This window comes from Notolepis coatsorum (genome assembly GCF_963971535.1).
Source record: "Notolepis coatsorum genome assembly, chromosome: 10".
Taxonomy (NCBI): domain Eukaryota; kingdom Metazoa; phylum Chordata; class Actinopteri; order Aulopiformes; family Paralepididae; genus Notolepis; species Notolepis coatsorum.
The window spans coordinates 100,795,379-100,867,467 of record NC_140174.1 but is presented as its reverse complement, the minus strand read 5'-3'; the positions used below and the strand labels follow the sequence as shown (position 1 = coordinate 100,867,467).

The following is a 72,089-nucleotide window of genomic DNA, read 5'->3' as shown; positions in this document are numbered from 1 at the left end:
GTTTTTCCAACCTTCTGTCGAGTACCTGGGGCACGTGATTGACAGCACTGGACTCCACAAAGCACCGTCAAAGGTGAAGGCTATTGTGGAGGCTCCATCTCCGACGAATGTGAGTCAGTTGAGATCATTCCTTGGCCTGCTGACATACTATGCAAAGTTTGTGCCTGACCTTGCCAATAGGCTGAAACCGCTCCATGAGCTGCTACACAAAGCCCAAACATGGAATTGGACAGACAAATGTGAGGCAGCTTTCAAAGGAGCAAAGACAGCCCTCTCTCAGTCTGAAGCCCTCACCCACTTTGACCCCGCCTTGTCACTTCAGCTGGCGTGTGACGCCTCACCTTATGGTGTGGGTGCAGTAGTATCACACATCATGCCATCAGGGGAAGAGAGACCTATCGCCTTTGCATGTTGTTTATCGAGTTATTTGCACCGATCGGTGTTCACTGTGTCAAGATGGAGTCCTGCTAACGATCGCGAGTGCCCGGACGAAATATGGGTGAGCACTTCCTGTTTGGCGTGTCACTTCCTGTTGGGCGATCTGCCGATCGGCCACCAGATGGCGGTCTTGAACAGTTAGAGAGTTGAGAGGGACTCAACAGTACATATAATGTCTCCGGGAGAGAAATATGATTTCGATCACAGATTTTTGAAATATTGATATCAAAGACGTGTTACGGCGTCTTCGGCAGAATGAGCATGGCGGGGAATGACGAGTTTCGGCGTCTTCGGCAATCAAAGGGTTAATTCCCCAAAAGATTTTGAATACACAAATGTGGCTGGGGGAACTGATTCACTCAGCATGAATGGACTATAGGTCAATAAAAACAATAAAAAAAAACATAAAAAAAAGATTTAATTTTTTTTATTTTGATTCATTTAGATTATAATCGATTCTAACATTTTCAAATCGATGCTGTTGAATCGTCACATTAGAATCGATGCACTTCGATTAAGTTGTTATGTGTCCAGAATTCCACAACTGTCTAGTGTCTTATAATGTGCTGTAGGTGGGGAGATTGATGGATAGATAGTGAGACCTATGATCAGAATAGTCATTCTTATACATTTTATCATTGGGCTAAATTCTAGTGAATTAAATATGAGTGAGTTTTAAGTAATATCGTATCACATGAGAGGGTGTGCCGTTGTACTGAATATCAGTGCGGCTGATTCGGTCGTAGGTATGAGACCACAGGCAGAGTACTGAAGATAATCACAAACGTGCTGATATTCAGTATAACGGCACTCCCTCTCGTGTGATATTGCTTTTATACAACAGTTCTACTACCAGTATTAGTTAACGGTAGGGCTGTCCCCAACTACGGATTTGTATAGTCGAGTTGTAGTCGCCAAAATTAGCAGACTATGGAAAAAAAGAAATGAAAAAAAAAACAAGTATAATTTTTATTTTTTTACATTCCATTTGGGCTGTGGGGGTGCTTAATGTCTGAAGGAGTCGACGGAAGGCTTCTTGTTCTCTGTGAAAACATGCAATTGGTCCACTGATGGATACATCTTGATATTTGTCTAGTCTAGTGTGTTCATTAGATGGGTGAAATCCTCTTTCAGTGCCTCTGTGCCTGTTTTCTTAGGCAGTTAGCCTCTGGTATGCATGCCATTAGCGTTAGCCATGCTTCTAGGCCTCTTTTCTTTTCTTCTAGGCCTATTATATATATTTTTTTGCATTCGACTAAGAGGTTGGCAGTCGACTACGGCTCCTTTCGATTGATTATTCGACTAATAGGGGCCTAGTTAACGGTAATATTCAGTCATTTACTTTATTTAGTAAAGTAATTCAGTCATTTATCTAGCTCCGTCAACAGCACTCTTGAACTTGGACCGCTGCCTAATTAACGGTTAACACTTTCTTCGCCAGGCTTATGTACATCATTATACCCCTCTCTGCCAGCTCTATTTGTCTATGGAGAAGTTCCCCTTCTTTGCAGGGCTATAACCTTTTAAATTGTATTGCTAAATTGACATTACTATGGCCCATTCAACGTCAATTATCTATCGTTCAGGACGTAGGAACGTTATACTTTTTCATTCACATATTCATACTAAAATACGGTCTAAAGTATAAATATGTTTTTATCGTTTTCTGCAGCTTTCTCCAGAACGTGATTTATAGCCCTACGCCAACGTTAGATGATTCATCTAGTGTGGGTGATATGATCATTAGAGCAGTTTGTACCGAACACGGTAAAAAAAACGCTGAAACTCACCGTAGCTTCCTTGTAGCATTGGGCGATGAGCGTGGAGCAAAAATATTCCTATTATGGGATGTTGAAATATGCGATCCATCTCCAGGTTGTATAATAGTATATACGTCCAAATCATGTTGTTTATCGAGTTATTGGTAGCGGATTGCTATCCATTGTGTCTAGCTCGAGTCCCGGGACTATTAGCGAGTGATCGGACCGAATTGGAATGAGCACCAGCTTCCGTTTCCGGTTTGGGCGATCCGCCAATCGCCCACCAGATGGCGCTCTTGAATCGTTGGAGAGTTGAGAGGGGATCAACAGTAGATCTCAAGTCTCCGGGGGAGAAATATGATTGCGATCACAGATTTTTGAAATATTGATCTCAATGACGTGTTACGGCGTCATTGGCAGAATTAGCATGGCGGGGAATGACGAGTTTAGGCGTCTCTGGCAGAGAAAGTGTTAATAGAACACCTGTGCGGCGGAGTGATACATTGTATGTTGGAACCGAATCGCTCACTTTGTTCTGTAGCGTTTCCCGCTCTCCAGCCCACGTCCTTTGTTCTGCTCTCCTCTCCAGGTGCATGCACTCTACCGGACCACCGGGGCTAGTTTCGAAAAGGCTCAGCAGGAGTTCGCTACTGGGGTCATGTCCAACAAGACCGTCCAGACTGCAGCTGCCAATGCTGCGGCCAACGCTGCCACCAACGCTGCCCGCGGGGCCTTCACGCCTGTACCATAAGCACACACGCACAGACACACGCACACACACACACACACACACACACACACACACAGACACAGACACAGACACACACACACACACACAGACACACAGTACCAGGTAGGAGATGCACAACCCTGGTCCTAAAGCAGGCTCTCAGATCTAACTGGCTCTGTCTTGATTAGCGAAGGTCAACTTGCCAAGATTCTCCATATTCACCTTGCTTTAAAGGTGTTAAAACAGTCGTTGAACATGGGGAGGGGGTGGGGGGGGGGTTGGTTAATTAAGCTGGAAAGTAGCTGTCAACGACCAGTACTTGTCCATCTTTACCTGAAACCAATGACCATTTGAGAACACAGTCCTTCTACATCCATTCTGTCTAGTCAGGTCTCCCTTGTGTCTGCTCACACTCCACATCCTGCCTTCTGTCTAGTCAGGTCTCTCTTGATAATGTTAATTATGTTGTGTAAATTAATGTTGTGTGGATGAGTAGGTCACTCTAATTGAGAAACGGGCAAGACTCGCCAGGAATCCACATGGGCGGCGTTTTTTTTTTTTTTTTTTAATTATCCGCGCGTGCTGGGGGGACAGGTGCTCTTCATTTGACAGGGTTCCCACTCGTCCTGGAAAACTTGGAAATTCAGAGACTGGAAAATGTTCTGAAAAAAGGTTCATAAAACCTGGAAAATTGTCATAAATGTCCAAATATCATGGGGCAAATATCTATGTTGTTAAAAATGTGTGGAAATGTGCTGGAAAACCCCTGGAAAATGATTTCTCAAAAAGAGTGGGAACCCTGTCTTATTGGACCACCAGGCATGTATGCCGGACCTAACACACTTGTCTGTTGCCCTGGTGTTTCCCCCCCCAGCCCTGCGCATCAGTGAAGCACGGAAATACATAATTTGACTGCTATCCAAATGAATTACATGTTCACAATAAGGAAATCTATACATAATGTATGTTGCCTCATAGGCTACAGGTCCTATTAATTCATTGTCATTTCACTTCTACACGCTATATAAATACATTGTTAAACGATGTATTTAATAATCATGTACTGTAGGCATTTCCACAGCATGTCGAGGCTCCGCAGAGCGGGCGGCAGGGCTGGGTATCGCCACTATGATTTCCCATTAGATTCCGATTGACAAGGTCCCGATTCAATACAGATTCGGTTAGGGATATTTCATTTACACTACCAATTTTGCTTGGATATGAAAGAGATTCCCAGAGAACTAATGCTGTAAATTGTACAAGGAACCCTCTAACCTGGTGCATTATTAACAATATTAATGTTTACATTAAGAATTAACCACAAAGCGGTTACATGAATGTACTTTTTATTTAACATGACCAACACACTACAGTAGTCAACACTATATATAATATATGTAAAGATTGATCTAGGATTTATGAAGAATCCCCCCCCCCCCCCCCCCGATGCAATTGTGTAAACCCTGTGGTTGAGTAAAGCAGAAATGAATAAGCTAAATAAACAGGTACTGTATATCGTAAGCCTGCATCAAAAGATGTTTAGACTATTTGTAGTCTATTATCAAACTAGACTATTTGATAATGACAGCAAAATTATCAAAGGATTAAGACATTTTTATATGGATTTTCGATGCAGGACAGAAATTGAATGAATCCATGAGGCCATCTAGCTGGATTTCTACGTGTTGCTCACAGAAAGATAAGCTGCACCAGGGTCCTGTTTAGGAAATGTAAGATGATGCATTATTCAGATAATACTACACCATACACTACAGTAGCTACACTACACACACTAACTATTCACATGCAAAAGAATAATGCAACTTGTGTTTTTCGTTACGACAATGATTTGATTATGCTGCTATATTAGGCTGTACATAGAAATGGAATTACATCTCCGCGCGAGTAGCCTATTTCCCCTCCTGTCATTCAAACTCTGGCTACGTTTATCCTGTGTACTGCCCTGGTTTTAACGCTCCTGAAAGCTGTCCACTATCCTATCCATATTGCTACAAGCAGTTATTTTCATTTGTGATATATGTTGAAAAAAGCCGTCAGACTAGAGGTGACATTCCAGCGTCCTGTCAATCGTTTCCAGGCCCTGGTTCACGCTTCCCCAACAGGCCAACATGCATGCGTTTTTGGATGCTCGTGCCGTTGCGCAAACTAGCGGGTTACAAAGAAAAAGTTCCACCCTTATTGGTTATCATATTTGGGAGGGAGGAAGGCAAATTGCAGGCAAGGAAAGAAATTGCTGTTTTACACTAATGACAGGGTTCCCACTCGTCCTGGAAAATGACCAAATATCCTGGAAAAAATCTTAGGTTGTCCTGGAAAATCTTAATAGTATTTGAGACCCTAGGTGTGTATTTAGTTTGAAACTCAACTGTTGGTAGGATTATAGCAGTGCCTGCGGGCCCAGCTGTCTTTGTTTTGGCCCGCCATGGGAGTTGACAACCACAGTGCTGTCCTGGATTGTCAAGAAAAACAGTTTTTTCTCAAAGAGTAGGAACCCAGAATGGGCTACAATCATCTAGCTTTTTCAGCCCTGATTTCTGCTACCAGCCCCATATTATTCTCAAGGAAAGGGACTCGTTTCGCCATACATTATGGCGCAATGCCACACATTATATATTCACAATTACTAAATAGGTATATAGGCCTATGTAATTTGGGACTAAACAAAGTTCTTTATTTATTGTGCTAAGCATCCCGATTTGAAACTGATCATAAAAGATTTGAAACTGATCATAAAATGACGAGAGAGAATTCAGAACCAACGGTGAATATGTGCATTTATGCCCAGGAGTCGCACATCTCCATTGACTGGTTTTCGCTGTAGTCGTAGCCGGTGAAGGCCGCAAAATAAACACCATGATGCACATGTGACGCGCCCGGTGATCTGACGTGACGGCATTGGTGTAGATTCCATAGATATATATACAACTATATGGTGCAAGGCGAAGTCTCCAGCGTAGTTCACCGGCGGCCATCTTGTCACAGTCAACTGTCAATGACAGTCAGTGATCTGCACAAACAAAAATACTCTTTAACTCGCTGAAATCTTGACTGATTTACAAGCGGTTTGGTTTATTACAAACGCTATTACCATAATTTTCGGGCTATAAGCCGCGCCTTTTTCCCCCATTTTTCGACCCTGCGGCTTATATAACGGTGCGGCTTATATGCGACTTGACGTGACCAAACCCGAAAATGTAAAAATCGAAATATAGCTTTTTTGACTGCATTGAAATGTTATTTATCTGTTCCCTTATTTGCTCAACTTAATACAACTTGTAAATGAGTTAATTCTTGTTATTTGTCTGACAGTATTGTGTCCCAATGCTAATTACATATGCTTAATATATGTACACATCATTCAATTTAGCTGCTGCAGCTTATATTTAGGTGCGGCTTATAGTGCGAAAATTACGGTAACCGTTTCTGCGCCAAAAACAAGTTAACTTGTTATAGCCCGCCAATCGTTGGCTGCCAACAACGAGTATACTCGTTATTATGATCGTTATTTCTTTTATTAGCTATTTCCATTCATCCTGCTATGCTGTAGGACTGTGTTGCACTCTGTCTGAGACCGCAACGGTGCGATACCGCCGCCTAATGCCTTGCGGCCGCTATTGCACTCCATTTGAAACGATGTGGTTTGTTTTCCTGGCTGAGCTGCAGCGTGCAGGCGGGTCTAAACACTCCAGCAAGACGAGCGCTTATAACGATGCATCGACGAGGCTCCTCCCCCCCCCGTTCATTTTCTTTGGTGGATAACATGGGACACACGACCGCGACCAGTATTTGGAATGGCGATCAGATAATTGGATTATTCTTTTTGCAGTACATTATAGACAAGGTAAGGACTAGATATCATCAATCTTGCGTTGATCCGATAATTTCTTCCCCACGATCGCAGCGTGTGTGTGTGCCGTGTCCCGTTGGATCAAAGCACGGAGGGCCGGCTCCCCCCCCCTGCATGCATGATGAAACATAATACCGATAATCTACCGTTGATTTCAGATTGATTCAATAATCAGGCGAGAAATGGCAACGTGTTTAGTGAATTGCACTAAAGCGCTGTTTGACGGAGTTCCCTGGGATTACACAGGATCACTCTACAACTATACTCATATTCACCACGGTATAAAACGGAAATGTATGGATGAAAAAATTATCTGTTTTTTGCATGTTGACCGGAAGAAACTCACTGACAATCGACGGTGTTATTAGATCCATAGATATAATATTTAATATAGTTTTAGCACTACAAACACCGGCATCTACCCCCATTGCATTACAGCGCTGGCACAAACGGCCATACGCCCACAGCGACCTCCGGCGGTCAATGTGTTAACGTGGCTATGATTCAGGACATGTTGAAATAATTTTCATATGAAAGTCTATTATAAGTATGCAGTATGATAACTACATCTCTGATGTTTATAACAAACCAAACCGTTTGAAAATCGGTTGAAAATGTTGCAAGCTATAGTTATTTCAATAGTACATGCACCATAGACATTCATGTTATGTGTGGGCGTGCTGCCTGTGGCAAGATGGCTGCCATGTCGCCACGCCGGTCTCCATTGGCCAGCAGCACGGGTGAGTTATCTAGCCTTTATATATGTCTATGGTCGATTCGGTCTTGAGTTTTAATAATGGACAGATGGGGTCGTAGCAGGGAAACCACAGGGTTTTGATGTAGGCGTGCCAGTGTGCAGCATTTACAATATTATTCACAACAATTGTTGTCGTCGTTTTGAAGCTCGGGATACTTCTTTTCCACCTAAGGTAAAGATGTATTGTTTTTACTTTACTGTTCGTCAGTAACGTTGTTCTTTTATACTGCATTTTAGGGTGAGAGGTAAAGTGACGTTTTATGAGAGGATTATATGTTTTGCTAACTAGCCGCATTTTAAGAGCCACATTTGCTAACACTAAATGACCAGATGTTGCAATTTCGTTGTGCCTCTACTACGAAACTTGTGGAGTTTGGTGACCTTGAACCGCAGTGCTGAGCTTGTTTTGGCTAGCGATTAACTTTTTACGGCTTCTTCAGAATTCTAAATCCCCTCCCTGCGAGAGAAATGAATATTAGAAGAGCATGTTCGAGATAAAGAGCCTGTGTGAGACACAGACAAAGCTAGTTTAAAGGAACACGCCAACTTTTTGGGAAATTTGCCATCTATCCTGGAGTTAGACAAGCAGATGCATACCCTTTTCTTCTCTGTGCATGCATTATGCTTTGGGAACAGCCGCATTGTTAGCCTAGCTTACTATCATTCACTGGAAGTAGGTGTGCCAGTGTAGCCTAGTTCCCAACAGTCATGAAATACACTCCAAATACAACTCCAAAACGTTCCTGTAAACATGTTGTGACCTGTGTATTTATTACCACGTGGAGAAATACAATACAATCTTTCTTTTTCTTTTTGCCGAACCACTGCTGCCTGTGCGCAGTGATTTCATCACCTCAAAAGCCCTGTTGTTTTTTAAAACTCCAGGGTACATTTACATTTAGTCATTTAGCTGACGCTTTTATCTAAAGCGACTTACAAGTTCTGTACGACAAGTTATCAGGAAGGGCACAACTCTATCAGCTGAGTAACAATGTTCATCAAAGTGTTGAGTGCTACAGTGTAGGTTCGTTTATTAGGACAAGTGCATGACAGTAAGGTTAGTTAGGGTTAGATTTTTTTTTATAATTTTTTTAGATGGCAGATGGCAAATAATTTCCCAAAAAGTTGGTGTGTTCCTATCCTATTAATTTCCCCATGCTGAAGAAGCATCCCTCCCTTAATTGGGCAGAAGAATGAAGACACGCATCATGGGAGCCTATGCTGGCTCACCTGGCACACCTATATCAAGCAGATTATTATTGATTATTAATGTTGTGTTTACCCTGCTATGATAAACGCTCTATCCAATGTTTGGTCTTTATGATCTGTAATACTGGTCCCAGAGCAGCACTGTTCTGAGACGCTTGATACCAGACCAGTCTCGCCATTGGAAACATGTGCTCATATAAACGGGATTATGTCTTATGTTCTCACTTAACTACTCCCACATACACACCTTCCCTAAGCATTGCCCCAGCAGTCCATTGACCTATGATTCTCACGCTGGGTTGGCTACTTGGAATTATTTAGGTGGGCTGGGTCGGTCTCTGTGGCTTAATAAAACCCAATGGCATGTTAACGACAGCATGTTTAGCTTATTCAAGGTTATTTTCTCAGCATTCTATCCACCCGCCAATTAGGAACAACTGCAGCATTCTGTCTACCTAGTCCTACAGGGGGAATTGACCCCATCTCAAAACCCCTGTCCTTCTTTCTTGATCCTCCAAACACAACTGTTGCAGAGGGAAGCAACAGGTGTGATCAGAGGATCAAGAAAAGAGGGCAGAGTTTGAGATGGGGTCAATTTGGTTTCGGGGTAAAGTCTGCCTACTCATTTATTATTATTATTTATTAGAATGTTTTAACATGAGGTCAGAGGTCATTGCATGCCCACCCCCCTGGCTGGCTGGCTGTTTGATTGGACAATGACCGTATCCATCTGTGACGATGAACTGAACGCCCGAGCTGCATACAAGATCAACCCTGGTCACTACTTAGTGCACTTTAAAATAATAAAACCATGGAAAGACTTGGAAGTATTTTATGTGGCATTACCCCAAAACCACCATGTAGCTTTCTTCCAGTTGGTGTTTGTAGCTCTTCACACTCAATCAGTTAAAAGAGTAACGCTGCTTTGAATCTGTAAGCCAATCAGCTGTGGCACTCCTGTCGTGATGCCTCTCAGGGCTCCCACTCGGCCAATCAGCTGTGGCACTCCTGTCGTGATGCCTCTCAGGGCTCCCACTCGGCCAATCAGCTGTGGCACTCCTGTCGTGATACCTCTCAGGGCTCCCACTCGGCCAATCAGCTGTGGCACTCCTGTCGTGATACCTCTCGGCCTGGAAGACCTGAAAATTCAGAGACTAGATAACCTGAAAATTCAGAGACTGATAACTGGGGTTAAATGTGTCGATACTAGGGCCAACCAGTAAATTACATGATAGTTTGTGAGCAAGTGCTGTCCTGGATTGTCAAGAAAAGCAATCTGTCAAACTGTCTCAAAAAGAGTGGGAACCCTGCTCCTGTGCTGAGGAGGACGCACCTCGCCTTGGTCCATATAGGACAGGGGCACCTTGGGCAGAGCCATGAGGGCCGAGTAGTCGGACGACTGAGAGCTCTTTGTCTTCCCATGTTAACCAGGTGATTTGGACAGTGTTTTAAAAGTCAGGATTTTGGTTCCGGAGCTTTACCATGTAAACACGCCAATAGTAACACTGTATACGTCCACCTTACATAGACTAACCCTCCAACACCAAACTCATCGTTTTTGACATCCAAGAGACAGAATTGAGTCTATTCCGTTTTCCTTCCTCGTTAGTGTTGCAATTGCTTGTGTCTTTTGAAATACGATGAGCCAATATGAACTGTTCTCAGAGAGAGAGAGAGAGAGAGAGAGAGAAGCGCGGTGGATTTGACTAGATGCACATTCAGTAACATCTCAAAGTTCCATTACTTTACTATTGCATCACCGTATACAGCAGTAAGTTGTATAGGCTACTACTGTCACTGTAGTGAAACTTGGGACATTGCATCTGTACAGTGCTTTAGCTGGTGCAGAAGGCACCTCGCGTGGTGGTGAATGTTTGCAGTTGTGCATGAGAAGGCTGTCGACAGGTACTACTGTTATTATTACTAATATATTAATTGAACAGTATAGTGGACTAAATGCTATTTTTTTAGTTGAAGGATAATAATCTTACAAATGAATAGGTCAACCTTTTTGCAGTATGTTTATTTTTTTCGTTTGGAAGAATTCTGTTTTTAAATTCATTGCACATTTTCATTTTGTATGTTGAACATAGTACTGGAAAATGTTTTATTTTATTTATGGTGTAATTTAAGTAATTTGCATTTCAATTTAGTTTGGTTTGATTATACAAATTTCTTTGTTTTTTTCCCCAGCTGTGTGGTTTTGTAATGATGTCATCTTATCATTAACTAGCTACGAAGTGTTCTGTGACTTTGCAACTCGACCCGGACAGAGATGTGGATGAATGTGTGTTTGGATGATCTGTCTGAAAGAAAATAGTTTTCTTTTTCTTTCCTCCTTTATGCTATGTCCTGAAAAGCTGTGCGAAATCTACCAAATGTCCATACATTTTCTTTTTGTATCTTGTTCTCACCAAAACATTGATCCATGATGTGTTCCCTTGCCATAACGTGTTTGTTTATCTAACGGTTTGACACCACAGCAGTTTTTTCTTTTCTGCTTCATTCATGATTTTCCCTTTTTATCAAAAAAGGATTTTAATTAACAGTATTCAGTCGATATGAAGCCATGGCACAGTTTTGCAATTTATTGGTATATGTGGCTAACTGGCCTTCAGTATTGAACCAGTTTGTATTTGAAGTACTCTAACACAAGAATGGTGTTATGTTAGCCCTGTGATCATGTTATTTCACTGTATCTGAGAAGAAATCGATTTAAAAGGGATACTTGTATATTTTGTAAAGTTGAAAATTTGTTCCCCATCATCAATCTTCTGTAAAAAGGGGAAAAAAAGATGCACTCTTGTCTCGCCTTTGTCGCATGTGAAATAGTTTGAGTTTTGTATATTTATGGTATTAACATGAAATAAAATTTGAAAGAAATATATTTCCTTTGTATTGCCCAGAATTACAAGGCTAAATTACTCATACGTGAAGGCCACTGATGTCAAGAACCAAGTGCAATGCTATTTTAAATAATCTTTGATCTGAAATCATCTTACATTATATTTGAACGGCATTACAAAATTGTATGGGACTATCCCTGGATTAACAATACATTCTAAAATGGTTGTTTAAAAAATTATAATTATCAAATAAAAAATTATAATTATCAAATAAGATGTTCCTTTAGTCTATAGTATTAAGTAACTTGTCAAAATGGCCAATATCAAGAATGTACATACTCATATTGGTACTTGATATGGTCCGTTAGTAAAACAATGAATAAGTACTCATCCCTGTTGGTTAATAGTGGTATTACCGTAGTACACCTCTACACTGAACTAAGGCATGGTTATACAACACCATATACCTGTACAATGTACATACATACTCTGCATTTGTTGTTTTACCAAAAGCAGAAGTTGTGATATATAGGGAAGGTTTCTTGTACAAATGTTAGTCCTTAACTGAAAAGGTCCTTTCAGTGGGATCTCCATTGAAAGAACTATGTTAAAGGAACACGCCAACATTTTGGGAAATTAGCTTACCGTCTTCTCCAGAGACGAGAAGATGGATACCAGTTTCCTCTCTGTGCGTTCAGTAGAAGGCTATCTGGCTGCATGGTAGCCTAGCACAGCACAATGAATGGAAGTGGACATGACGGTTAGCCTAGGCATTGTCCAACTAACACCTCTCCCGAAGGCTAACCGGTCATGTCCTGCCTCCATTCATTGTGCTAAGCTAGGCTAACGTGCAGCCAGATAGCTTTCAACTGAACGCACAAAGAGGAAACTGGTATCTATCTTCTTGTCTCTCTCTGGAGAAGACTAAGCTAATTTCCCAAAATGTTGGCGTGTTCCTTAAAGGATAACTCCACTATTTTGGGAAATTAGCTTATTTAACATCTTCCCTGGAGTTAGACAAGAAGATGCATACCTTTTTTGTCTGTGCGTGCATTTTAGCTTTGGGAATAGATGCTCCGTTAGCATAGCTTAGCTTCATCACTGGAAGTGAGGCAGGACAGTAGCCTTACAGTGCCTTACAGTGTATTGCAAGGTCTGACATTGACCAAACTTGATATGCATGACCTTGGTGGGCTCTAGGTCAACTCCTGAAAAGGGGGTCAATGTCAGACCTTGCAATCAAAAGTTAGGGGCGCACTGAAATTATGGCAAGGGTTATTAGCCCCCTAACTTTTGATTGCAAAGTCTGACATTGACCCCCTTTTCAGGAGTTGACCTAGAGCCCACCAAGGTCATGCATATCAAGTTTGGTCAATGTCAGACCTTGCAATACACTGTAAGGCACTGTAAGGCTACTGTCCTGCCTCACTTCCAGTGATGAAGCTAAGCTATGCTAACGGAGCATCTATTCCCAAAGCTAAAATGCACGCACAGAGACAAAAAAGGTATGCATCTTCTTGTCTAACTCCAGGGAAGATGTTAAATAAGCTAATTTCCCAAAATAGTGGAGTTATCCTTTAAGTCTTGCCCATGAACACCCCCCCCATCCACCACCAGGTGTCAGTATGGTGTCATTATAGAGAGTAGAGTTTGAATGAGGTGCTGAAACGGAGACATCGAGAGTAAACCAGCAATAAGAACAACACGGTTCATTCATAAAAGATGCGTACTAAAGAGGGCTGGCTTTATTGGTTCATTATGAGCACAAGAGGACAGACTGGGTTTCCTTCCTCATGCATCTCACCCTTTCAAACATGTTACAGTGCCTTGGGTTTATATTGTTCTTTTGTTAATATAACAAAAACAGTGGACAGACAACATTTTAATTTAAGCACATAAGCTATTTGGTGCAAGTCTAAGGTACACACTCTCACTGGTTAATCACATCCACGCATAGAACAAAAACAGCTCTCACAACTAACACACTGCACACAAGTATTGCACGTCTACGACGACACATGTATCATGTTACATTTACAGCGATTAATATGGCACTTTTCAGCACACTGAAACACAGGGGAACACAAAGCATGATGAGTACGACGGGTCAACCACAATGCAGCCTGCTTTATCTCACAAGGATTCACACCAACGCTGGCCACAGTAAAACCTATGGCCATGTGATGTGAATGAATGATCGCTGCATTTATATAGCACTTTTCTAGACACTCAAAGCGCTCCCCACAATGTAGGGTGGCAATTGCCTCCTTCACCACCACTGGTGGCACCCAACCTTGGGCTACACAGGCTCAATGGCTGCCATACACTGGCACCAGGCACACACATCACACTACACACAATGGCTGAACAGCTCAGGAGACAGGGATTGATGTCAGCCAATTAAGGGGGGAGGGATGATTAGGTGGCCTTGAATTCAGAGACCTGATTGGGAATTTGGCCAGGAACGTTGGGGAACACCCTACTCTTTGCGATAGGCGCCCTGGGATCTTTTAACGACCGGGACCTCGGTTTAACGTCTCATCCGAAGGATGTACTCTTACATCGCGTTCCTTTACTAACCACTTTACTGTATATTAACCCATTCACTGCCACACTACCAAAGGGTTAACCCTTGCACTGCCGCACGACAAAGGATTAACCCTTTCACTACAGACGGTTAACCGTCTGTAGTGTGGTAGTGAAAGGTTAACCTTCTGTAGTGAAAGGGTTAAGCTATAATACACCCACTGACAAATCATTTAACAGGAGTCCTTTGACTTGAACCGGCACACTAACTAAGGTCTTAGCTGTGCTACAGGGATTCTGGGAGCGTCTGGGCATTTAAAAAAGCTAAAAGGTTAATGGCTTAGCACTATACACACGAACGCCAGTGGTGGTTGTGTGTGTTTTCAAGTTGACACCATCTGTTTGTATTGACTTGTTGTTTGCTGCCCTGCAGATGAACCCTGTGAATCAACTCAACCGCTCCCAGTTTGAATTGGTAGCAACGACACATTCTCACATACTTTACACACTGTGCATCATCTGTGTTCAATCTGCCCTTTAGAAGACTAATTGAATAACCACTCCTATTAAACTGAACCCGCTAACACGCATGTCCCCGTACTGTGGTTGGAAAAAACATCATTAAAAGGAAAGAGTGTCTTGGATGGGGTGCTTTGACTAGTCATCCCTTCAGGGTTCTGTTTGTGGAGGTAATGAGTAGGAGGTTGGTCCTGGTCCGCTGGCTGGCTGGAACACCATCCTTGAGATGATGTGACGAAGGTTACGCTAATGTGTCTGAACAAGTCTCACATTACTATGGCGAGGTAAAAAAAAAACTCAAAGAAGATAGGATGTAATAATTCCCCCTTGCCAAAGAAATGCGCAGGTTTCCACTAAGAGAAATGAGACGCAGGGTGAGTCCCCTGGTGTTTCTTAGTCCTCTGCCCCAGGCTCAGAGCAGACAGATCAGGCTCTTCCCCTCCTCGATCTCCTCCTGGACCTTATCGCTGGAGGTGGCGACCTCAGCTTGTGCGGAGAACACGGCACACATGAAGGCTGCCAGGGTGCCACCTATGGCAGTGTAGAACGCCCATCCTAGGGAACACTGAGCCGGCTTGTAGGGGGAGGCGTCCGTACCGCAGTAGGCCATCACCTTCTCTGAACCCCAACCAGCGGGGTACAGCATCAGGCCAACCATCAGCAGCAGAGCTGGAGGAAGGACAAGGGGGAGATGGGGGTCGAGTGAGTAAGTCACATACACAATAACATCTGGCTGTAAAACACAGACGGTGCACCTGGGAAGACAATGAGTCAACATTGTATGGTAAAGAATACAGTCTTGTTAGCCGACATGAGTTTGATTGATGGTGAAAGGAACATTCCCCACTTGCCAGACCCACCATGGTGATGTCACGTAATGACAGGTGACCCTAATGGAAGCCCCATCCAGTCACACACACACAACAATGCCAATGCTCATAGTAGACACATGCCTATGTAATCACTTTTCGTTTTCCAAAGCAGAATCAAAACTAGCTTTTTGACCAAAAAAAGCACTAGTTTAGCTAGTTGGTTTGCCATGATGTTTTTTGGGGGGGGGGGGGGGGGGGGGCTGTCCTGTTTTAGTTGAGTGATTCATTCTTCCTGGATATCCTAGCTTGTACTTGAAGATGTTTTGCAAAAAGAAAAACACTGCATGATTGAATGAACACATTCTAAGGGGGGGGGGGGGGGGCATTCTGTGTGAGGCAGGGCAAAATACATTGGTAATCACATTAGTATGTAGCACCCACACACACAAAACACACACACAGACTAGTCACACACACGGTTTGTAAGTCACTTACTTAGGATAAAGGCGTCAGCTAAATTGGGATGGGTGAAAAATACAGAAAGCCCAAAAAAAAAAGATGTAAATAAAAGATAGAAGAAATATGGTATTTATTTAGTATATATATTATATTTATATAAATGTATTTATATATTGGATTATATAGAGATACAGCGTTTATACATATAATTAACAATAGAATAAAATTATATAATTTGTGATGAATAGTTAAATAGTTTAAAAATAGTAAAAAGTTAAAAAGGAAAAGTGTATACTACATACATCATACACTATGATTTGTTTCTGTTTCTCTTTTTGTTGTCTTTTCTTATTATCTTTTGTATATATATGTCAAATGACCAGATATATTTTTGTTTTTATACTTGTTCATTCAGTCAAGCTGTGATGGACTCCGATCGGGACGTCCCTAGATGTAGCGCGTCTCACCTGCAATGGCCTGCAGCAGGCCACAGATATTGAAGATGCTCTTCTTCAGGATGCTCTGGAAACACAGGCTGAAGATGGAGACACAGGCCACGCCCCCCAACAGAAACGTCCCCGCCGCCAGGAACAACATGGCGCCCTGCCAGAAGCCACTGGCCACCTCTCCGAAGTTCCCGGCGTAGGGTCCACAGGACACCCCTACGCCCCGAGCCCCCACGCGGAGGCAGCGGCTGTACAGCCCCAGGGACGGCCGGTACTCCCCGCTCACGCCGGGGTCCGAGCGCGGGATCCCCAGCAGCCAATCGGGGCTCATGAAGGCGATGAGCTCGGCGAAGGCCACGGTGATGCTGAGGAGGGTCCAGAGCATGGAGCGACATGTCACGATCACGTGGCACATGGCTGGCGGTCACACTCTCTCTCCCGGGTCGACAGGTGACCAAAGAGTGAAATGTAACTGGGAAACAACTGAGGTTTGTTTATGACTCCTCTAGGAATTCTTCTAGTAAAAAAAGGAGACTAGGGAGGTTTGAATTCCTCTCCCTAAAACAGAGAACAGTTCAGTTCAGCGGGAGCGAAGAGAACTTCACTGTCCAGATCTTATCCCCTCAGAGTGAATGTTTTGAGATCGCCGTCTTTGTCTCTTCTGCTCTTCTCTCGTCTTGGAGAGAGAGAGATCCCGGCACTGGTTTCCCACGGGGCTACGGCGCTCCAAAGCAGCTTCCCTCGGCCATGGTGTCCTCCGGAACCCGCACACCTCCTACACATACGGGAGACACGGAGAGAAAGGGAGACAGAGAGGGGTTGTCGTCAGTGTCTCCGGGAGAGGCGGGAGAAGAAGTACGGGGAGAGACTCGCTGTGTGCGGCGGGGAACTCCACGTGGAGGGAGAGGAAAGAGGAGACGAGGAAAGAGGAAGTATGAACATCTACCGATTGGCTCAATATCTCTGAATCGGCACGCTCTCTTCCGCTCCTCTCCCTTTCTCCGTCAGCTGTATGCGTCACGGCATAGCTGACCCTCTCACACACACCCCACCCCCCACCAGGACACACACACACCCCACCCCCAACCAGGACACACACACACAAAGAAAACAACAGACGGGGAGAAAGAGAGAGGGACAGACAGATGGAGTGGGAGACAGAAATAGTGGGAGGGAGGGAGGGAGATAGAGTTCACATTCATTCTCAGCCAGCTGTGGGCGCAGTATGTGCAACACTTCCAGATGTCTGTTGATTTAAAGCCATGAGTGGCAGAGTGAATCATCACACAAACAGTATGCGCACGCACATACAGTATGTATGCACACACACACACAACTAATTAATTTCTCAGTACAAATAATGCAACGCAGAGTCCTGGGAGTGTACAGTGCCCTGTGTTTCTGTTGGGACAGGGATACAACGCGGCATTATGTCATAAGTATGTATTGCCACTGAGCACCCGTCAGTGCAGATCAGTGCTGCTGTTAAAGAACAAGAACACACACTGTGGCATCCAGCCCACGCCACGGGGACGGGCACAAACAGGCGTCCCTAACACCCAGTACAGGGGCAAGGGTGCTGCTGGTCAGACCTGGTTTAACACCCAGTACAGGGGCAAGGGTGCTGCTGGTCAGACCTGGTTTAACACCCAGTACAGGGGCAAGGGTGCTGCTGGTCAGACCTGGTTTAACACCCAGTACAGGGGCAAGGGTGCTGCTGGTCAGACCTGGTTTAACACCCAGTACAGGGGCAAGGGTGCTGCTGGTCAGACCTGGTTTAACACCCAGTACAGGGGCAAGGGTGCTGCTGGTCAGACCTGGTTTAACACCCAGTACAGGGGCAAGGGTGCTGCTGGTCAGACCTGGTTTAACACCCAGTACAGGGGCAAGGGTGCTGCTGGTCAGACCTGGTTTAACACCCAGTACAGGGGCAAGGGTGCTGCTGGTCAGACCTGGTTTAACACCCAGTACAGGGGCAAGGGTGCTGCTGGTCAGACCTGGTTTAACACCCAGTACAGGGGCAAGGGTGCTGCTGGTTAGACCTGGTTTAACACCCAGTACAGGGGCAAGGGTGCTGCTGGTTAGACCTGGTTTAACACCCAGTACAGGGGCAAGGGTGCTGCTGGTCAGACCTGGTTTAACACCCAGTACAGGGGCAAGGGTGCTGCTGGTTAGACCTGGTTTAACACCCAGTACAGGGGCAAGGGTGCTGCTGGTTAGACCTGGTTTAACACCCAGTACAGGGGCAAGGGTGCTGCTGGTTAGACCTGGTTTAACACCCAGTACAGGGGCAAGGGTGCTGCTGGTTAGACCTGGTTTAACACCCAGTACAGGGGCAAGGGTGCTGCTGGTTAGACCTGGTTTAACACCCAGTACAGGGGCAAGGGTGCTGCTGGTTAGACCTGGTTTAACACCCAGTACAGGGGCAAGGGTGCTGCTGGTTAGACCTGGTTTAACACCCAGTACAGGGGCAAGGGTGCTGCTGGTTAGACATGGTTTAACACTGTTAACACAAACTGACGATCCATGAACTGAAATAAAACATTTGTTTCCGTTAATGTTCCACCGATGATTCTGAAGGTGATGTTAACAGAGAGGTAATCAGATTACAATACAGAGTAGTTCAGTGGATTGTACTACCGCTTACGATTCTTTTACACGGGTGATCATTTAATTCGCAACGGACTACATTTTTAAAGGAACCCGTGTGTGCGTGAGTGAGTGCGTGCGAACGTGACCGATTGGGATACTGTTGCCGTGTTATGATTCTTCCGATGCGGCCAGACCGGCCTCTGTGTTTCTCATGGAGGAGGACGGAGCCTTGGAGGAAGTCCTCTGCTGACATCATGATTCAGTAACTATGACACACGTAGGAAAATATGTGGGATCTGGTTTGAATATGCCATAGTCCTCTCCCTGGGTCTGGTCAGACCTCCCCGCTGGAACTCCCCCAGGACCCGAGCATCGAGGTCTCTCTTTCTGAGGTCATAAACCCACAAATACTAACATGAGAGACTTAAGCGTTTGCAGTCTGTTATCAACACCGGGAATGTATGATAGATTAGACGTCGCTTTGCCTTCGACTGATTTATACCTTTCACAGAAACAGAGGGGGAGTTTTTTTTTTTTTTTATTAAACTGTTGCTCTAATTCTCGCTGAGTGTGTCATTGCAGTGGTGTTGAAAGGAGCGGCACCTAAACAGTTGTTAAGGACCATTAGTCACATTGATCCCCAGAGGAGGATTAGGGAGGCACTGAGTTGTTTAGTCTGACATGTCTGTAAAATAATGATCTCAACTTTCATGTCTTGTGTCTCAGGGCTAATGTGAGATAATGTCTTAGTCGACTTCCCCTTGCTCCACAAGGGGAGGAAATACGCTGGATCATTGCTACACCCCGTTTAGAGCCGGGTACAAGGCAGTACCGGCTCCGCCATTAGGGGGAGCTACAAGCACATCGGATCACGACACCATCTTTCTCTATCCGGCTTACAGGCAGAGATCACATGACACTGTCGTGTCACATGAGGTAAAGTGGTCCGACCAATCAGAGACAGCACTACAGGACGCACTTGATGACGTCGACTAAATAAAGAAGGTGCAGGTTTTCCCAAACCAGAAACCGTGGGTTGACAGTACTATTTGAGCGGCTCTGAAAACTCGCACAACCTGGGCAGAGAGTCAGGAAACATGGAGGAGTATAAGGCTACAGTCTATACTCTGCGCAAGGTTGTAAAGCTTGCTAAGAGGTCATATGCTGACAAGATGGAGGCACAAATGGCACAGAATGACACAAGAGGCTTATGGCTACGGACGATAACTGACTACAAAGTCAGCGCCCCCTCAATGGGGAGTGCCGACGCCTCTCTCGCGGACCAGCTCAACTCCTTTTACGCTCGGTTTGGTGCAGACAGTGGCGACGCTAGCTCACCGGCTAATGACGTCACGGACAAGCCGGCCGTCGTGGAGGGGGGGGGGGGGGGCATCCGCGGGGGCAGGGCACGAAATTAACTTTGACTCACCGGCCAGTGGCGGGTAGATGGGAAAAATCTACCCGCCAAGCATATTTCTTACCAGCAATTTTTTTTATCAAATATATATATTATATAATCATACTTGTAGTTGTATTATCTGCGAGACATCGCCAAGTCAAAATGCCTGCTATCTGCAAACAGCTCCACTGTCTGTGTGTACTCGAGTAGCCTCCAGCAAGGATTCTCCGGCGCTGCAGCTGGACCCTATACTCACATTCAGCATGCCCTCATGCGATGGAAGCCAGGGGCTCGAATACGCATCGAATCAATGTTATAAGACATTGATATCAGGAGCTATCGGTAGCTACTTCTAGCCGGCTAGATAACGTTAAGACAACGCCTCAGTGAACTATTTAGTTTACTGGGACATTTTGTAGTGAGCTAACGTGAGCTACCTAGCCAACGGAGGTATCATGCACATGCACTACTAGACTATTGCTGGAGCATTTGTTGATATCAGGAGCTATCAGTAGCTAGCCGGCTAGATAACGTTAAGACAATGCCTCATGTATTAAACTAAAAGTGAATAGTTGACTGGGTCATTTTGTAACGGTAGCTAACGTTAGCTCACGGAGGTCCCACTAGACTAGAGCAGAGCAGTCAGCAGACTGCCCGAGGCAATAGCCTCTGTGTTTACACAGGTTTTGGAGGGGCAGGAGGAGGAGGAGCAGTGCGCTGCAGGTCTGTGTGCTTGAGACAGAAATCAGCGAGTGAGAACTCCGCTAAGAATTGGATCATGTGGATCGGTTTTCATATGACTATTTGGTTGCCCGCCACATGGCGGACAGACCTCTCAGTCTCACTCGCCAAACGTAAAATCTGCCCGCCAATGGCGGGTGGCGGGCTCTAATTTCGTGCCCTGCGCGGGGGCACTCTCTCATTGACGGAACACAGTGTGAGAAGAGCATTTATGCGGGTGAACACCAGAAAGGCAGCTGGCCCAGATTGGATAACAGGACGTATACTTAAGTCCTGTGCTAACCAGCTAGCTAAGACCCAGTGCCTCATCCGTAGCTAACAGTGTATTGCACTATTGCAGGACCTACTACCTAGCATGTCTTACCATGCTTTTTGTAAACTTCATGTAGACCTGATATGTCTTTATTCTTATTACTTGTATTATTGCACAAATGTCTCATTCTCATCCTATTGGATTCTTATTATTGTATTATTGCACAATCGTTGCGGGCAAGACCCCCCGCATTTCACTGTATACTTGTATGCCGTGACAAATAAAAACTCTTGACTCGACTCCTCCGGATTATCCCTTTGTGCAACATGATGAGTTGATGGAGTTAATGCGGGGGGGGGGGGGGGTTGTGACCTCTGCTCACCAGAACTGGGTTACAAAGTCGCGGTGACTCATGGCACTATCTATCTGGGGGTGAGATCGGAGTTGAAATTAAATATATGTTTTCAGCTCAACGGAACTCTAAAGTACACCTTCCGCTGAAGCTCCCATCTCCCAAGGAAACTGTAAAAGAAGGAAGGGTCATTATTAGGTCAGAATACCAGCGTTCTATGCTCTGCTCTGGTGCCAGTTCTATTGCGCCTGTATTACAGATTTTTTTTTTACATTTTTAAAGTTAAATGCATCAATCTGGTGCACTTTGAGAGCAAAATAAAGAAGCTAGATCTATGATGAACTTTGTGCTCAAAACACAAAATCGACTAGACTGCAGTGGTTTCTCCCTGCAGCCTTTTCCTCAGGTCAGTCTTTTACATTAAGCACCCCCCCCCCCCACAGCCCAAATGAAATGATAAAATATATATATAATTTTCTTTATTAATAATTCTTTTTTAGTAGTCTAGTTCATAGCAGCGGCGGTCCTAATTCGCCGCTGCTGAATGCATATAGGGGAAACACTGCTAAATATATATACGCTATCTGAGGAAATATACCAACCAAATAATATATCAACCAATATATCAAATGTTAGCTAGTTAACAATGCAACAAATTGATGATTCTGACATCCGAGGTAATAACCTGCTTAAATGACGGGTCATAAACGAGGACATGGCGATACCATATGTCGGCCGAACTGAAAGTTCCCACACTTGGCACCAATGTGTGTTCACGCGCTACACAGTGACTTATAATGATGCTCTATGACTGTGTGTCCCTAGATGGCACAGTGCCAACCAGCTGTTTGTCAGTGTGGGTATACCTACATTTAAGGCACTTTTAAGAAACCTTATGTACAGGTTTATGTGTCGGTTAGAGCAGGAGTTCCCAACGTTTTCAGGGCGCGACCCCCGAAATAACAGTGTCAGAGAGCCGCGACCCCCACTATTATAGGAGGTATAAAAATTGTTTTAAATGTAAATTATATAAAAAAAAGATTTAAAAAATTTTAATAAATGGAAATGCATGGTTGAAACATGCAAACGTTCAAACGCACACACACTAATAAGCATTGGAGGCTTTTAACCAGGGCCAGACTGGGGAAATCATTCAGGCCAGGAAATATAGTGCGAAATATAGCCCCAGTCAGGCCACTTTTTAAGTGGGGGGTCCCCCACCAGGAAATGTTGTGTTACAAAGACTTAATTTCCTGCATTGTTTTATTTGTACAATGCAGGAAATCACAGTGTTTGTGATGACATGACTGCATAACATGACTGCATAAAATAAATAAAAATTGGATTTTTTTTTTTTTTGGAAATCATGTATTTTGACTGTATTTTTTATACCATGGATGGTTGTTTTTACAGTTTTATATGTTTGTATTGTATTGTTGTGCTATGTCTTTTTTATATGGACCTTTCTAAGGGCTAGATCCACAAAGAATGGATTGCACGGAGCAAGTTGCACCCTTACTTACAATTCATTATGAATTGAAAATGGGGGACCCTGATGTAAACAAGACGAAAGTATTTCTCTGGTCTGCATCCCCTTAACAATTGTGTGTATTGAGCCATACTGTATTGTACCCATTCTGCAATCTGTTAATAAAATTGTCATTCAATCAATCACAGTGCAGATTGATTGATTGAATGAAAGTTTTATTAACAGATATGGGTACAATACAGTACGGCTCAATACACACAATTGTTAACACATCCACCGCCGGAAACGCCTTAAAACGTTATTGCCTGCCATGCTTTGACCGCCAGACCACGCTGTACAGCGATATTGAGATCAATATTTCATTTTTTCGCCATGGTATTCATAATTCATATATACACCTCCGGCGCTGCAGCTGGACCCTACGGCTCAAAAAAACGACGGCTCAATACCGCCGCCTGGTGGATGGTTGGGCGAGTTACACTGGTAAACGGGATATGGGGGCTGTGCGTCTATTAAATTAATCTGGCCGTCAGATATTGTTGCATGATTCCCGACAGACACAATGTACATATCGATCGCTTTATAAACGTAATAATCGATATGATTTCGGCGTTTATTGCGACATACAAACCGGAAATGGACCTAGGCGATCGACGTCCTATACCTGGTATCTTTCACCGCCAGTCTCATTGACGCATGGTAAGAGGACACTGACGCTAGGGCTGGGCGATAAAACGATAACGATAACTATCGCGATAAATTATTTCCTCGAAGGAGGAAGGAGACCCAGAGGTACTAGGACTCACTCAACAACAAGGCTTGCTAGGCTAATTAGCTTGCACGGCGTTGTTTTATATATTTACGTGCCGAGTATGTGTGTGTTTTGAATTCTGAGGCCACGTTTAAGTAGTGTGGGGTATACAGTGGACGTCGTTTCAATATATTGTGGCGGAAGAGAGTATTTTAGTGTAATATTTAGCACATTGTCATGGAATACACCACTTATAAACAACAGGCTTGCTAGGCTAATTAGCTTGCACGGCGTTGTTTTATATATTTACGTGCCGAGTATGTGTGTGTTTTGAATTCTGAGGCCACGTTTAAGTAGTGTGGGGTCGTCGTTTCAATATATTGTGGCGGAAGAGAGTTTTAGTGTCATATTTATTGTCATGAGATACTCCGCTTGTCGGCTACTGCTAACGTGCGCGGACTGATGACGACATCAACTCGACTTGAGACATTCGCAGCAGCATAAGAAGTTAATTAAACTTGACAGACATTATATCGACGATAATTATCGATATCGAATTATATTAAAATAATTTTATCGCAATAACGTTTTTGGTCATATCGCCCAGCCCTAACTGACGCTATTTTCAGCCCAATTGTTTATTCTTTTCACTGCAAACCGATCTGATCAATATATCACCCATACTACATAAAGCATTTACTGACGATCACGGAATTATAAACGCCCCCCCCCCCCCCCCCTTTCATCCGCGCATGATGACGCATAATTTTTTTATATATCGTGTATCGGGAATAAACGGCAGTTGATAATCTATATATGCATTTATGCCTATAACTCACGTTCTATGAATTACTGCAGAAAACGATAAAAACACTTATATTCTAGAAGGTATTTTTGGAAGAATCTATGAATGAAAAAGTATAACGTTCCTACATCCTGAACGATAGATAATCGATGTTGAATGGGCCATAGTAATGTAAATTTAGCAATACAATTAAAAAAGTTATAGCTCTGCAAAGAAGGTGAACATCTCCATAGGCTTAGAGTGGTGGCAGTGACGCTACATTGATGGATATAACCGTGGCAGGGAATGCAGACCAGAGAAAGCCTTTCGTCTTGTTTACATCAGGGTAGGGCTGGGCGATATGACGATATTATATAAATATCGGGTACAGTTCATTAACGATACACTTTTTTAACGTATCGTGGATATCGTGATGTTTTGCCCAAGAGGATTGTGTCGCGTCAATCTGGTCCACATGTTCAAACAACGCCGCCCCCACACACACACTACTGCATCAAAGTTACTACTTATGATAAAGGCATTCGTTTTGTGGCATTAACGTTAATTACACATTCAATAACATCAGCGTATTTACCCAAACATAGCAACGAGGACGACATACATAGATAGCAAGCATTACTCGAGTTGTGCCCATTCTGCGGTCTGTTAATAAAGTTTTCAATCAGACAGATGTATGGAAAGGCTTTTATTATAACATTCGTTGCAGTAAAATCATTATGCCCCGTTTAGTCATCCTGCGGTGCGCTGGTAATCTTATCGTCGGCCCGCGGGAGCTACCGTTGTTGTTGTTGTGTTGAGCTCTCGTCAAAATCAATGGAGGACATTCTGGAATGTAAAAACACGAATAGCGCTTGCCGATTGGTGCTAAGAACAGCAGGGCGGGTGCAAGCGGTGTGACGTAATTGGCAGACTCGACTTCCGTTGCCGGCTGAATGATTGAATTAATGAAAACTTTTATTAACAGATTGCAGAATGGGTACGATACATTATACAACGGCATGCAAATTTCTCTATTCTGATTGGCTGAAACAGTCCATTTACACGTATGTATCCTTCATAATCCACGCTCCTGGTCCCAGGACCCGCCCACCACCGAATCACATCACTCCGCCGGATCACTCCGTCGGAAAAAACAAGATGGCGGACAATAATCTTTAACAAATGGATATGTTGATAGCGTCATAACGACTAAATATAAAGCGATTCTGTCAAGGGGAACGTGTTAGTATTTTAAACAATGTTGGATGATGTAATTGATGGGTCTTGACTCAATCTAGAACAAAAGAAAAATCGCGGATTGATTGATAGATTAATTGATTGATTTAAATTTCTTCCTTCCTACTTTCCGACTGCAGCGTTCTCTCTCACACTGTCCGACGCTGGCGGATTGATTGATAGATTAATTGATTGATTTAAATTTCTTCCTTCCTACTTTCTTGCAGCGTTCTCTCTCACACTGTCCGACGCTGGCGTACCCACAAACACACACACACACATACACACACACACACACACACACACACACACACACACACACATACACACACGCACACACACACTGTGACACACACACACACACACACGCACACACACACACACACACTCCTGTCTGCAACAGCGGGGGAGTCAGACTGAGAGAGAAGCAGCGCTGTTTTAAGTGAGCATGGTCTATTGAATTGATTGATTGATTGATTGCTAATTTTATTACTGTACCCCTGGTTTCCAACTGGTTAAGTTTAGGCTAAAAGAAATAAATAAAAAAATAGGGCGAAGAAAACGTTTTTTTCCTATAGGGCAAAGAAAACGTTTTAATAAATTTTCAATCAATCATTCCAATAATACACAGTTGGATGTGTTAGTTGGTTGGATGCACTTCAAGCTGCTTCCACATGAGGCAACTTCTCTCAATCATTCCAATAATACACAGTTGGATGTGTTAGTTTGGTTGGATGCACTTCAAGCTGCTTCCACATGGAGTTGTGGGAACTACTTTTTCTGGCGGATGGTTTTTTCAATAAATCTTCGATTAATGTGTGTTTATTGTATAGAAATAAGGTTGGATGAATCTGGCAGTTGTATAAAAGCTTTACACCACGTGCAGTCGTGATTTGTGACCAATAAACCATGCCTAGGGGGGTCTAACGACCCTCGGCTGCGCCTCGGGCCTAACAACCACCCCTAGGCATGGTTTATTGGTCACAAACCACTCCTGTGTGTGATGTAATGCTTAAGTACAGCTGTGGACTGGAGGATGAAGACCAGAAAAAGACTTTCGGCTTTTTTACATAAGGGTCCTCCATTTTCAATTCATCAAAACATTTAGAGACATACAAATATACAGTAGTTTCATAAAAATGCTAAAATGCTATTGATTGATTGATTGAAAACTTTATTAACATATTGCAGAATGGGTACTGTACAGTTTCAATTAATCATATTTCATATCTAAATCATAATATCTCATTGCTAAATATATGCAATATATAATCTAATAATCCAATAATCTAAATCTAATATATAATATAAAAATGCTAAATGCATGGGTATTTTATTTTGTCTTTAATGTTAGCTTGCAAACTCAAATACTGTCTTGGTAAGCCTCATAATGAATTGTTTGGGGAAAAAAGAAAAACATTGTGATGTGTATCGCCGAAGGGTCAGAAAATATCGTGATATCATATTTAGGCCATATCGCCCAGCCCTACATCAGGGTCCCCCATTTTCAATTCATAATGAATTGTAAGTAAGGGTGCAACTTGCTCCGTGCAATCCATTCTTTGTGGATCTAGTGTCTGAAATAAAGTTGAATTGAATAATGACCCTTCCTTCTTCTTTTTTTTTTTTTGATCCACTTTTTTCTCCCATTTTCTATATTTTTCTCCCATCCCAATTTCGTATCATCCAATTCAACCCTCCCCTGTCACGAACGCTGTTTCTTGCCTCCCACAAGCCGGCTGCAGTGAGGACTAAGTCATACATAGCACAAGTCCCCTCCGGTACTTGAGGTAACAGCAGTCGCATCTTTTCACCTGCGCAGCTCGACCTCTCAGTGTCGAGGAGTAACGCGTGGGAGGCTCACGCTGCCCCCGACACTTCCTGATTCTACTGCGCAGGCGCACCAACCGACTTGTAGGAGTCGCTTGTTCACAACGTTCGATCCCCACCCTTCAGTTTTTCCCTCCCCGTAATACGGCCAATGTGTATTACTGCGGACGACCAGCCAAACTGAAAAACAATGTGGAGAGCTGGATTCGAACACGCGAATCCTAGCGTCTCCACACTGGTGGCGAGTGCCTTAGACCACTACACCACCTAGCCGCCACCCTTCCTTCTTCTTTTATAGTTTCCTTGCCGTCTCCAGAGTCACATTTGCCAATAGGGCCATCACACATGGACTGTATGTATAGATTCCAGATATGAAGGATGAATCCATGTGTTTTAAATGTGTACCTTTGCTTTTTTCCCTTTGCTTGCGTTTGGGCAACGGTGCTCATCGGTGTCTGTGGGCTAGGTTTTCCTGAGCCAAATGTGCTCCTTGCAGACTCACGTTTCCCTTTTTAGCTCTCGCTCCATTCTGACTGCACAGAGATTGCATGTTAATTAGAGATCGCATGGACATGGAGCTAAAATACACTGTCTGCATGTAATTACATAGCTTTGTGACTAAACTGAAGGAATGCAAGTCACTTTCTTTTTTACGCAGTTCGTGCTTGTGGCGTCTTACAATATAGCACATGCCCCGTCCAGTTAGATTATGGCTAACGGTCAAAATAATTTAGCTATGGTTGCTCTTCATATCTTCTACAGAGGAAACAGTTCAGAGGGACAGGAAGTGACAGCTGCTGATGTAGTACACTGTGAAGATGTCTCCCGTGTAGACGGTTTCGATTAAAGACACACGGCAACATTTGGGGAAATTAGCATACTGTCTTCTCCAGAGAGAGACAAGAAGATAGATACCAGTTTCCTCTCTGTGCAGAGTGTGCGTTCAGTAGAAAGCTATCTGGCTGCATGTTAGTCTAGCTTAGCACAATGAATGGAAGCGGACATGACCGGTTAGCCTTCAGGAGAGGTGTTAGTTGGACAGTGCCTAGGCTAACCGGTCATGTCCGCTTCCATTCATTGTGCTAAGCTAGGCTAACATGCAGCCAGATAGCTTTCTACTGAACGCACAGAGAGGAAACTGGTATCTATCTTCTTGTCTCTCTCTGGAGAAGACGGTAAGCTAAAATGTTGGCATGTTCCTTTAACACCCTGCTTGGCATCCACTCATACCAAACATTCTTCTGCTAAACCAGAACAAAGAGGAATCCAGTTGTATCGAGATGAATCAGGAAAAGGGGAAGTTATTTGTGGTTTCTGAGGAAAAGCAGTTCTAAAGAACAGAGAAAATATCCCATATCGAGACAGGTTTTGTTCAGCTGTGGCCCATTCCAATAGAGACAGAAACATATGGAGCTATTGACGTGGTCAATATTGCACGCATTGCAGTCTGTAAAGCGTTCATCGTCCACATACTGGCCTGTGCAATTCTAGTTTGGAATTCTACGCCCCACACAGTGACCCAAAGGACTGCTTATTGTTACTTTGTTACTAAAGTTTCCTCCTTACAATACAGCCCATGATGGTGGTGGTCTCTTGCAACCAGGGCACGAAATAAACTTTTTGACTCACCGGCCAGTGGCGGGTAGATGGGAAGAATCTACCGGCCAAGCATATTTCTTACCTGCCAATTTCTTTTTGATTAAAAAAATATATATATTTTATATAAATTATTTTTATAAAATATATATTATATAATCATACTTGTAGTTGTATTATCTGCGAGACATCGCCACCACGCAACAAGTCAAAATGCTCGCTATCTGCAAACAACTCCACTGTCTGTGTGTATACTCGAGTAGCCTCCAGCTCCAGCAAGGATTCTCCGGCGCTGCAGCTGGACCCTATACTCTACATTCAGCATGCAAGGATTCTCCGGCGCTGCAGCTGGGCCCTATTGGTATAACGTTACGGTTCTTTGGTCAAATCACATTCAGCAAGCCCTCAGCTAGAATACGCATTGAATCAATGTTATAAGACATTGATATCAGGAGCTATCTGTAGCTACTGCTAGCCCGCTAGATAACGTTAAGACAATTTAGTTTACTGGGACATAGATCTAACGTGAGTTAGCTAACGTGAGCTAGCTAACGAGGGAACGGAGGTATTATGCACTCGAGTCGACTATTGCTGGAGCATTTGTTGATATCAGCAGCTATCAGTAGCTAGCCAGCTAGATACCGTTAGACAATGCCTCGTCATGTATTAAACTAAAAGTGAATAGTTGACTGGGTCATTGTTTAAACAGTAACGGTAGCTCATGGAGGTCCGCTCTAGACTAGAGCAGACTGCCTCTGTGTTGATACGAGCAGAAGCCAATAGTATCCCGCTGCAGGGCTGGGCGGATATGACTAGTTGCCACGTTTTTTTTCAAAATAAGAGTATCATACGAACCGAATGTTGCTAACTGCCTGTGCCATCGATATGATGACTGGAGCTGCGCTTGGGGCAGAAATGAGACCCGCACAGGATTTTCAAAATAAGAGTATCGTTATGAACTACACGCCACACGGCGGGCAGACCTCTCAGTGGCACGCGCCAAACGTAAAAACTGACAGCGGGTGGCGGGCTCTAATTTCGTCCCCTGCTTGCAACACACCCCTCATTCTGCCACACACACACTCACTCTTTTCAACTCTTGTTTATACCAACCATCACAATTACAGAAAGATGGCTTTTGAAAGAGTGTTTATGTGCGCTGTGTGTTTTGAATATGTGTGTTGTTGGGCGTGCGTGCACATGTGTCTGTGGTTGTCCATCCATCCATCCATCCATCCATCCATCCATCCATCCATCCATCCATCCATCCATCCATGCGCGCGTGTGTATGCATGCATTAGCGCTTGTCGCCAACCGCCCAGGCTTACAGTTCCAGTCTCCCTGTGGACATCGGAGTCTCCTGTCTAGTACTGATTATAGCCCATCCTGGCGGAGCACTGAGCTGCCTGTTGAGACTACAATACCCACAAATTAACAGCTCTCGCTCTCTTGAAAACTACAGGGAGAGAGTCTAAACACACCTTGTCTGGGCAGAGTCACCAGGCACCCCCTGTGATCTCGGCTCTCTCTAACCATCTTACGGGAAATCTCCTCGCTCAAGCCTCATCATGGCTTTCTTTCCTCTCAGTCAGGACGACACTCAAAGAGAGAGAGAGAGACGGAGACAGAGAGGAGGAGGTTTTTCAGGCTGAGGAAACTATGGGTTCCGCCGATATGATGTTATGCTAATGATTGATATGGTAAATGGACTGCATTTATATAGCTCTTCTTTTATCCAAAGCGCTTTATAACCTATGCCTCACATTCACCCATTCACTCACACGCCAACGGCGGAGGCGACCATGATGCGAGACACCAATCTGCTTATCGGGAGCAGTTAGGGGTTAAGTGTCTTGCTGGGAGGAGCCAGAATCTAACCGGGAACCTTCCGATTACCAGACGACTGCTCTACCTCCTGAGTCACTGTTGCCCGCATATTTGTGGAGGAAAATAATACCTTGTTGTGTGTGTGTGTGTTTTTGTGTATGTATATGTGTGTTTGCGTATGCATCTGTGTGTGCATGTGTGTGTGCGCGTGCACATGCGTGTGTATGTGCATACACCGCACTTGGCCAGTGGTGCGGCGAGTATCCCGGAACTGATGACTACTTTCCCACCAGTTCCCTGGGTTTTGAACAAACTCCTGGGAAAGAGATCAAACAACACTTCCTCTGCGAGGTCAAGGCTCTCTCTGTGTTTACGCGTGAGCTGGGGGGAGCCGAGCCTTGCACTTCACAGTCCATCGATGGCTCGGAATCATTCGGACTTATTCATGTCGGTGTTAAAGAGTGGATGAATTACGATGAAGGCACAGAGATTCAGAGGTCAGCCAGATAGAAAATCTCACTACCTCCTGGGTCGGCTCCTCTAATAGATATGCATCTTCACACTGGCAGATCTTTGTTTACACTGCTCACGCTCTCTCTCCGGCTGTGTGTGTGTGTGTGGCGGAGGGGGTCCTCTGGTCTCTGTTATAGATATGTATCACCGTCACAATATGAATTGAAAATGGGGGACCCTGATGGAAACAAGACAAACGTCTTTCTCTGGTCTGCATCCCTTAACAATTGTGTGTATTGAGCCGTACTGTATTGTACCCATTCTGCAATCTGTTAAATAAAGTTTTCATGCATTCATTCACAATACCAATAGATCACGGTGTCTTATGCATACTTCATGACGCCTCCATAATGCTGAGTCGGACAGATGAACCAGCAGATACATTAGCAGATGAAAGACAGATCGGGAACTAGGGATGGATACCGTTCACATTTGAACCGATACGGTACCGGTACCTGTGAATCGATACCGGTACCCAACGGTACCTTTTTTCTGTACTTTAGTCTCTAAAAATGTAATCTACCTACCTCAGTTGTAAAAAAAAAAATCCAAACTTCAAATAACCACACTTTCGACAGTTTTCAGCTTGCCATTGCCCCGACTGCTTTGTTGTTGAATCAAGTCAAATCCTAGGTAAGCGTATATTGTGCGTGTGAACGTTGACAAGAAAAGAAAAGTTAAAAAAAAAAGTGTACAATTTTCAAAAATAAAATACAAAATTTAAACGGTATCTCACGTGAATCGATACTCTGTAGTACCGACGTGTTTCGGTAAGTACCTTTAAAAGTACCAAATTCGGTACCCATCCCTATCGGGAACACGTGGTACTCAATCTGATCTGGCCCCACTCACTCATTCACTCACTCACATTGCAGTCCGCTCTGCACTCCTGGACGCGTGAATATTAAAGGCAACCAACTTGTGTTCAGCTTTTGGGCTTTGATTATACACGAGTGAATCTGGTAGTTGGTTGTTAAAAACGCGAAACATAATAACCGCGCTGCCGCTCGCGCGCGCTCCTTGGATTTCATTTGGGACGTGGGACGACTGCGCTTGCCTGCGCGTGGGGGCGGGGCCAATCAGAGAAAAGCCGAACACAAGTTGGTTGCCTTTAATATTCACGCCTCCTGGACAGACAGGAAAACAGCAGCTACTGAGGATCACACTGTGCTGCCAACTTACACACAGGATAACGACCCCAGAGGTCACCAAGCCCACATGAACATCCTCAGGGTTGGTTCCCACTCTTTTTGAGAAATAATTTTCCAGGACATTTCCAGTAGTTTTTCTTGATAATCCAGGACAGCACTTGCTCACAAACGGTCATATCATTTTACTGGTAGGCCTAGTGTCGACACATTTAACCCCAGTTTTATTCCTCCTTTTTTTTTTTGTTGTTGCAGGGTTCATGGTGAGTTGTCTGAGATGAGATATGAGATATATATTTCATTTTAAGAATTTGTAAAGGATAGGCAAAAATAAGCATGTGCTTCAGCCTATTTCTTTTTTTCGGTCGTTGATTTTGGATTTTGTGTGTGAGCTTGCCTTATTATGTACATTTGTGATTTTCTATTTTTATTTTTTTGCAAGTCCACATGGGTGTTTTTGATTTGTCTGTAAATAAGGCCGTAAAATAAAAAACTTCATTCATTCAACTTGATTCATTCACATTCATTCCAGGTGACTGCTACATCCATCACAAAATGTAGGTTTTGTAGTCATTGCGGTTAGGATTTTAGAGCACTTTAAATAAGGAGAATAAGCATGTGCTTGTCAAATACCATGGCGGGCCAAAACAAAGGGAGCATGGGCCAAACTTGGTACTATCATAATCCTACCAGTTGAGTTTCAAACCAAATACACACCTAGGGGCTAAAATACAATTCAAGATTTCCAGGACAACATACGATGTTTTCCCGGATATTCTTTCACTTTTTGTAAATTTTCCAGCTTTTTCATGACTGGAAATCTAGTCTCTGAATTTCAAGGTTTTCCAGGATGAAACCCTGATCCTCCTTGCTGTTATAAGATACCATGTAGCTAACAGTTATAGTTAATAGTGAAACAGTTAATTATATCCAACACCAAGCGGAGTGAAAGTGTGTTGAAGGTTTGGTCGGGAAACCTGCTATGGCCAAATCGCCCATAGTCAATAAAACCTCTACTAACAATGCGTGTTATCAGTATAAGTCTGTGTGTCTTCAGTCTTGACGAGTAGCAGGGGGTGTGATACCTATGTGGGTCAGTGTGTTGGCGGTTACTTTATGGAGGCCACATGGAGGAGTGGGCTACGTTTAGAGTAATTGGTCTGGAGATATATCAGCCAACGCGTTGGCAGCGTGCCAAGGCGCCGAAGTAATGAGCGTTTGGATTGAGCCGGGCCACTGAAGTCCAAAAAAACTGTTTCTGGAGAGTTGAAAGAGAAAGGAGAATGAAGGAGGGGGGAGGGGGACGTCAGATCGTTTTGAAATCCAAGAGGCTGTTGACCCAGATTGCTCCCCGAAGAGGCCTTTTACAAACGAGCCGTTGGGAGTTTGATAGGAACAAGTCCGTTCATGGAAATGTAACCGTATTTCATGATTTACAATGAGTTCAGTTGGAAATGTTTTTGTTTTATTCCGACTTGATAATGGGCAAATGGCCTGTAAGAGGAACCCCACCTGTTTAGAGAAGCGGTTGAAGCGTCATTGAATCACCCCACCCAGATCAACCGATCTTCCAGGTGATCTCAGCCGGCAGGAATCCTTCAGTTCCTCAAGAGACACCCAGGCCAGAGACCTCGAGCCAAAGCTAACCATTTCTTTATGCAGCTGGGTCTCTGGTGTGGTCGCGCATTCGGATGAGCCAGGGCTAGGCCCCTCAAACCAAAACCAGAAAGTTGCGCCGCCTCACCGTCCTCTGTGGGGAACGGGCAGGACCCCTCCACACAGCTACATAAATAAAGAACAGACGGTGCGGACGGCAGGAGAGTTAAGCCACCGTGATTTCCCTCCGGGCGCGCAGGGGGAGAGAGAGTGGTGGTGAAGTCTGTGCAGGATCCCGGGAGAGATGAGAGCAGCGCGATAGCATTCTGACTCAGGCAGGACCAAACCTATCCCTCTCTCGTAAAAGAATGCATGAGTCTGAGCGCCGGGTGGAAGTGAGGGTGAGTGGAGCAATACCCAGTACAGCCCGAGAGCTGAATTAACACAAGCCACATACTGTAATAAAGATACTCATTACTCTCACTCTCTCTCTATTCACTCTAACTCTCTCTCTATTCTCTCTCTCTCTCTCTCTCCCTCTGTCTGCCCCCCCCTGCCCCCTCTTCACATAACCCGCTAAAGTTTTAACTTTTATAGTCGTTGGCAGCTACCACTCTTAACGGGAGGACTTCTGAATGCAGCCTTGCCTGGTCGCGTCCCCTTGACATAATGTAATAGAGTGGAATTGATCTCGTTGAGTTGTACAGCAGCCAGCGGGCGAAAGCCCCGGCTTTGGGGCGGAATAGGCTGCCATGCCCTGCGGCGTCTCGTTTCTAAAACCTCCGTCACAGCTCGTTTATCCCTTTCACAGAGACAACAAACATAAAGCAAAGCAGCTCCCTTTCCACCCGGTTTGATGGGCAGATCTTGAACCCTTGTGTGATATCCAAGCCTGCGTCTGTACAGTCGGGAGGCGTCTGCGTTGAACGAGAATAATGGCTCTCGGCACCAGTGGCGTTAGAGGACTAATGAGATACGTTGTCTGTATTACAATACCCCTGGTCGCCTCACCTGGTCACCTGGGGGGTGGGGGATTAGGGAGTTACACATCCACCTTCCTTCACAGTAGGGATGCACCGAAATTTCGGCACCGAAAGTTTTCGGCCGAAAATGGCAAAAAATTGCCTTTCGGCTTTCGGCCGAAAGAGTTTTTTCACCGAAAATATATCACCGAAACAGAAACAACCTTGCGTGTTGTTGTGATGATGTTGCGCTGTCGGGAGTCGCGCTGCCCCTATGTAAACTCTGCGCGCAACGCGTCCAACAAATGCGTCTTCAACATGCTTCCATATCCTCATTCACTATTATGCCCATCGCGGTAGGAGTGATCTATGCATATCATTCGCGTGTTGTTGTGATGATGTCGCGCTGTCGGGAGTCGCGCTGCCCCTATGTAAACTCTGCGCGCAACGCGTCCAACAAATGCGTCTTCAACATGCTTCCATATCCTCATTCACTATTATGCCCGTCGCGGTTAATCACTGAGTGATCTAATATGCATATTATTCACATTTTGACGCTGTCTACTGTGCCGAGTCAAGCGAGCACATTCAGCTGGGGACTAGAAAGGTGCGCTCAGTAGAACACAGATGTCCGCTGCGGCAGCCAGAGAAAATATGGAATTAATGTACTGTATGCATTCAGAAGTGCTGAATAAATGTTTTATGGACCCATAATAGTGATTATTTATTATTTAAGTTAAGTTTTGCCATAATCATATATTTTTCCATAATCATAATGTTCCACAACATTGGAAAAAAACTCTATTCTATGAATCATTTTCGGCCTTCGGTTTTCGGCCAACTGTTTTCTATTTTCGGTATCGGTTTCGGCCAAGAATTTCCCATTCGGTGCATCCCTACTTCACAGCATGCTTCACTACAGCGGGCACTAGGGCTGACCTTCGAAGCTTTTTTTGGCAATCGAAGCTTCGGGGCCGAGCTTCGATTTTAATTCGAAGCTTCGAATTAAAAAAAAAAAAATAAAGAATAATATTTTTTTTATTTATTTTTTTAATATTTTATTTTTAATTTTTTTTTTTTTATCTTATGTTGTGGGACTTGTACAGCACTTTCGTAAACTTTGTTGTTTTTAAATGTGCTCTATAAATAAAGTGGGTTGGATTAATTAATTAAGTAGCCCCTTTCGTGACTGTGACGCATCCAACAAGGTTTCACTCGGCTGTGTGATTTAATTCAAGGTGGATCGCTGTTGTCGTTTGAACAACTTCAGATTTCATGGGAACTACCAATCCCCCAAATCAAGAATGTTTAAGATGAATGAAGTAAGATTTTGATTATTTGAAATATGGCCTGTGTAGACTAAACTATGCACAGAATTATGTCAGTCTACAAGGTCCGGATTCTACATGGTCCGGCAATGTAGACCTTGTAGACTCCACTACAGACCAATTATCAGTGAATGTTCATGCATTTTTAAGAAGGGCAACTTCCACAAAAAAACAAAGAACTCACCAAAACATCTCAGTAGCACCTTATCTAAATGTTATATTTCATATATGGAGATTCATATTTATTTATGTATTGCATGCATTTCTACATTTTATTTCCTATTTTGTTTATTCATCCCAGTATCTTTCTTTCTTATGTGTGGAATTCTACAAGGTGCGCGCACACACACACACACACACACACACACTTACATTTAGTCATTTAGCAGCTGACGCTTTTATCCAAAGCGACTTACAAGTTCTGTACGACAAGACAGCAAGAAGGGTACAACTCTATCAGCTGAGTAACAATGTTCATCAAAGTGTTGCGTGTTACAGTGTAGGTTAGTTTATTAGGACAAGTGCATGACAGTAAGGTTAGTCACGGTTAGATTTTTTTTTTTTATCATTTCAGATAATGGTTGAAGAAGTGAGTCTTTAGTCGACGGCGAAAGATTGGACGGGATTCGGCTGTCCTAACTGGGATGGGTAGTTCTCACTCACAAACACGCACGCACGCACGCACGCACGCACGCACGCACGCATTTTTTACTTCGATTTTTTTTTTTTTTACTTCGAATTTTTTTTTTTATGTTCGAAGCTTGTGCCATCGAACGAAGCTTCGAAGCTTCAAAGTATTTAAGACAGCCCTAGCGGGCACACTAAAAAACACACCTGATAAATGGTGTGTATAATAATAAATAAAAAGCAAACCTTCTAACTGTCTTTTTTACTATTATGTAGTATGTACCCTACCACTATGCTACTATACTTTCATGCTAATATGTCTATACTACTATGCACTCAGACTAGTGTAACACCCAAGCTCGATACTATTTGACTAACAACGCCACTCACTGACCCTTAGCTGCCAGAGATGTACCCCTCCTGGTGGCGTGTGGCTTTTTCCAAATCCAACAGTGCAAAAATGCGGAAGCATTCGTCACCGCACGTCACTACGGTAAAGCGCCTTTCTTTTCAGGCCCGCTTTGGGAGCTGTCGCGCGGAAATAGGCTGTCTATTGCCATTCTCTTTGACAAACTCTAACCTTAACCAGCTCCTTAACAGCGCCTAAACTTAACCGTTCTAACCTTAACCAACTCCGAAACAATGCCTAACCTTAACCTTAACCATGCCTAACCTTAACCATAGAAAGAATATTGCCATTCTCTTTGACAAACTCTAACCTTAACCAGCTCCTTAACAGCGCCTAAACTTAACCGTTCTAACCTTAACCAACTCCGAAACAATGCCTAACCTTAACCTTAACCTTAACCATGCCTAACCTTAACCGGTGAAAGAATACACGTTAAAAAAAAATCACGTTAAAAAAAATATATTTGACGGGATTCGAACTCACCAGCAACTAGCTGTAGGATCCACAGCCATGGCGTCTTGCCAATTGAGCTATTTCTGGATACTGAATTTGGGGCGGTGACTTATATATATTGTTAAGGCGGGATCTCATGCGCATGCGCGAGCACCTCGCGAGCACGCCGGCGCACGCACGCACCTGAGCGAGCACGCCGCCGCTGGGCGCTGCGTGAAGGAAAATGAAAGGCGCATTACCGCACGCCACTACGGTACCTCCGGTGACGAATGCGGAAGCATTTTTGCACAGTTGGATTTGGAAAAAGCAAAAGGCCTCCTGGTGACATCATGTTGTTCACAATCTGCAAGTCGCTTTGGATAATAGCGTCAGCTAAATGACTACATGTAATGTAAAATGAGGGAGAGAGGGGGGGGGGGGGGGGTGATGGGGTTGGTTGGTTGGGTGGATGAGGGGGATGATATAGAGAAGGAAAAAGAAAAAGAGTCAGATTCAACAAAGCGTGTTTATGTTACAGTGGATAAACAAACAGTCAACTTTTTTTCTACGAAAAGTGACAAAGAAAATGAGGGGGGGGAATAGTCCGCAGCTTACAGTTTATATGAGATCACTTCCTCCAGTTTAAATGAGGCTCTCTCATTCCCGGGACTGAGAGTATTATGACACAACCTCAACGGTTCTGTTTCAAGACCTCCTTCTCACTAACCATATCCATGTGAACCAGTACTTGTGTAGATCTCCATAGACAATGAATGAAAGGGGTTTACAAGGGCAGCAAGCACTTCCCATGGACACACAGAAGGCATCTGCACCCACTTCAACCAGTGTCAATCAAATGCTTTAGAATTAGTTTTGAGATTTATTTGACGAATCTGCACAAGTCACTATGAAACAATCCAAGCCGTTTAGAACATTTCAGCCCGTTAATTATTTAATAATCATAACCAACTATTTCTACAGACTGGCAGAACACCAGCAGGCAGATCAAAGACATCCTAATGTGGGGGTGAGGTTTTTGATGACAATGAGAGGAGGCCCAAAATGGTAAACAAAGTGAGAAGGACTCTGACATTGTACTGAAATGAACAATACAGCCCACTTCACTGGCACGGAAACACAAACACACACGCACACACACTGTTAAAAGGTTCCAGGCTAAACTCGCTCATGCAGTGGTTAATTGTATCAAAGCGCATGACTTCCCAGGAAAAGGTGTGTGTGTGTGTGTGTGTGTGTGCATGTGCCAAATACCTCAATACGATTGTCCCTCTCCATCTGTTGCAACTCAACTGGCAGAAGGCAACAGGCAACACAAAGGCATGCCGATACTGCCCCCCCCCCCCCCCCCCCCCCCCCCCACACACACACACACACACTCACCCTCTAACTCACAAAGAGATGCCGCCGTTAGCCCAGAATGCACTCTTTTTCATTCTCAAAGACAGGCATCCGCGGCCCCTAGCCCATTCAATCAGCCCCAAAACACCGGCCTCTCACTCTCCACTCTGACTCCACAGTGGCCCCCCCCCACACTTCTGACACCCAGAACACTCAGATCTCGTCTCACAAAGAGAGACATGACGTGGCTCCTTTTCCCCCCCCCATCCCTCTTCTTTGTCTTTCTCCTCTCTCCCTCTCTCTGGTCTGTCTTTCTCTTCTCTCCGGTCTGTCTTTCTCTTCTCTCTCTGGTCTGTCTTTCTCTCTTCTCTCTGGTCTGTCTTTCTCTCTTCTCTCCAGTCTGTCTTTCTCTTCTCTCCGGTCTGTCTTTTTCTTCTCTCTGGTCTGTCGTTCTCCCCTCTCTCCGGTCTGTCTCTCTTCTCTCTCTGGTCTGTCTTTCTCTTCTCTCTGGTCTGTCGTTCTCCCCTCTCTCTGGTCTGTCTCTCTTCTCTCTCTGGTCTGTCTTTCTCTTCTCTCTGGTCTGTCGTTCTCCCCTCTCTCTGGTCTGTCTTTCTCTTCTCTCTGGTCTGTCTTTCTCCCCTCTCTCTGGTCTGTCTTTCTCTTCTCTCTGGTCTGTCGTTCTCCCCTCTCTCTGGTCTGTCTTTCTCTTCTCTCTGGTCTGTCTTTCTCCCCTCTCTCTGGTCTGTCTTTCTCTTCTCTCTGGTCTGTCGTTCTCCCCTCTCTCTGGTCTGTCTTTCTCTTCTCTCTGGTCTGTCGTTCTCCCCTCTCTCTGGTCTGTCTTTCTCTTCTCTCTGGTCTGTCTTTCTCCCCTCTCTCTGGTCTGTCTTTCTCTTCTCTCTGGTCTGTCTTTCTCCCCTCTCTCTGGTCTGTCTTTCTCTTCTCTCTGGTCTGCGTTTCTCCACTTCTACGAGGCGATCGGACGTAAAGGAAGAGCACTTTCTTTTCAGGCGTGCGCATTGTAGAAAATGCACAGTCGCGAATACTTCATGTTTCCTTCTACTCTGGTGAAAAACAAACCATGTCCATCCGCTAAACGCAAGGTCGAGGTGACACGAAGGTCGCCGTGTGAATTGCTAATGGGGAAGCTCGGCCGGTGAAAAGAGAATTCCTGACCCGTTTACAGAGATGCTCGTCCCTCTCACCTTATTTAGTTTCATCGCAGATTCTCCTTGACCTTTACCGAGGAGAAAAATACTGAGAGACTTCCTGGTTTTGTTTAGTTTATGATGCGCCCCCCCCCCCCCCCACCTATGTACACACAGAGGGGAGGAGAGGATATCAGGCACCGCACGGTGGGTGGCTCACACCAAAGGCCTTCTTCCCCTCACCTCAAGGACGCTAACATTGTGCTAAAATAGAACTGTATAGGAAAGAAAGCAGACAGCGGGAGAGAGAGAGGGGGAGAGTAGAGAGACTGCTGTGTAGACATATGCACAGGACAGATTAAGGAATAAAAGCAATAAAAACAAAGTGCCATATAATCAGCATTTAAACTCATTCTCACGGGGCTGATTCCTGTAATGGGCGCCGGGCTGTGGTGCCAAACTACTAACACATGTTACGCACAGGGCCCGCTGCCCGCTGCCAAGCGCAACTGTGAAAATCTCACTTTCCTCGCGAAGAAACATCTCCCTGACTCCGCCGCTAGCTCTCTCTCTCTCTCTCTCCAGGTCTCCGCTAGCTCTCTCTCTCTCCAGGTCTCCGCTAGCTCTCTCTCTCTCTCCAGGTCTCCGCTAGCTCTCTCTCTCTCTCTCTCTCTCCAGGTCTCCGCTAGCTCTCTCTCTCTCTCCAGGTCTCCGCTAGCTCTCTCTCTCTCTCTCCAGGTCTCCGCTAGCTCTCTCTCTCCCTCTCTCCAGGTCTCAGCTAGCTCTCTCTCTCTCTCTCTCTCCAGGTCTCCGCTAGCTCTCTCTCTCTCTCTCCAGGTCTCCGCTAGCTCTCTCTCTCTCTCCAGGTCTCCGCTAGCTCTCTCTCTCCCTCTCTCCAGGTCTCCGCTAGCTCTCTCTCTCCCTCTCTCCATGTCTCTGTTAGCTCTCTCTCTCTCCAGGTCTCCGCTAGCTCTCTCTCTCCCCCTCTCTCTCTCTCCAGGTCTCCGCTAGCTCTCTCTCTCCCCCTCTCTCTCTCTCCAGGTCTCCGCTAGCTCTCTCTCTCCCCCTCTCTCTCTCTCTCTCCATGTCTCCACTAGCTCTCTCTCCAGGTCTCCGCCAGCTCTCTCTCTCTCTCTCCAGGTCTCCACTAGCTCTCTCTCTCTCTCCAGGTCTCCGCTAGCTCTCTCTCTCTCCAGGTCTCCGCTAGCTCTCTCTCTCTCTCCAGGTCTCCGCTAGCTCTCTCTCTCTCCAGGTCTCCGCTAGCTCTCTCTCTCTCTCTCTCCAGGTCTCCGCTAGCTCTCTCTCTCTCTCCAGGTCTCCGCTAGCTCTCTCTCTCTCTCTCCAGGTCTCCGCTAGCTCTCTCTCTCTCTCTCCAGGTCTCCGCTAGCTCTCTCTCTCTCTCCAGGTCTCCGCTAGCTCTCTCTCTCTCTCTCTCTCCAGGTCTCCGCTAGCTCTCTCTCTCTCTCTCTCCAGGTCTCCGCTAACTCTCTCTCTCTCTCTCTCCATGTCTCTGTTAGCTCTCTCTCTCTCTCTCCATGTCTCCACTAGCTCTCTATCTCTCTCTCCAGGTCTCCGCTAGCTCTCTCTCTCTCTCCAGGTCTCCGCTAGCTCTCTCTCTCTCTCTCTCCAGGTCTCCGCTAGCTCTCTCTCTCTCCAGGTCTCCGCTAGCTCTCTCTCTCTCTCTCTCTCCAGGTCTCCGTTAGCTCTCTCTCTCTCCAGGTCTCCGCTAGCTCTCTCTCTCCCCCTCTCTCCATGTCTCCACTAGCTCTCTCTCTCTCTCTCCAGGTCTCCGCTAGCTCTCTCTCTCTCTCCAGGTCTCCGCTAGCTCTCTCTCTCCCTCTCTCCAGGTCTCCGCTAGCTCTCTCTCTCCCTCTCTCCAGGTCTCCGCTAGCTCTCTCTCTCTCTCTCTCTCTCCAGGTCTCCGCTAGCTCTCTCTCTCTCTCCAGGTCTCCGCTAGCTCTCTCTCTCCCTCTCTCCAGGTCTCCGCTAGCTCTCTCTCTCCCTCTCTCCAGGTCTCCGCTAGCTCTCTCTCTCTCTCTCTCCATGTCTCTGTTAGCTCTCTCTCTCTCCAGGTCTCCGCTAGCTCTCTCTCTCCCCCTCTCTCTCTCTCCAGGTCTCCGCTAGCTCTCTCTCTCCCCCTCTCTCTCTCTCCAGGTCTCCGCTAGCTCTCTCTCTCCCCCTCTCTCTCTCTCCATGTCTCCACTAGCTCTCTCTCCAGGTCTCCGCTAGCTCTCTCTCTCTCTCTCCAGGTCTCCGCTAGCTCTCTCTCTCTCTCTCCAGGTCTCCGCTAGCTCTCTCTCTCTCTCCAGGTCTCCGCTAGCTCTCTCTCTCTCTCCAGGTCTCCGCTAGCTCTCTCTCTCTCTCCAGGTCTCCGCTAGCTCTCTCTCTCTCTCTCCAGGTCTCCGCTAGCTCTCTCTCTCTCCAGGTCTCCGCTAGCTCTCTCTCTCTCTCTCCAGGTCTCCGCTAGCTCTCTCTCTCTCTCCAGGTCTCCGCTAGCTCTCTCTCTCTCTCTCTCCAGGTCTCCGCTAGCTCTCTCTCTCTCTCTCCAGGTCTCCGCTAGCTCTCTCTCTCTCTCCAGGTCTCCGCTAGCTCTCTCTCTCTCTCTCCAGGTCTCCGCTAGCTCTCTCTCTCTCTCTCCAGGTCTCCGCTAGCTCTCTCTCTCTCTCTCCAGGTCTCCGCTAGCTCTCTCTCTCTCTCTCTCTCTCTCCAGGTCTCCGCTAGCTCTCTCTCTCTCTCTCTCTCTCCAGGTCTCCGCTAGCTCTCTCTCTCTCTCTCCAGGTCTCCGCTAGCTCTCTCTCTCTCCAGGTCTCCGCTAGCTCTCTCTCTCTCTCTCTCTCTCCAGGTCTCCGTTAGCTCTCTCTCTCTCTCCAGGTCTCCGCTAGTCTCTCTCTCTCTCTCTCTCTCTCTCCAGGTCTCCGCTAGCTCTCTCTCTCTCTCCAGGTCTCCGTTAGCTCTCTCTCTCTCCAGGTCTCCGCTAGCTCTCTCTCTCCCCCTCTCTCTCTCTCCAGGTCTCCGCTAGCTCTCTCTCTCCCCCTCTCTCTCTCTCCAGGTCTCCGCTAGCTCTCTCTCTCTCTCTCTCTCCAGGTCTCCGCTAGCTCTCTCTCTCTCTCTCTCTCCAGGTCTCCGCTAGCTCTCTCTCTCTCTCCAGGTCTCCGCTAGCTCTCTCTCTCTCTCCAGGTCTCCGCTAGCTCTCTCTCTCTCTCCAGGTCTCCGCTAGCTCTCTCTCTCTCTCCAGGTCTCCGCTAGCTCTCTCTCTCTCTCTCTCCAGGTCTCCGCTAGCTCTCTCTCTCTCTCCAGGTCTCCGCTAGCTCTCTCTCTCTCTCTCCAGGTCTCCGCTAGCTCTCTCTCTCTCTCTCCAGGTCTCCGCTAGCTCTCTCTCTCTCTTTCTCCAGGTCTCCGCTAGCTCTCTCTCTCTCTCTCCAGGTCTCCGCTAGCTCTCTCTCTCTCTCTCTCTCTCTCCAGGTCTCCGCTAGCTCTCTCTCTCTCTCTCTCCAGGTCTCCGCTAGCTCTCTCTCTCTCTCTCCAGGTCTCCGCTAGCTCTCTCTCTCTCCAGGTCTCCGCTAGCTCTCTCTCTCTCTCCAGGTCTCCGCTAGCTCTCTCTCTCTCTCTCCAGGTCTCCGCTAGCTCTCTCTCTCTCTCCAGGTCTCCGCTAGTTCTCTCTCTCTCTCCAGGTCTCCGCTAGCTCTCTCTCTCTCTCCAGGTCTCCGCTAGCTCTCTCTCTCTCTCTCCAGGTCTCCGCTAGCTCTCTCTCTCTCTCTCCAGGTCTCCGCTAGCTCTCTCTCTCTCCAGGTCTCCGCTAGCTCTCTCTCTCTCTCTCCAGGTCTCCGCTAGCTCTCTCTCTCTCTCCAGGTCTCCGCTAGCTCTCTCTCTCTCTCTCCAGGTCTCTGCTAGCTCTCTCTCTCTCTCTCCAGGTCTCCGCTAGCTCTCTCTCTCTCTCCAGGTCTCCGCTAGCTCTCTCTCTCTCTCTCCAGGTCTCCGCTAGCTCTCTCTCTCCAGGTCTCCGCTAGCTCTCTCTCTCTCTCCAGGTCTCCGCTAGCTCTCTCTCTCCAGGTCTCCGCTAGCTCTCTCTCTCTCTCTCCATGTCTCCACTAGCTCTCTCTCTCTCTCCAGGTCTCCGCTAGCTCTCTCTCTCTCTCTCCATGTCTCCACTAGCTCTCTCTCTCTCTCCATGTCTCCACTAGCTCTCTCTCTCTCTCCAGGTCTCCGCTAGCTCTCTCTCTCTAGGTCTCCGCTAGCTCTCTCTCTCTCCAGGTCTCCGTTAGCTCTCTCTCTCTCCAGGTCTCCGCTAGCTCTCTCTCTCCCCCTCTCTCTCTCTCCAGGTCTCCGCTAGCTCTCGCTCTCTCTCCAGGTCTCCGCTAGCTCTCTCTCTCTCTCTCCAGGTCTCTGTTAGCTCTCTCTCTCTCCAGGTCTCCGCTAGCTCTCTCTCTCCCCCTCTCTCTCTCTCCAGGTCTCCGCTAGCTCTCTCTCTCTCCAGGTCTCCACTAGCTCTCTCTCTCTCTCTCTCCATGTCTCTGCTAGCTCTCTCTCTCTCTCCATGTCTCCGCTAGCTCTCTCTCCATCTCCAGGTCTCCGTTAACTCTCTCTCCCCCTCTCTGACTCCAGGTCTCCGCTAGCTCTCTCTCTCTCTCTAGGTCTCCACTAGCTCTCTCTCTCTCTCTCTCTCTCTACAGGTCTCCCGCGAATCCCATCAGTTATCCATTTGGGAGGAGATGGAAATAGGTCTACGCAGCTAAATGCAGCCAAAGCCTTCGCTCTTTTTGGACTGGGACACTGGTTTACGTCTCTCTCTCTCTCTCTCTCTGACGTCGTGATCTGGGCAGCGGGATGGAAGCTGGCGGCCTCTGCGGTATCTGTGTAGCGAGGCAATTACCCCGGCATGCGTGGACAGGCTTCTATACTCCAATACAACAAAGGCGCACTGTGCTGCTCATAAACAATGCAGTCAAACCAATCGACCACTTGATTCTTGACAGAAGACGGTGTGAGAGAGAGACACGTTTGAGAAATGGAACTCAAGTAACACCTGGCACGGTGTGTGTGCGTGTGTGCGTGCACTCAGATCTGACCTAGTTGAAAATCCCCCAACACAGCGGTTTAAAACAGAAATGTCAACAAATGTTCACTTTGATGAACATTGTTACTCGGCTGATAGAGTTGTGCCCTTCCTGATGACTTGTCGTACAGAACTTGTAAGTCGCTTTGGATAAAAGCGTCAGCTAAATGACTAAATGTCATAAGAGAGGGGAAGTATTGTTTGATAACTCATGCAACGGATTTCACGTAAGTGCAAACGCTATGCTTTGATTTATAAAAACATAATTGAAAGACATAAACGGGCTACAACAAGGCAATAATAATAATAATAATAATAATAATAGTAGTAATAATACATTAAATTGATATAGCGCTTTTCACGGTGCTCAAATACGCTTTACTGTGTGGGTTCAAAACAGAAGAACAAACAAAACCAAAACAACCGATGGGTCAAAGAAAGGCGAGAGTGAAAAGTGAGTTTTGAGGTCTTACTTAACTTAATTAAAGTATGATGCATTGTCGCGATCGTTATTCGGTTACTTACGGAATTTGAAGGCGAATAAAAGTGTCGAGTTGTGGAGGTCGTACTGTTAAGTTGTTTTAGAATACTGGGTTTGTTTCGGGGCAGCCCTCTCTTCTTCCCAAACTCATTCAGTCCTCTTTCTTTAGTTCTTCCTCTCGTCACTTCTCCCTCGCACACAAGGCCAGCCCACCACCGTCTGACGTCTCTCCTCTCTCTCGCTGCGCCTCCCATCCCCCCTTTTGCCAAAAGGAAGAAAAGTTGCAGTGCTGATGAATTCCTGCTTTACGCACAACAAGCGCGCGTCTGTAAGTGTATGAAAAAGCATGTGAAATGAGCAGGCTATTTTTATTCACCAGCGTGTTGTTGTTGTTGTTGTTGTTGTTGTTGTTGTTTTATCTGTAAGCAGTATTATAACATGCAACATACCGGAGCTCCTCTCTGGTAAACAAGAATACCCTGTAGACTCTGGTGTGACGGATCATACTGGTCTGCGTTGTGTTTGATGTTAAATGAGAATGTCCCGAGGGGGAGTCGAACAGGGGGCTCCTGCGTCCGCGGGCGACGACACAGGCCGCTGCACTAAGAAGTGAATTCACTCCTAACTACCATCTATGCGTCTGTTAACCCTGTTATGAGGAAGTGAGTTGAACTTACCAGCCCGCACTGCCACAGTCACTCGTCAACACACCTGTTTCCGTGACTGTGGACATACCCACGGGCTTCCCCGTTACACTGGCAGGAGCACTCACCCCTGCCCACTTGTTTGACTACATAGGACGGCTTAGAGTAGACGACAGAGTACAGCAACTTGCAATGGGCCTGGTCTACAAGATACACTATAGTCTACATGACTAAGGTACCCATGTACATGTCAAAATACTTCCCAAAGGTCAGTGAATACCACGACCACAACACCAGAGGGAGCTCCACAAATCATGTTAAACCCAGATTCGGCTCAAACAAGGGACTAAACATGTTTCACAATTATGCCACATCAATGTGGAACGCCCTACCCAAAGCTGTAAAGGAATGTGAATCACTACCCACTTTCAAAACCACTCTCAAAGAGCACCTACGGGAGACTGCAATTCTAAACTGGCCCCTGTAAATGTACAGTAAATGTCCTAACCCAATAATACACAAGACCCTCTTCTTGGGACCAAGTAAGGTTTCGTCGATATTTCAATGTACAGTTTTGCTTGTACAGTTGTACAGTTTCCCCCACCCCGCCTACCCAACCACCTCCAATGTACAGTCCCCCACCCCCCCACCCCACCTACCCAACCTCCTCCATTGATTGATTGATTGATTGAAAAGTTTATTAACAGATTGCAGAATGGGTACAGTACAGCTCAATACATACAATTGTTAAGGGGATGCAGACCAGATAAAGACTTTCGTCTTGTTTACATCAGGGTCCCCCATTTTCAATTCATCATAACATATATGACATACATGACATACAGATAGACAGTACTGCTACATCTATACATTTATGACATATCAGATTTGCAAATACAGTACTGTTTGTGATACAAAAGTGTCCAGAAAAAGAGTGTATATACATTTGACGTAGAAACTGTACATTGGAGGAGGTTGGGTGGGGTGGGGTTGGGTGGGTGGGTGGGGGCTGTACATTGGAGGTGGGGGGGAAGGGGGGGGGGGTTGGGTAGGGGGGGGACACACATTGTACACTGTACATTGGAATACTGACAAAGCCATACTTGGTAATTTACTGTACAACTAGGTTAGGACATTTGTAGGGGCCAGTTTCGAATTGCAGTCTCCCGTAGGTGTTTTTTGAGAGTGTTTTTGAAAGTGGGTAGTGATTCACATTCCTTTACAGCTTTGGGTAGGGCGTTCCACATTGATGTGGCATAATTGCGAAACGTGTTTAGTCCCTTGTTTGAGCCGAATTTGGGTTTAACATGATTTGTGGAGCTCCCTCTGGTGTTGTGATCGTGGTATTCACTGACCTTTGGGAAGTATTTTGACATGTACATGGGTACCTTGATCGCGTAGTGTATCTTGTAGACCAGGCCCATTGCAAGTTGCTGTACTCTGTCGTCTACTCTAAGCCATCCTAGGATGTCAAAGTGGGCAGGGGTGAGGTGGTTCTAGGAGTCAGGTCAAGCAGTAGTCTGACCAGCTTGTTTTGAGATGTTTGTAATTTGTTTTTTAGTGCCTTTGAGGTGCTTTGGTACCATGAGGTGCAAGCATAGTCGTAGTACCCTTGAATGAGTGCTCCTGCTAGAGTCGTCAGGGTATTCTTGTTTACCAGAGAGGAGATCCGGTACAAGAATCGAGTTCGTTGGTTGACTTTTTTTATTACATTGGATGCCATTTTGTCACAGGAAAGATTAGCCTCTAGGATGGAACCCAGGTAGGTAATTTCATCTTTCCTTGTGACAATATTGTCACCCACTGTAACCGAGAAGCCGTCGGTCTTGCTCAGTTTGTTATTTGAACCGAAGAGAATGGACTCTGTTTTGCCCATGTGTAATGATAGTTTGTTGTCGGCGAGCCATATGCAGATTTTGCCTAGTTCCGAGCTGAGGGCTTTTTCAACCTGTAACTTGTTCTTGTTAGAGACCAGCAGGGCTGAGTCGTCCACAAACAGGAACAAGTTGCAGTCACAAGCTGACGACATGTCATTTGCATAAATTAGGAATAGTAGCGGTCCTAGTATGCTTCCTTGTGGAACACCACAGCTCACTGTGAGGGGGGGGGGGGGGGGGGGGGGTAGGGTACCGTTTACCTCCACCATCTGTTCTCTCCCCTCCAGGTAGGATTGTATCCAGCTCACTGATAGACTATCAAAACTAATTGCTTTTAGCTTGTCAATCAGAATGGTGTGACAGTGTCGAAGGCCTTTTGTAGGTCCAGCATGTACAGTTTCTACGTCAAATGTATATACTCTCTTTTTTAGACTCTTTTTGTATCACAAACAGTACTGTATTTGTAAATCTGGTATGTCATAAATGTATAGATGTAGCAGTACTGTATCTGTATGTCGTGTATGTCATATATGTTATGATGAATTGAAAATGGGGGACCCTGATGTAAACAAGACGAAAATCTTTCTCTGGTCTGCATCCCCTTAACAATTGTGTGTATTGAGCTGTACTGTATTGTACCCATTCTGCAATCTGTTAATAAAGTTTTAGGCCTTACTGTGATGTATTGTTGATTTATAGAAAGAACCTTGACGGAAGGGCGGCTGGGTGGCGCAGTGGAGATTGCACTCGTCACCAATGCAAGAGACTCCGGTCTCGAATCCGGGTGTCAGCATTGCCTCCGGCTTGGGCCAGTCGTCATACTATCTCATTTGGCAGAGTCAGCGGGTGGAAGTCGATGGGTGGGAATTGGACGTTGTGGACAGCGACTCCCACAGGTCGGTTGGGGGACGCCTGCACAGCAGAGACAGGAAGTAGCGGGGGTAGTGTAAGCCTCCCATGCGTTACACCTCGCCACTGAGAGTCCACGCTGTCTGGTGAAAAGATGCGACAGGCTGCCTCCTTGTGTACCGGAGGGGACACATGATGCAAGGCTTCTATCCTCCCTACGACCGACCAGTAGTAGTCGAGCAACGTTCAAGACAGGGGAAGGGAGAATTGGAAATACGAAAAAAAAGAAAGAACCTTGACGGTCTTATTGACAAAAATAGCAGAATGCGGAAACGACCTAAGTCAATGCTGTCTGTAAAACATAAGCAACATCTGTATTTGTGCTAAAGCCTGCAAAACAAATTTGCATGTGCCCCACCAGATATTTGACATATTTTTAGATGTATATTTAGTTTTATTTGTATTTTATTACTATTGTTTTTTAATTTTTTTGTTATTTTTTTTATTCAAACCATTCTTCTAATTAGGTCATAGATCATAACTCAAAAAGTCACACACCCCCTTTCCTATTGTTTTTTCCCCTAAAGTTGCAGGATGAAATCAGTTCACAACACATTCGGGGCCATTGGGATGCGTCTAATAAATCTCTAGAGGACCAGGAAATGTAAACAGACTTGGGGCTGTTTGTAGAGCTAAATCTATACTTTATAGTATTGCTATCTGTCCATTCTCATTGTCAATCGAGACCATAAACCGTCCCTTCAAAATGGCTTAAAGAAAAAAAAATTCATCAATACGTTCTCATTTTATAGCGCCTTGAATATAAGCGTTATAATGGATTCCGGCTAGGATATTTCCTGGAAGGCGAGATAAAGGGCTAATAGCTACTAACGTTATATCCAATGGCATTTCCGTTTTACAGATGCTACAGTTAAAACTCAAACTGCATATGATCGGCACGATCCTCAAGCATGTATGCATGAAAGGGGGGGGGGGGCGGGGAACGTTGTTTCTTATTATTGATTACCAATAACCGTGTTCGTCTAAGTAGCCACATAGGCCGATCGTATCGTATCATAACAAGGCTCGATTGGGCTGTAATTTACGTGAAAAAGATCTTACCGTGAGCCGGTTGGATCCCCCTGATCATTTCCCCGTTATCGATCGCCATCTGGTAGATCGATATGTCCATTGGCTGATGATAAATCCCCATATTGCATAGTGAAATCTGCAATCCAAAACGTATCCCGTGCAACAGACAATAGCTATCGCTTCAGATGAGTACATTAGAGATAAAAAAAAAGACAACTTCTGCCACAGGGAACACTCTATTATCGCGATAGCGCCCCTAAGAGGATCTGGCCGGTATTGCACTTTGGCGAATTCAAAGAGTAGGGTACATCTGCAGTGCAGCTCGGCGACCTTGAATAGGTTATTAAAATGGAATAAAAGCCAAAACAACTTGCCACGGATATATCCGTGCTTCTGTCCACAACGGGTGGAATCGAAACACGTATATATCCGTTGTTCGTCCCCATTGTGTTAAGCACACAGCACTAGCTCTGGAGGAGATGTATAGGCTACAGCTTAACAGTGTTGCTGAATTTGTTAACATTAGTATTATGAGTCTCTGGCCCTTCATACAAACAGTTCATGTGCATGGGTGTATTAGGTGAATGTGTATGTGCCCAGGAAAGTATTGGTATTAAGGTAAGTCCATGTATAGTGGAGTAATGAAGTTAATTACATGATGATATCTGATCATATATTATTATTATTATTATTATTATTATTATTATTATTATTATTATTATTATTATTATTATTATTATTATTATTATTATTATTATTATTAGTGTTTCTCTCTCTCTCTCTCTCTCTCTCTCTCTCTCTCTCGCTCTCTCTCTCTCTCTCTCTATCTCGCTAGATCTTTAGTTATATCAGTGTGTGTAGGTGTGGTATGTGCACACATAGAGCCCAAAGGGTGTGGCTCGAGCACCTGCCCTTTTGTGCCTCATAAAAAAAGTCAGTGATAAAAGTGTCTTTCAAGGATAAGTGAGCTCCTGCACTGATTATTATAGTTCAATATTCAATATCTGATCACCAAAACCCCCCAAAAAGCATAAAAAGGGCCGTATTCCGATCTGCGCAATAATATTCACGGGGTAGGTCTCCTTGGGACACAAGTTCCGAATGCATTGTCCCGTGGGATAATGCCTCCCTGCGGCGATATTAATTGAGGGGCGGATTTGCGGTGGAGAAATGAATCAGAATCAGATACAAGGAATTTGCTTTGGTCGTTTTTGGTGCGACATTACAGACAGATAATACAATAAAGAGGTGGAATAAAATTAAATTAAATATGAACTTAAGTGAAGTTATGCACAATAGAATATAATATAATTATGAAATCGAATATAGGCCAGGGCTGTACAACTTAATAAAGTGATTGAATAAAATTAAATGGGATATCAACTAAATTAAATATAGCACAATAGAATAGTACAATTATAATAAAAAAAAATAGAATTGGAATAGGACAGACAAACATATGCAATGACGAAAAAAACAAAGGACGCAATGTGTCATGAAAATACAAATTAAGCAAGCTCTATACATTACGAAATAAACTAAATACAATACGAAATGAACGGAATACTAATGGTGAAAAATACTGTTATGTCTATGCCTCATTTCGGGTTTATTTGTCCCCTTCCTGATATCTGCCAACAGTGCTGTCAGGTGCAGACTGGTCCACAAGCCAACTGCGCAGGAGCAAACTGCACACATTAGGGCGTGTCTGCACTATAGTATCTCATCCGTGCAATGGGTCTCATTCCCGAACGGATTTACGTCAAAAACTTGCTCTCAGGCAAATTTCTGCCAATTTAAGACATATTGCGTGATTCCCCAAATTTTCCTGAGATCGGATTTGGCCGTGGCTGAGAGCAGAATTTAAGAGAGCTGAGGAGCACACTTATGATTGATTGACTGATTGAAAATGTTATTACCTTGACAGACTGTGTTCTCCATGTTCTTAATGGCTTTATTTGGGGGGAATCATAGTGATTCCTTCATGTCAACGCTACAGGCCTCCTTGGAATTAATGACTTAATCATAATTAAAATAAACATGACAATATTTGTAGGATAAGAAATTACGCATTTGATGTCGGAAAAATAAATAATATGGATTCATCTGACCACAGGGCAGCTGAATTAACCATATCTGAACCAGCTATTTTGGACAAATGTATAATTACTCAGATATTCAAACACAATTATGCAATTATTGTGAAATGATTGAAAATAATAATTATTTAATGCCTTCTGTGGAATTTGTATTTCTTATTTGTTACATATCTGTTTTAATGATTCATTATACATTTGAAATAATGCAGGTCAACATGCAATATATCCCATTGATTGGTATGGGACATACCTTTGTTTGATATAGCTATAAACCTGCATTCCTTCGAATATATCATTAATCAATTAAACTGATATTGAAATACACTATGTAGCCTACTACACCAACACTGAAATGACAGTGGATAAATAAATGAATAAGAACTAAAGCTAATCACGTGGAAATAGACTACATTAATATTCCATAAGTCTTGTTGTGTGCGCCACACACGCACACTGTATAGCCTACGTGTCTAATGAATGAACAGTAGGCTTATATTATTCTAATTACTTGTTTCATTAGGATTTAGTAGATATATATGCTCTGCCCTACGTACAGTAACGTACAGTATACATATTAAGGCCGCCAGAGTCGGCCGTATACCATGAGCGGACTGCATGGTGGACTGTACTACGGTCTACGGGGCGGGCAGCGCCTGTATCTTTGCTGCTCTCCTAATAAAACAAGTCATTAGAATAATATAAGCCTATACTGCATTCATTCATCACGCGCATGGGCTATACAGTACTGCGTGTGTGTGTGTGTGCGAGCGCGCTGTTACAGTTACAAAGGAGCGTAAGGGAGAGAGGGTAAGAGATACAGTGCCAGATGGCACAGCAAAACACCCCCCCGCAGCTGTTTGGTACATGCAGAGAAACACCTGGCTGCCAAACCTAAAGCTGACCAGCCTGAAAGAAAAATGGATGAAGGCCAAAAGGTCAAATGCGGACCTGCACTGCCAACAGAAGCTGCCACCAGTAACTCATCCACTAAAGAACTAAGAGACTAGGAAAGGGTTTCTATGACAAACACATCTGTCAGTTGCAGACCACACTGACCGGGCTCCTGAGGACGCAACCGAGAGAGAAGACCTCACATCTCTGTTGCACCAAGCGGTGCGAGTGGCCGACCTCACATCTCTGTTGCACCAAGCGGTGCGAGTGGCCGACCTCACATCTCTGTTGCACCAAGCGGTGCGAGTGGCCGACCTCACAGCGACAGTGGCTCAGGAGGTAGAGCAGTCGTCGGGTAATCCGGAGGTTCCCGGTTCGATTCCCTCTCCTCCCGGGCAACGTGTCGAAGTGTCCTTGAGCAAGACACTTAACCCCTAATTTCTCCTGATGAGCAGGTTGGCACCTTGCATGGTTTCCTCCGCCGTCGTTGTGTGAATGTGTGAATGAATGGGTAAAATGTGAGGAACAAATTGTGAAGCGCTTTGGATAAAGTCAAGTCAAGTCAAGTCAGTTTTATTTGTATAGCACGTTTACAAATGACTAACAGCCAAACCAAAGTGCTTCACAACATGATAAAAAACACATACAATGCAATAAAATACACTAGAAAAGAGGTAGAGTACAGTACAGTGCTAAGTGCAAAGTGCAAAGTGCAATAAAAGAGACAAGAAAATTTGATAAAAATGCAGAGTGACAGCTGACGTCATGTATAGATGCTGGGCTAGCTCTGGTCAAAGGCCAGGGAGAAGAGATGTGTTTTGAGCAAGGATTTAAAAACCTCCAGGCTCTGGGCAGATCTTATGTGGAGGGGGAGGCTGTTCCAGAGTCTGGGGGCAGCAGCAGCAAAGGCTCTATCTCCCCTGGTTTTTAGCCTGGTCCTAGGCACCTCCAGCAGCAGCTGGTCAGCAGACCTTAAGGCTCTGGATGGGGTGGGGTGATGTAGGAGCTCAGCTAGGTACGGTGGAGCCAGCCCGTGTAGTGCTTTAAAAACAGTCAGTAAAAGTTTAAAATCAATACGGAAACGGACGGGGAGCCAGTGGAGAGAAGCCAGAACTGGTGTAATGTGGTCACGTTTCCTGGTACCGGAAAGCAGGCGGGCAGCCGCATTTTGTACCAGTTGCAGGCGACGAAGCAGCAACTGGTCAATGCCGATATACAACGCATATAAAAGCTGGTATATGAATGCACCATTTACCATTTACATCTATGGCTGGTCTCACTGCCACTGGCAGAGTGAGACAGATATACAGAAGGATACTTCTGCTTCAACAGAAGAAGAAGAAGTCTTTATTTGTCATGCAGATTAACACACACATATGCGAGATGGGACGACACACAGGAACACACATGCATTGGGTCGCCGCAAAATGTCTCTGCACATGACCCATCCCGTTGTCCTTCCCCCCCAGGGGCAGCTGGGAGCAGACATGGGCTGCGGCGTGGGCCACGCTTGGGGACCAATCCAAGTGCTCCTGTCTGTCCGTCTTCATCAGGGACACGACAGTGTTCTGATCTGTATGTTTTTCCATTGGGTTTATCTTATTGGGAGGGGAAACACTTGCGAGCACGGGGAGAACATGCAAACTCCACATAGAAAGGCCCGGGAGATACCCCCACCTGGGTACCTGGCAACCTGGTCCCCAAGCGGGAATCGAACCCAGGACCTTCTAGCTGTGAGGCGACAGTGTTAACCACTACACCACCATGCCAAGGACTACAGTACCGCCAATGACTGTCTTTACCACTATGACCCCCTAAGTATGTTTCTGCCATTGAGTTAACAGAAACAGTTCCGCTAGGGTTGGACGATTAGTCAAGTTTAAATTTCAATTCGAATTTGGGCTTCCCACGATCGTGAAAACAAGATAATCAAGATGAAGCAATTATTGTGTCACATGTCATGTTGTTCTCATTTAGTCTTGTGTTGTAAATGCAGCACACCCTTCCTTCACAGTGGTGCGGTCCGGCCCTCCACCCCAAACCCAAACAGTAGTTTCAGCTCGGGTTCAGAGGGACGAGGGAGCCACGGCGTGTTTCTCTAGTTTTCAATTTTCAATCTTCTTTGGTAACTTGTAGAGGATTACAGAAAGGCAGCCCTTGGTCGAGAAGAAAAGTTAAACAAATTCAGTCATCACTGAGAGAGGACATTTCTGTTGTCATCAAAGATGGAGGCTTATTATTATTATTATTATTATTATTATTATTATTATTATTATTATTATTATTATTATTATTATTATTATTATTATTATTATTATTATTTTATTTATTTTTTGTCAACGGTGGTTGGTGCAGGGGTTAGGGGGTAGGAGTTATTTATTTTAAATGAGGCAAGGGGCAAGCCAATGCATGTAATTGGCAAATAATTTAAATGTATGTTTTTATGTGCATTATATGTGCATTGTATGTGCATTATATATCCTGCCTTTTCTTCCAAAAAATGAAATAAAAATATATAAAAAAAAAAAAAAAGATGGAGGCTGACGTTCACAAACACCTGTTGAGAATGTCACTGTAACTGATGGAAAGTCAGAGGACACAGGACATCGTTGTTTTGCCAGATCTCTCTCTCTCTCTGCTGTTTTTTTTTTTTATTATTCTCTGCTGCCCAGGAGGAGCGGGAATCGAACCGGGAACCTCCAGATTGCCAGACTACTGCTCTACCACTCTCTCTCTACCAAATCCATTCTGAGGCAACGGACACAGTGCGCGCGACGCGGGTCAAAGTCAGTTGTTCATTTATTTATTTTTACTGTTTGCATATGAGGTGGTCCACAAATATTCTTGATAACAATCTAGTGGTCTGCATAAACAAGAAGTTTGGGAACCACTGATCTAGACGATCTCTAAATATGCGTTATATGGGCGGCCAGAGCCAATATATAATCCATTTCAGACAGAACGCATAGACAGTTATAATAATAATAATTATTATTATTGAAAAGTTCTGGATTTTTAAAGTCGTATTTGGGGGCAATTGACCAATGATAGGCTTTTTTTTTTTTTAATAGTTTCTTATCTGGGTAAGAGTGCTCTCGACCACTCTTAGAATTTGGTCTTGCCTAAGAGAAAAGCAAAAATAAGAAAACATTGCTGAATCCCAGGTAAGAACAAAATAAGAAAAAATGCTAGTTAAGAACGAAATATGTTCTTATATTGCTTTGTGAATGAGGCCCATTGTCTACACCTTCAACTCTATGGCTCCGTTCCAGCATCAGATAACAGCCTTGCAGTTATGACTTCACTACATGACTCCATTCTGGCTCTGGCTCTGGCTCCACTCTAGCCCTCGCTCCGTTCCAGCTCCGTTCTGGCTGTCTCCACTCATGAATCAGACTTAATACGGGCTCCACACTGGCGATGACACCATTTCAGGCTCTGGTCCAGCATCAGCCGGTAAGCATCAGTTCTTGTTTAGGAGACTCTTGGCTTGATGTAAGACTGATTGATTGAGTGATTGATTGAAAACTTTATTTATTAACAGATTGTAGAATGGGTACAATACAGTACGGCTCAATACACACAATTGCACACACTGGGGATGCAGACCAGAGAAAGACTTTCGTCTTGTTTACATCAGGGTCCCCCATTTTCACTCCTGTATCCGAGGCCTAATCCCACCTGGATCCCAGGAAAACGCTTTGACTGATCCTCTCTTCACCCTGACTGAGAAAAAAAAATTAAACATTCCATATAAATTACAACACGAGGAGTCGGAGATGACACAAATTAACTTCAGGTCCATAGATGGCCATGACTATTTCAGCAACAGTTTCTTCCAGGGTTGGTAGGAGCGTAATGTTGAGCGTTGCAGTTTATCTTGCATTGCATGTAGAAGAAAATACACGTTGTCCAAGGAGATATCTTTAGCCTTTAGCTTGTTTATTGAGTAAGCACAATTTCACATTGGTGGGATAGGCATAGAACTTGTGGAGGTATGCACCTGTGTACACACACCTCGATAGACTGAGAATAATAGGAAGAGAGAACACACCTCCGCTGACGCGGTCATATATAGAATAACGTGATGACGTCATTACGTGCGTCCTTTCTGTAAGACGCTACAGCTCTCCCCAGTGATATAAACAAGTACTGCATATATATACATACATTTGGTAATATACATTCCTCTGAGTACATGTATTCATATCTCTTAACACCCCCACTTGAACTCAGGTTGTTACAATCTTAAGCAAAGTAGAAAACATAACATAAAAAATAAATGTGGACCTGTCTAAACACATTTCAAGTTCCAAAAATGTTCTTTTCAAACTTCACCAGTTTCATCCTTGTTACAGGTTTTGTAAAAATATCAGCAACAATTTCGTCTGTAGGACAATATACCAAAGTTACTCTCCCCTCATTTATCGTGGACCTGATAAAATTATATTTAATATCCACATGCTTGCACCTCTGTCGGTGTACAGGGTTCTTGGCTAGAGCAATTGTTCCCTGGTTGTCCTCATGTACCACTGCCTGTGTGTACTTGTAATCATCAATACCTTTCAAGAGCTGTTCTAGGTATATAACTTCTGCTATGGTTGTAGCAAGGGCAATGTATTCCGCCTCACAAGTGGAAAGTGCAACCGTGGGTTGCTTCTTAGTTTTCCAGGAAACTAGAGAGCTGTTCTTGCTCAGACTTACACAGTACCCTGTGGTACTACGTCTATCAATGGTATCAGCTGCCCAATCTGCATCACTGTAGGCTTGTATGCCTAACACCTCACTGCGGTTTTGTCTGAAACATAACCCCTTGTCTGCAGTGCCTTTGAGATATCTTAGTACATGTTTTACAGTAACCCATTGCTCCTGTGTTGGCTCTGCGAAATACTGTGATAATCTACTCACCACAAAACTTAGATCTGGTCTAGTACAAGTAGTCAAGTACAGTATATGAGGCTTCTTACCGCCTCTCTGTATAGCCTGACGTCCTCCATCCTGACTGCATCCTCTGTGTATTCTAACTTTTGTTCACAGGGCGTTTCTCTGGTTCTACAGTTCTGCATCTCAAAACGCTCTAGTATCTTGTTTGTGTATTTTTCCTGTGACATAGTTACACATCCTTCGGATTGCTTGAAATCAATACCCAGAAAATATTTGAGTCTTCCAAGATCTTTCATTTTAAACTTTTCTGACAGCATTTCTGTCACCTCTCTCAGTCTCTCATCATTGCTGGCTGCAATAATCAAGTCATCGACCCATATGATTATAATCACTTTCCCTTCTCTTGTCTCTTGGGAATAAACACAATGGTCGGCTGGGTTTTGTGTGTATCCACTCTCAGTTAGACAGTCATGTAGAATCCTATTCCAGTTCCGCCCAGACTGTTTGAGACCATAGAGTGATTTCTAAATTTTATACACTAGACCTTCATCTTTTTCTTCATAACCCTCTGGTGGATTGATGTATATTTCATAGTCTATGGGAGCGTGTAAATGTGCTGTTTTCACGTCCATCTGGTGAAGGACTAAATCCTCCATTGCTGCTTTCTGAAGCACTACTCTGACACTTGTCAACCCAGCTGTGGGTGAAAATGTTTCCCCGTAATCTATTCCTATTTTCTGGCTGTAACCCTTGGCTACAAAACGTGCTTTGTATTTGTCTCTCCCATTTACATCATTCTTGATGGCGTATACCCATTTTCCCCCCACTACCTTTTTGTCTTTCGGCAGGGTTGTCAATGTAAACGTATTGTTCTCGTTTAACGAGTGGATCTCCTCGTCCATTGCTTTTACCCACTCGCCTGAGTTAACTGATCCCATAGCTTCCCCAAACGTCTGTGGTACGCCGCATACTGCTCTGTAGCAATAGTCTATGGTGGCATGAGCCCCATCACTTTCACTGTCTTCGTTACTTACGAAGTCCTGTAAACTGCTAGGTTTCTTCCTGTCTCTGTTTGGATACCTCCTATACTCGGGTTCCTCCTCTGTCACACTTTGTGTTGTGTTTTGGTCCATAGACCTTGTCACTGCCCTTTGACTGTCTCTCTGTACACTTGGTCCTTGAGCATCCTCTGTGCTCTGATTGGCCTCTTGTGTATCCTCACTGGTCTTAGGCTGTCTCACACTGCCATAGCTATCGTTTGGGTCTGACTCAACTGTTTGTGTCTGTTTCTCCACAGCTGCCTTACTCACAAACTTCACTAATCTGTGTTTGAGTACTCTGTTTGTATCTGGGTTGTAAACCAAATACGCTGGGCTGTTTTTATCGTAGCCTACAAAACGTCCCTCGTCACACCTGGAGTCAAGTTTACCCTTGTCCTGTTTGTATGAGTAACATACAGAGCCGAACGTCTGCATTTTGGCTACATTAGGCTTTTTGCCTGTCAGCATCTGGTAAGGGGTCTTCCCTGTGCGCCTACTAAAACATCTGTTTTGTACAGTAAGAAGCATTTTGTACAAAAGTATTCTGTACTTCTGTATGACAACTATTAAAGAAACTTGAGAAACTTGATCTGTCCACGGAGGCGTGGGCGGTATTTGACCGGGGCCCCACGCCGCCCCACACCGCGCAGCCAGAGGTGAGAGCACGGTCTCGCCAGCGGCTGCGGCGAGACCCCCGACCGACGGCCATGTGACCCCCGCCTGGGATAACCTGGACACAAGGAGAACAGGTTATCACAGTGCCGACAGCCTCGGCGGCCGAGGGATCGGCTGTATTAGATGGGCGCGCCCTAAAAAAACGTTGCCATCTAGCTGTGTCTAGCACGCTCTCCGTTCACTCCCCCCCGCTACACTACGGGATTCAGGGCTCTGTTGCGTCCCCTCTGGCTGCGGGCCGCATTCTTCCAGTGAAGCGCAAGCGGCCCCACATATCACTTCTCATGGAGACAGGGGCTGACACCCAGCTGCTAGCTAGGCCTGAGAATGCTGTACTGTCAGGAGGCTCCCGCACCACACGTCCTGCGTCTGTGTTTGGTGAGCCTGGTGTTGTAACTGACGACGGAGCAGGGTTCCCTGTATCTAAACAATTTTCTCAGAGGGGGAACTCTAGGCCCAGGACGTCGCAGCGTGGGTTCCCCCAGCCCCGCCCTTGCCAGGCCGGGTATTACGTTAGTGCCTCCCCCGTCCGGACTTCCAATCCTAGCAGCGGTAGTGAGTCAGGCACATGTAATTTGGGTGGTAGTAATATCACTACAGGGCTACGGTGTGTAGGGACTCACCCTATCGGGCAGCGTGGGGACCACACACCATGCATGTCCAGCTGCAGAGCAGGCTGTCCCCAGCAAGCTTCAGGAAGATGCTCAGCGGGGGAGCCTCATTCACCGGGGGTGATGATCGTTGCCCCCGTATCGGACTGCCCCTTTCTGTTGGGGTCCCCCCTTGGGTGCGATTGCCTTGTTGGTAGAGTCAGGGTGCGATATCCCGATTCCGCGAGACACCCTGCTTGCGCGGTTGGTGAGACCAGGGTTTGCAATGCACAGTGGGAGGGACCGGGCCGCCTATCTACGATTCCTAGCGGACCAGCGGCAGTTGGCGGCGGGGGCGCTTTGGGATTTTCACCACGTATGGTTACAGAAGTGCCATATGTCGGCGTGGATGGAGAGAACGCTGAGGGTGGGGCTTGTGTTACAGTTTGCACACCCCCACCCACCGTTTTTGGGTTTGGTACAGACTCTATTGTCAGAGTCCGCGGCGGTGACAGCCCTGGCCGAAGAGCTTCGTTCTCTGGTGGCGAAGCAGGCCATCGTCGTGGTCCCAAGTGAGGATGCGATGAGTGGTTTTTACTCACGATATTTTCTGGTGCCTAAGAAATCGGGAGGTGTCAGACCGATACTGGACCTGTCTGCGTTCAATCAGTTGATTGTGGTAAGAAGGTTCAGAATGTTGACCGTCAAACACCTGTTAAGCGCTGTCAGAGTGGGAGACTGGTTCACCTCCATAGACCTGAAGGATGCGTATTTTCACATCCCGATCTTCCCTCCTCACAGGAAATACCTACGCTTCCTGTTTCAGGGCATAGCGTACGAGTACCAGAGGCTGCCGTTCGGCTACTCTCTGGCTCCTCGCACCTTTACCAAGTGCGTGGAGACCGCGCTGGGACCTCTGCGTTGTCAGGGGATACGAATTTTATTCTACCTCGATGACATTCTGGTCCTCAGCCGGTCAGAGGAGATCGCCAGGTCTCATACCAGGCAGTTGGTGGAATTCCTCACCAGCCTGGGTTTAGCTGTGAACTGGAAGAAGAGTACTCCTCTTCCTAGTCAACAGGTGGAGTACTTGGGCTTAATTCTAAGCTCAAGGTCTATGAGGGCAACCCTCTCGGAGCGGCGGCGAGAGGATATTCTCGGCAGGACGGTTACGGCGCTGTCCGTGATGCGCCTGCTCGGTATGATGGCATCTGCTCAAACTGTGGTCCCTCTTGGCCTCCTCTTCATGAGGAGGATACAGAGGTGGTTTTTCAGTATGAAAATAGACCCTGTGAGAGGCAAGTGGAAGTAGCTGAAGGTTCCCGTGTCAGTACTGGGCAGCAGGCTATCACACGTCACGGTCTTCACCGACGCCTCCCTCGCGGGATGGGGGGGGACGTGTCGGACCGACGCAGTAGGGGGCAGCTGGCAAGACCATGCTGCCCGGTCTGCACTACATATCAATGTGTTGGAATTGAAGGCAGTGCTTCTAGTCCTCAAGCAGCTCGGCCACCGTGTGGTGGGAGAGCATGTTTTGATCAGGACGGACAGCACGACGTCAGCGTCATATATAAACAGACAGGGAGGAGTATGCTCCCCCCGTCTACACCAGGCGGCGGTCGAACTCTGGCTATGGGCGTCTCTCAATCTGCGCAGCCTGAGGGCTCTCCACATCCCCGGCAGGGAAAATGTGGGTGCAGATGTGATGTTGCGGGGCGGTCCTCACCCGGACGAGCGGGGACTACGTCCAGACATAGTCAGACAGGTCTGGGACCGATTCGGGGGGGCCGCGGTGGACCTGTTTGCGAGCAGTCAGTCCTACCAGTGCCTTCTGTGGTTCTCGGTCAGTCAGAAGGACAACCCCTCTCTGAGATTGGATGCCTTCTCGATGTATCCGTGGCCGCCCAGGATTCTGTACACAATCCCCCCCATACACCTGATAGCTCAGCTGTTGGAGCGGGTACGTCGGGAGCGCAGGACTTTGATCCTGGTCGCGCCGGACCGGGGCACAGCTGTGTGGTTCCCGGCCCTGATTCAGCTCTTGGTGGCCCCGCCGTGGCCTGTTTCGTGGTCACCGCGGGCCCTCTCTCAGGCACGCGGAACACTGTTTCTGCCTCCTGTTCTGGGGCAGCCTTTAATGGTTTGGCTGCTGAAAGGGTGAATCTGGAGGGGATGCGTCTTAACCCTACTGTGGTTAACACCATCCAGAACGCGCACGCTCCATCCACTACCGCAGTTTATGCAGGGAAGTGGCGTATGTTTCAAGAGTGGTGTGAGGTTGGGGGCCTGGACCCGGTGTCATGCCCCCTGGACTCGGTTCTTTCCTTCCTCCAGTCTATCCTGGATAGGCTGTCGGCCTCGACAGTGAAGGTATACGCCGCAGCTATGTCTTCTTGTCATGTGGGCTTTGAGGGCAGAACACTGTTCAGCCACCCTCTCGTGAGACGTTTCCTGCTTGGCGCACGGCGTCTCAAGCCTGTGGAACATGCTCTGTCTCTGAGTTGGGACCTCCACCTGGTCAGGTTGTTGGGGGCCCCGTTTGAGCCTCTTGAGCAGGCGCCATTGGATCGTCTGTCTTTTAAGACCGCATTCCTTTTGGCCATCACCTCTGCTAAACGCGTGGATGAGCTGTGTGCTCTCTCGGTGCGGTCAGCGTGCCTGTCTATTCGGGCTGATAGCAGTGCGACTCTGAGGCCTAATCCGGCCTTCGTGCCAAAGAATATCCGGAGCTCTTATCGCTCCAGGGATATTGTGCTTAAGGCGTTTCACCCTCCTCCTCACGCTAGTGAGTTGGAGGCGAGCCTTCACCTGTTGTGTCCTGTCCGTGCGCTGAAGGTTTACCTTAGTCGCACATGCAGGATCTCAGGGCTACCGATCAACTGTTTGTTTGTTACGGTGGCTCTTGCGCGGGTAAGGCGCTGTCCAAGCAACGCCTGTCACATTGGTTGTGCAAGGGCATTGCCCTTTGCTACACTTTGGCTGGACAGGTTCCCCCCGCGGGCGTCAGGGCACACTTCACCCTGTTTGGGGGGGCCTCGGTGGAGGACATCTAAATCAAATCAAATCAAATCAAATTTATTTATAGGGCCCGACAACACACGTTAATGTCCCCATGGGCCGTACAGGTCTTCTTTAAACAAGTCAAGAAGACAACATAACAATAAGTCAAGAACAGAACAAGAACACCATAGGGTCCAAACATTTTTTAGATGAATGCAAATAAATGAAAGAATGCAAGCACTCCCAGACATACCCCACGCGAAGGTAAGGAAAAACTCACTAAAACCTAACAATAGGGAAAAAAAGCTCCACAGGCAATGTGGAGGAGAGAAACCTTAGAAGGGCCGTTCAAGGGGGGATCTCCCTTCTTAGATGTCGGTGATAGTAGTGTTGCAGACGGACAGTTGGTAAGCATGCACTCATGTGTGTGGTGAGACACAGATGAGTGCATGCAATAGCAACTGTACATTTTGAAAAATTAAAGATAGAGCTAATAGCGATAGCAACTGAACATTTTGAAAGATTAAAGATAGAGTTGATAGCGGATCTATTTGAGGCACAGGGGCGGCGCAAGAGGGTCACGTCCTCCCCGTCTTAGTCACGGGACATTCAACACTCCGGTCGTTGCTCAGGGACAGCCGGAGACAGGGGGAAGGGGGGTGGCGCAGAGAGGGTCGCGAACTCCCGACATCATCGCGGGACATCCGGCACTCCGGTCACCACTACGAGACCTCCGAAGACAGGGGGGCACGCAGAGGGGGTCGCAATCTCCCGGCCTTCGTCACGGGACGTCCAACACTCCGGTCAACACTCCAGGACAGCAAGTCATAGGAAGACAGGGAGACGGGACAGGCGTTAGACAGCTCATGAGATTGTAGTAGGCGGACATAGCAATAGATACAAGTGGTAGGCATATATGTGAATGGAGTAGATATATGAAGTAAGCGTATTATGTGAATAGAATAGAAGTACTTAACCCAGCAATGAAACCGCGTTGACTGATTAATCTGTTAACAGTCTGTTAATCAGTTGACAGGACCACGGACAGACGGCGGTGAATAACTGATCCAATGCCTCGGAGGTGCATGTAGAGCAGTCACTACAAGCTTGGCCAGGACCCCGAGGCATCCATCACCTTGGTCAGCGCCAGGAGACGGGTACTCAGAGAGAAGGGGGAGGGAGGGGGGGGGGGGGGGGGAGAGGGGGGGGGGGAAGAGTTAGAGAGTTCCCATGTTTGTGGTGCTGCAAAGGAGCAGACATGTAGTACCCTGTAGTGCCATGTAGTACCCCGTAGTGCCATGTAGTACCCTATAGTACCCCATAGTGCCATGTAGTACCCCGTAGTATCCTGTAGTACCCTGTAGTGCCATGTAGTACCCTGTGGTGCCATGTAGAGCTATGTAAGCCATGTAGTACCCTGTAATGCCATGCAGTACCAAGTAGTACTCTGTGGTACCATGTAGTACCCTGTACCCTAACTAAACTACCCTATAGTAAACTACCCAGTGGTACCATGTAGTACCCTGTACCATAACTAAACTACACAGATTAATCTAAAGGTCAGTCCCCGACCAGGTGAGATCAAGGTAGGTTGAAGGAGAGAGAGAAAAGATGAGTCTTAAGCAGGGATTTAAAAGCTTCGACAGAGCAGGCGCCCCTGATGACGGCAGGTAATTTGTTCCACAGGTAGGGAGCGCGGTAGACAAAGGCTCTGTGGCCGGCGGATTTCTTTTTAACCCTAGGGGTCTGCGCTGCGGCCTCCTGGTCCTCCCCGGGTCCTTTTGTTAGGTTTTACCTCATGGACATGACTGGGGGCTCTGTCTCCCAGGCAGTCCTGGGGTCCGGGACCTCTCCTGCACCACGCCATCAGGTGGGCTAGCAGGGGGGTGTGGACCACGGAGTGCTATGTCACACGTGGTCCCGCTTGCACTTTGCGTTCTAGGGTGACTGGTTCCCTTTTTCGCACATTGGTTGTAGTTGACTGCCTCCCCCCCTTCGTTAGGACGAGCGGGTGGACGGGACTCCCCTCCTCCCTGGCAGGGGCTTATGGGCCCTCAGGGGGTGCATTTGACGTGGCCACGCGTCCGCTCTGCCCCTTTTGGGTTAGGGTTAGGCGGGAGTAGGCGTTAGGCGGGAGTAGGCGTGGTCACGTGCAAGTGACGTGCATGTGCAACTTTTTCACGCGCAGAATAGGTGCGTGGAGATGACATCTCATCTCAGCCAGTATTCATATAACTAGGGTTATAGGATAACCTTCGTTTCCTCTTCTAAATGGAATATAATTGAAACCCTTCAACCACTAACCCAACCCTGTGGTAAATATCTCTTGCAAAAATAAATAAATAAATAGAAACGGCAGTGGTGGAAAGTAACCAAGTATTTGAATGCAAGTACTGTGCACTTTTGAGTTACTTGTACTTTACTTAACTTAAAAAAAAATGTATGGAACTTTTTACTTTTTACTCCACTACATTGATTCACCTCTATCAGTTACTAGTTACTTTATAGAAAAAAAGATTTTGCATAGAATACATGGCAAAGTATCGACTCCCGGAGTCAGCATTGCCTGCGGCTTGGGCCGATCGTCATACTAACTCGTTTGGCTGAGTTAGCGGGAGGGAAGTCGTGGGTGGTAATCTGGCGTTGTGGACAGCGACGCCTACAGGTCAGGTCTGGGTGCCTGCTCAGCGAAAAGCAGGAAGTGGTGAGGGCAGCGTGACCTCCCACGCGTTACACTTCACCAATGAGAGTCCTCGCTGCCAGGTGAAAAGAGAGCCACTGGCTGTCTCCGCATGTGTCGGAGGAAGCATGCGGTATACTTCAGGGTTCCCTTGTACTGACCAGTAGGGGGAACATGCGCACAACGACCAGGTAGGGGAGGGGGGGAATTGGCATAACGACTCAAATTGGGATGGGGAGAAAAAGGGAAAAATCGGAGAAAGAGAGGGGAAAAAATACAAAAAAAAAAAAAAGAATACATGGCAAAAATGTATGAAGATGATTTCAAATTTGAAGCCTGCCAACTTCAAGAGGTCGTAATCAGAGCAGCATAACTGGACCACATACCACTTTAACATAACCTTTAATCAGAGCAGCATAACTGGACCACACACCACTTTAACCTTTAGAGGTCAATGGATCGAGGGTTGAACGCTCCCAAGGACTGGAATACACAAACATCAGAATGTGTACTTTTACTTAAGTACATAGTACATTCAATATAAAATACTTCTCTACTTTTACTTAAGTGGAATTTTGAATGGACGACTTTTACCAGAGTACTATTTTATCTGGGTATATCTACTTTTACTTAAGTAAAGGAACTGTGTACTTCTTCCACCACAGAGAAATGGCACCAAAAGATGCTTCAAAGATAGGGTTCCTGATCATAAGAATGCCATCCACACTGTCAACCCTAATCACGGTACTCTAGGCTTTGTTAGAGACACGACTTTGGGGTTTAAGCTGTGAAAACTCATTGGTTAAAAAAAAAGAAAATACATCTATTAGTATTCATCGTATTCATATTTGTAAGACTAAAGTATAAAAATCATCCAATAGAGAAAAACACATTAAGTCTCCGGGGTGGTGGATCATCAGGCCCAAAGAGGTAGATGGAAGACAGCCTATGAACTCTATTACTGAATAGATTTACCTTCACCCAGAAATACTCAGCACAATTCTCTCTCTCTCTCTCTCTCTCTCTCTCTCTCTCTCTCTCTCTCTCTCTCTCTCTCTCTCTCTCTCTCTCTCTCTCTCTCTCTCTCTCTCTCTCTCTCTCTCTCTCTCATACACACACAGGCCAGGCTCCACAGCACTCTGCTCCATGTTTGTATCTGACCTCTGCTGGCTTTGTAGAGTGGCAGGGTGTTTTCCCCTCATAGAGAGCCAGCCAAAAACATAATCCACACTCATTATACACTGTGGTTTGTGGCATAGTGACAACAGTCAGGCATGTCAGGCATGGCTGTCACACTGGGTACCATTTAAACATGTGAGTGGGTGCACACTCACAGATGGAACTGTGTATGACACAATTTGCATGTAAAATAAATAAATAATAATAATAATAATAATAATAATAATAATAATAATAATAATAATAATAATAATAATAATAATAATAATAATAATAATAATAATAATAATAATAATAATAATAATAATAATAATAATAATAATAATAATAATAATAATAATAATAATAATAATAATAATAATAATAATAATAATAATAATAATAATAATAATAATAATAATAATAATAATAATAATAATAATAATAATAATAATAATAATAATAATAATAATAATTTAAAAAAGTAAATGTCCGCTATCGCTGTCTATCAAACTGGCTAGAGAAGCAACAACACATCCAATAATAGAGGCACGGAATGCATGGAATGTTTGTGTAGTTCTCTGTCTTCCAACATGGCTGTCTGTGACATAGCAACCATTGTTTTTTACGTGGCAATGGAAGAGACAACGGTTGCTATGTGCAAAACAACGATTGCTACGTGTATATATGAGAAATATCTCAACGAAAAAGATCATAATTTGGTGTCTTACTACTGGATCTTGCAGCGGAGTAACAATGTGCATCAAACAGTGCTGAATCTTGGGTGCTACAGTCTTGAGTGCATAGTAGTATAGTAGGTAGTAATATAGGCAAGGAAGATTATTTAGTCGCAAAGTGTATGATAGTAAAAGACAGTACAAAGGTTAGTTCGTTTTATTGTTTTTTCTCCTTCATTTCAGGTAAATGATTGAAGAAGTGTGTAACGGTTTGGAAGATTGGTTTGGAAGATTGGATGTACTGTATGTATTAGGAAACTGGGCGAATACTTGATCTTTGGACACAAATATGTACTTGTTTTGTACTTCCTTGCCCTTGTTTTGTACTTCCTTGTCCCGTAGTTGATCTGTTTGTTGAGTTATATATTGTTCTAAATATCTGCGTCAAATGCGTATGATGGAGCGTATTTGTGTTGACAATTGAGGCCAATTGTGTATGTGGTTTAAGTTTAAGTTTTAAGTTTATTTATTTTTGATCCAGGGACAGCGCACTTAATCAACATCTTCAGTTTCCACATCAGAATTAGCTAATGAGCTAGTTCTATTTCATTATGGCTTACGCTCAGCATCATCTGCACTGTACTTCACTTCGTGCACGAGCACTGAATAAAAAATTCCACCATGTACCTTTACATCCCAACATTCGTCTGGCCACACCCCCATCCGCTTACCTTCATAAGCAGGTGTGTGGTCACCTACTCGCCTCCTTCTTCACTTTCACCACAAGGAAGTGCCTTCGGTAGATCCCACACTTGACGAGGTTGTTAGCTGAAGAAAGTTGAGACGTGTTTACATTATTGCTTGTTTTTTTCTTCTCTCATATATTCGAAAGAAAAAAGCTAAGTCATAATGTCTACTTCGGAGGGTCGCGCTCGCAACGCCACTCTTCACCAGCGGTTCTCCATTGCCGCCTCCGTTGTGCGTCTTGGAGCGGGGCTGAGACCTCTCTTGTGGTCAGCAGCCACGCCCGGTAGGCGTCCGATGGGTAGTTTGCCTCTCCAAGGAGCTGGTGCACCAGTGCCGTCTCCTGTGCGATGGCCTGGTTCCGGCTCTGGTTCCTCTGCTTCCGGGGAATCGTCCGCTGTTGGGCGGCCGGTTCCCTTGGTTGCGGGGGATTTGAGACGCAAACTTTTTGCGTCAGCTCGCTCCCGTCGCAAGATGGTGGCTTGCAGACGCGAACGGCCTGGTTTTGGTGAGTTGCTGGAGCCAGATGAGGATGCGTCGGTCTCTACATGCCCGATGGAGGCCGAGGACTACATGATAGAGGCGGACGGGTTCTTGTTTGAAGGCCCGGTGGAGACATATTCCCCGCCTGTCCAGGTAACACTGGAGGGGGGTGAGATGTCTCCTTGGGGTTCCCTGTTCGAAGATGTTGGGGTAGAACCTCCGACTCGTCGGCGGGATGCCCTGCTATCAGCCACATCAGAATGTGGCTCCTTGACCAGTAGTCTGCTGCATGTGAGGGACGCGGGCTCGGAGGAGGAAAGTATGCAGGGGGAACTGCATGCTTTGTTTCCCGAGCTCATGGCGGCGGCGGCAGTCGCAAACGGCGTGCCGCTGCCGCAGCCACTGCCTGTTCCTGTCCCTGATGATCTCATAGGTCATCTATGGCAACGTCGCCCGGTGAGAGGGGTGGACGTTGTCTACCCATTTTTCCCCTCAATGGCGGCTTATGTCCGTCAGGGTCAGGTGGTCTCCCACATCATAGGCCTTACTCCTGCCTACGTGCAAGTCACGCGGGTGGCGGGTTTGGTCAACGGTATGAAGGAGGGCGTGCCACGGCTTGATAGGCCGATGGCGGCGCTCCTTTGTCCGGAGGTGGTGTGGGAGCCGTTACGGAAGCCGGTTCCCCAAGGGAAATCGGCGAGGCGGTTGGCATATTGGAGCGACCAGTCATTTATCACCGGAACACAATCTCTAGCTGCCGTGTCTAACATCGCGCAGCTGGCGAGATTCATGTCCGGGATATTGACGGGCGGCACGGAGCTGACTGATGTACAACATGACCAGCTCGCCCAGTTGGCAGGAGCCATCCTGCATCTGACTCAGCCGCAGGCTATAGCCGCTGGGAAAGTGCGCGCCCTGGCAACTCTGACCCAGCGCCACCTTTGGCTGGAGCAGGCTCGTGTGCCGGAGAAGAAGAGAATTCCACTTCTGACAGCACCCCTCTCCGATGCTGGACTATTCGGGACGGCCCTGCAGTTGATGACCTCAACCTGTAGAGAGATGCAGGAGGAGCGCTCCGTGCTCCAGCCTCATTTCCCCCCTCCCGATGTCGCCGTGGAGTCAGACGGCTGCCACGTCGTCGAGGATCCTCCGCCGTGGCCGCCGCTGCCACCACCGCCACTGCTGGACCTTCGGTGAAGAAGGCCAGGAGGAGAGAGAGCGCCTCCGCTACTGCAGCCGGCCCATCTACGCCCGGAGGCGACAGTAGGGATCGTCAAGGCTTTGTCATGGTGCTGTCATGGTGCTCAACAACGCCAGCATACGCCCCTTCCGCCGGGGGGGCTGTTTTCAGTTGACTCCTTTGGCGCCTGTCTCGTCCGCAGTGCTCCAGGCTCAGGTTACAGCCTGTTGCCTGGTTTCCCCGGTGCGCTGTCTGCTTCCGTTGGTTGGACTTTTTGAGTGCCTACGGCCATGCTGACTGCCTGTTCTGCAGGGTCAGTGTGCCAGGCGGTGTGCTATTGGGGGGAAAGGGCCCGCTCTTGGAGGGGCCCTATCCGAATACGCTGGCGATGTGGGGGGGCGGTGTCACTAAGTGACCGCCTGGTGGGGTCTTGATGCCTGGCGTCATTTGACCTCTCCGGGCCCCCTTTTTCCAGGGGATCCAGTCCCTTCAGTGGGTCTGGGTCTTCCTTCGCGCTCCGCTGCTACGGCCTTGCCACGGGGTTGGGTTTGCTCTTGACCCCGTGATTTTGGGGGCAGTAACGAGGGTTGTTCCTTCCGTTCGTTCCCTGGTGGCATGCGGGTTGTGCGTGTGCGTAGTCGTGGGGTCAAGCCACGGTCTGCTCACGCTGTGCGTTGGGTTGCTTGAGTTCCTCTTCGCACGGTCGGATCCGTCTCCCTCCCGTAAGCCTCCAATAGGGAGGGTATCCTCCATTAGGGAGGGTCGGGGGGCTCGGTCCTCCCCGGTCTAATGGTTGTGGGGGGCCTCAGCGGGGTACATTTGTCGAGCTATGGCTCCCGCTCAGCTCCTCTTGTGCAGATGATGCTGAGCGTAAGCCATAATGAAATAGAACGTAAGGTTATGTATATAACCAAGTTCTATGAATTATGGTGACGCTCAGCATCAGACGCCGCTGCGGCCCTTGATCTCGCCTTGTGGTGAAAGTTTGGGAAGGAGGCGAGTAGGTGACCACACACCTGCTTATGAAGGTAAGCGGATGGGGGTGTGGCCAGACGAATGTTGGGATGTAAAGGTACATGGTGGAATTTTTTATTCAGTGCTCGTGCACGAAGTGAAGTACAGTGCAGATGATGCTGAGCGTCACCATAATTCATAGAACTTGGTTATATACATAACCTTACGTTTTCATCTGTAGTCCCTGTCTAACGTGCATGTCTTTATGGTGTGGGAGGAAACCGGAGTACCCAGAGGAA

At 45.9% G+C, this 72,089-nt stretch overlaps 2 protein-coding genes across 2 annotated transcripts in view; one reads left to right on the top strand and one right to left on the bottom strand.

Annotated features, from left to right (window-relative positions):
- Positions 1-3,038, top strand: part of scamp1 (secretory carrier membrane protein 1) — a 17,824-nt gene extending 14,786 nt beyond the window's left edge. Inside the window, exon 9 of the mRNA XM_084322653.1 lies at positions 2,788-3,038. Within this exon, the coding sequence (XP_084178779.1) occupies positions 2,788-2,949 (162 nt within the window). The 3' untranslated portion in view covers positions 2,950-3,038. The remainder of the gene's footprint in view (positions 1-2,787) is intronic.
- A 10,293-nt stretch (positions 3,039-13,331) lies between these two features.
- Positions 13,332-46,458, bottom strand: lhfpl2b (LHFPL tetraspan subfamily member 2b). Its single transcript, XM_084322463.1, has 3 exons — positions 46,318-46,458; positions 16,392-17,145; positions 13,332-15,322 (listed from the first exon to the last, which is right to left on the bottom strand). Exons 2-3 carry the CDS (start codon positions 16,783-16,785, stop codon positions 15,066-15,068), a joined length of 651 nt encoding a protein of 216 aa, XP_084178589.1. The 5' UTR covers positions 16,786-17,145; positions 46,318-46,458; the 3' UTR covers positions 13,332-15,065.
- Between the last annotated feature and the right edge of the window lie 25,631 nt (positions 46,459-72,089).

Excerpts from the sequence above, each read along its gene's own strand:
- lhfpl2b (XM_084322463.1), bottom strand. The coding sequence starts at position 16,785 with ATGTGCCACGTGATCGTGACATGTCGCTCCATGCTCTGGACCCTCCTC. Across the intron at positions 15,323-16,391 it reads CCTGCTGCAGGCCATTGCAG|CTCTGCTGCTGATGGTTGGC; the intron begins GTGAGACGCGCT and ends TCCTTCCTCCAG.